Source organism: Homo sapiens, chromosome 3 (assembly GCF_000001405.40).
Source record: "Homo sapiens chromosome 3, GRCh38.p14 Primary Assembly".
Lineage (NCBI taxonomy): Eukaryota > Metazoa > Chordata > Mammalia > Primates > Hominidae > Homo > Homo sapiens.
The window spans coordinates 101,551,422-101,621,682 of NC_000003.12; the positions used below are offsets into that span (position 1 = coordinate 101,551,422).

At 42.0% G+C, this 70,261-nt stretch overlaps 2 protein-coding genes and 3 pseudogenes across 18 annotated transcripts, besides 9 other annotated features; 3 read left to right on the forward strand and 2 right to left on the reverse strand.

The window, feature by feature from the left end:
• Positions 4,588–5,200: an enhancer, noted in NCBI's record as "OCT4-NANOG hESC enhancer chr3:101274853-101275465 (GRCh37/hg19 assembly coordinates)". NCBI's record gives its function as "activates a minimal SCP1, AML or CMV promoter by ChIP-STARR-seq in primed H9 embryonic stem cells {active_cell/tissue: H9 hESC(primed)}" and the evidence as "EXISTENCE:reporter gene assay evidence [ECO:0000049][PMID:30033119]".
• Positions 10,433–10,502: an enhancer, noted in NCBI's record as "active region_20165". NCBI's record gives its function as "activates an Ori minimal core promoter by ATAC-STARR-seq in GM12878 lymphoblastoid cells {active_cell/tissue: GM12878}" and the evidence as "EXISTENCE:reporter gene assay evidence [ECO:0000049][PMID:35858748]".
• On the forward strand, positions 10,447–15,025 carry TRMT10C (tRNA methyltransferase 10C, mitochondrial RNase P subunit). Its single transcript, NM_017819.4, has 2 exons — positions 10,447–10,582; positions 13,349–15,025. Exon 2 carries the CDS (start codon positions 13,361–13,363, stop codon positions 14,570–14,572), a length of 1,212 nt encoding a protein of 403 aa, NP_060289.2. The 5' UTR covers positions 10,447–10,582; positions 13,349–13,360; the 3' UTR covers positions 14,573–15,025.
• Positions 10,513–10,582: an enhancer, noted in NCBI's record as "active region_20166". NCBI's record gives its function as "activates an Ori minimal core promoter by ATAC-STARR-seq in GM12878 lymphoblastoid cells {active_cell/tissue: GM12878}" and the evidence as "EXISTENCE:reporter gene assay evidence [ECO:0000049][PMID:35858748]".
• Positions 21,970–22,915: an enhancer, noted in NCBI's record as "NANOG-H3K27ac-H3K4me1 hESC enhancer chr3:101292235-101293180 (GRCh37/hg19 assembly coordinates)". NCBI's record gives its function as "activates a minimal SCP1, AML or CMV promoter by ChIP-STARR-seq in naive H9 embryonic stem cells {active_cell/tissue: H9 hESC(naive)}" and the evidence as "EXISTENCE:reporter gene assay evidence [ECO:0000049][PMID:30033119]".
• Positions 22,359–22,628: an enhancer, noted in NCBI's record as "active region_20167". NCBI's record gives its function as "activates an Ori minimal core promoter by ATAC-STARR-seq in GM12878 lymphoblastoid cells {active_cell/tissue: GM12878}" and the evidence as "EXISTENCE:reporter gene assay evidence [ECO:0000049][PMID:35858748]".
• Positions 22,673–43,044, forward strand: PCNP (PEST proteolytic signal containing nuclear protein). Of its 17 annotated transcripts, none has more exon segments than NR_135232.1 (6): positions 22,673–22,858; positions 25,279–25,373; positions 28,421–28,583; positions 34,016–34,090; positions 38,794–38,849; positions 41,206–43,044. NR_135232.1 is itself a non-coding variant. In NM_001320399.1 (6 exon segments), coding segments are annotated over 5 exon segments (477 nt in total). In that variant the 5' UTR covers positions 22,673–22,858; positions 28,168–28,289; the 3' UTR covers positions 41,333–43,044.
• Positions 22,729–22,858: an enhancer, noted in NCBI's record as "active region_20168". NCBI's record gives its function as "activates an Ori minimal core promoter by ATAC-STARR-seq in GM12878 lymphoblastoid cells {active_cell/tissue: GM12878}" and the evidence as "EXISTENCE:reporter gene assay evidence [ECO:0000049][PMID:35858748]".
• Positions 22,939–23,098: an enhancer, noted in NCBI's record as "active region_20169". NCBI's record gives its function as "activates an Ori minimal core promoter by ATAC-STARR-seq in GM12878 lymphoblastoid cells {active_cell/tissue: GM12878}" and the evidence as "EXISTENCE:reporter gene assay evidence [ECO:0000049][PMID:35858748]".
• Positions 23,119–23,278: an enhancer, noted in NCBI's record as "active region_20170". NCBI's record gives its function as "activates an Ori minimal core promoter by ATAC-STARR-seq in GM12878 lymphoblastoid cells {active_cell/tissue: GM12878}" and the evidence as "EXISTENCE:reporter gene assay evidence [ECO:0000049][PMID:35858748]".
• RPS18P5 (ribosomal protein S18 pseudogene 5) lies at positions 25,025–25,569 on the reverse strand (annotated as a pseudogene).
• Positions 25,953–26,002: an enhancer, noted in NCBI's record as "active region_20171". NCBI's record gives its function as "activates an Ori minimal core promoter by ATAC-STARR-seq in GM12878 lymphoblastoid cells {active_cell/tissue: GM12878}" and the evidence as "EXISTENCE:reporter gene assay evidence [ECO:0000049][PMID:35858748]".
• On the reverse strand, positions 47,772–48,273 carry RPL32P7 (ribosomal protein L32 pseudogene 7; annotated as a pseudogene).
• On the forward strand, positions 64,405–64,507 carry RNU6-1256P (RNA, U6 small nuclear 1256, pseudogene; annotated as a pseudogene).

Below are 70,261 nucleotides of genomic sequence, written 5' to 3' on the forward strand. Positions count from 1 at the left end.
CACCATGTCTAGGAAGTGAGGAGCATCTCTGCCTGGCCGCCCATCGTCTGGGATGTGAGGAGCGCCTCTGCCCGGCCGCCCCATCTGGGAAGTGAGGAGCGCCTCTGCCCGGCCGCCACCCCGTCTAGGAAGTGAGGAGCATCTCTGCCCGGCCGCCCCATCTGGGACGTGGGGAGTGCCTCTGCCCGGCCGCCCCGTCTGGGAGGTGGGGGGCGCCTTGACCCGGCCAACCCGTCTGGGAGGTGGGGGGGGCGCCTCGACCCGGCCGCCCTGTCTGGGAGGTGGGGGGCGCCTCTGCTCGGCCGCCCCGTCTGGGAGGTGGGGGGCGCCTCTGCCCGGCCACCACCCCGTCTGGGAACTGAGGGGCGCCTCTGCCCGGCCGCCCCATCTGGGAACTGAGGAGTGCCTCTGCCCGGCCGCCCCATCTGGGAACTGAGGAGTGCCTCTGCCCAGCCGCCCCGTCTAGGAAGTGAGCGCCTCTGCCCGGCTGCCCCGGCTGGGAAGTGAGGAACACCTGTGCCCGGCCGCCCCGGCTGGGAGGTGTAGCCAACAGCTCTGAAGAGACAGCGACCATCGAGAACGGGCCATGATGACGATGGCAGTTTTGTAGAAAAGAAAAGGGGGAAATGTGGGGAAAAGAAAGAGAGAACAGATTGTTACTGTGTCTGTGTAGAAAGAAGTAGACATAGGAGACTCCATTTTGTTCTGTACTAAGAAAAACTCTTCTGCCTTGGGATGCTGTTAATCTATAACCTTACCCCCAACCCCGTGCTCTCCGAAACATGTGCTGTGTCCACTCAGGGTTACATGGATTAAGGGCGGTGCAAGATATGCTTTGTTAAACAGATGCTTGAAGGCAGCATGCTCTTTAAGAGTCATCACCACTCCCTAATCTCAAGTACCCAGGGACACAAACACTGCAGAAGGCTGCAGGGACCTCTGCCTAGGAAAACTAGAGTCCTTTGTTCACGTGTTTATCTGCTGACCTTCTCTCCACTATTATCCTATGACCCTGCCACATCCCCCTCTCCGAGAAACACGCAAGAATGATCAATAAATACTAAAAAAAAAAAAAAAAAAAAAAAAAGAGTTCCAGACCAGCCTGGCCAACATGGTGAAACCCCCTCTCTACTAAAGATAGAAAAATTAGCTGGGCGTTTTGGTGCATGCCTGTAATCTCACTACTCAGGAGGCTGAAGCAGGAGAGTTGCTTGAACCCGGGAGGCAGAGGCTGCAGTGCGCTGAGATCATGCTACTGCACTCCATCTGGCCTAGGCAACAGAGTGAGATTCCATCTCAAAAAAAAAAGAAAAATAGTAGAATAAAGGTTAAAGGCAAAATGAAAAAAAAAAAAAAAAAAAAAAGAAGTGCCTTTCCCCTTCCGCCATGATTGTGAGGCCTCCCCAGCCACGTGGAACTGTAAACCCATTCAACCTCTTTCTTCTGTAAATTGCCCAGTCTTGGGTATGTCTTTATCAGCAGCATGAAGATGGACTAAAATGGTAAATTAGTACCAGTGGAGTGGGGTGTTGCTGAAAAGATACCCAAAAATGTGGAAGTGACTTTGGAACTGGGTAATAGGCAGAGGCTGGAACAGTTTGGAGGGCTCAAAAGAAGACAGGAAAATGTGGGAAAGTTTGCAACTTCATAGAGACTTGTTGAATGGCTTTGACAAAAATGCTGATAATGACATGAACAGTAAGGTCCAGGCTGAGGTGGTCTCAGATGGAGATGAGGAGCTTATTGGGAACTGGAGCAAAGGTGACTCTTGTTATGTTTTAGCAAACAGATTGGCAGCATTTTGCCCTTGCCCTAGAGATTTGTGGAACTTTGAACTTGAGAGAGATGATTTAGGGTATCTGGTGGAAGAAATTTCTAAGTAGCAAAGCATTCAAGAGGCTATTTGCATACTGTTAAAGGCGTTCAGTTTCAAAAGGGAAACAAAGCATAAAAGTTCAGAAAATTTGCAGCCTGATGATGCAATAGAAAAGAAAATCCTATTTTCTGAGGAGAAATTCAAGCTGGCTGCAGAAACTTGCATAAGTAACGAGGAGCTGAATGTTAACCACCAAGACAATGGGGAAAATGTCTCCAGGGCATGTCAGAGACCTTTGTGGCAGCCCCTCCCATCACAGGCCGGAGGCCTAGGAGGAAAAAAGTGATTCTGTGGGCTGGGCCCAGGGTCCACCTGCTGTGTGCAGCTTAGGGACTTAACGCTCTGCATCCCAGCCACTCCAGCCATGGCTGAAAGGGGCAAACAAAGAGCTTGGGCCATGGCTTCAAAGGGTGCAAGCCTCAAGCCTTAGCAGCTTCCATGTGGTGTTGAACCTACGAGTGCACGGAAGTCAAGAATTGAGGTTTGGGAGCTTCTGCCTAGATTTCAAAAGATGTATGGAAACGCCTGGATGTCTAGGCAGAAGTTTGCTGTGGGGCGGGGTCCTCATGGAACCTCTGCTAGGGCAGTGCAGAAGAGAAATGTGGGGTGGGAGCCCCCAAACAGAGTCCCTACTACTGGGGTACTGCCTAGTGGAGCTATGAGAAGAGGGCCACTGTCTTCCAGACCCCAGAATTGTAGATCCACTGCCAGCTTTGCACCATGCATCTCGAATGCTGCAGACACTCAATGCCACCCTGTGAAGACAGCCAGGAGGGAGGCTTTACCCTGCAAAGCCACAGGGGCGGAGCTGCCCAAGACCATGGGAACCCACCTCTTGCATCAGCATGACCTGGATGTGAGACATGGAGTCAAAGGAGATGATTTTGGAGCTTTCAGATTTGACCGCCCTGCTGGATTTTGGACTTGCAGGGGCCCTATAGCCCCTTCGTTTTGGCCAATTTCTCCCATTTGGAATGGCTGTATTTACCCAATGCCAGTACCGCCATTGTATCTAGGAAATAACTAACTTGCTTTTGATTTTACAGGCTCATAGGCAGAAGGAACTTGCCTTGTCTTGGATAAGACTTTGGACTGTGGACTTTTGAGTTAATGCTGAGATGAGTTAAGGCTTTGGGGGACTGTTGGGAAGGCATGATTGGTTTTGAAATGTGAAGATCAGAGATTTGGAAAGGGCCAGGAGCAGAATGATATGGTTTGGCTCTGTGACCCCACCCAAATCTCATCTTGTAGTTCCCATAATTCCCACTTGTGGGAGAGACATGGTGGGAGATGATCAAATCATGGGGGTGGGTCTTTCCTACGCTGTTCTCATGATAGTGAATGGGTCTCATGAGATCTGATGGTTTTAAAAATGGGAGTTTCTCTGCACAAGCTCTCTCTTGCTGCCACCATGTAAGAAGTGACTTTTGCCTTCTGCCATGATTGTGAGGCCTCCCCAGCCACATGGAACTGTAAGCCCATTAAACCTCTTTCTTCTGTAAATTGCCCAGTCTCAGGTATGTCTTTATCAGCAGCATGAAAACAGACTAACACACCTATAAAGTCCTAGGATCAAGATTAAACACCACACTTGACCTTCAGGTGCCCACTTGGATCTCGTCCAAGTGAATTTTCCTTCTTTCCTGTTCTAAAGCCTTTAAAATAAACTTCCACTCCTGCTCTGAAACTCACCTCTGTCTCTTCTTCTGCCTTCTGCTCCTCAGTTGAAATCTTTCTTCTGAGGAGACAAGAATTGAAGTTGCTGCAGACCCATACAAAGTCGCTGCTGCCGGTAACTCAGATACCTTCCAACAGTAACAGGACTACAAGCATGCACCACCATGCCCAGCTAATTTTTTTTAGTTCCTATAGAGACAGAATCTCATTATGTTGCCCAGGGTGGTCTCAAACTCCTGGACTCAAGTGATCCTCCTGCTTCAGCTTCCTAAAACGCTGGGATTATAGGGGTGAGCCATCATGCCTGGCCAAGCACTTTTTAAATAAAATTCTTATGATTCTAATATCAGAGCTCCTACCTATCTTAAAAACTTTATGATTTTAACATCAGAAATTCTATTTATAGGAACAATGGGGATGCAAATCTGGTGCTATGTAACTTTTGGTTATGAGGAAGTGAGTCAAAGTGCAGCTTGATTAATGCTTAATTATAATTGTATTTCTGTCCATTATTCTTGCTAACCCCGTGACAACAACTTCATTAAGTGTGTGAGTGGTGGGAGGAACACCTTCACAAGAGGAAATGTATGTTTTACTCTCAGGCAGATAGGAGAGGGCAGAGAGCTCATGTTATGTCTGCTTTTTATTAATTGTCTTCAGCTCAAAATAATCCTTACACCAGAGAGACATTTTTGGGGATGGTATATTTTGATCTCCTATAGACTCTACAGACCACTCCTGCAGCCACTCTGATGCTGATGATGGGGCTCAGGATACACCAACCCAAAATATGACCATAGGAGACTAGAACACATCACCCTAAAATATGCCTCTTTGACATATTGATTATTCTGATCTAGTTATTCTGGGAAGCTGCAGACACAGAAGCAGCTATGAAAAGTTGTCCTTTTATCTCAATAAAGGAAATCTCCATTGATAAGGATGTCTCCCTCTCTGCACCAAGAAGACACTGATTATTAAATCACTAGATACACTTTTTGTTTTTTTGACATGAAGTCTCACTCTGTTGCCCAGGCTGGAGTGCAGTGGCATGATGTCTGCCTCCTGGGTTCAAGCAATTCTCCTGCCTCAGTCCCCTAAGTAGCTGGGACTACAGGCATGCACCACCACGTCTAGCTAATCTTTTTTTTTTTTTTTTTGTATTTTTAGTGGAGATGGGGCTTTGCCATGTTGGCCAGGCTGGTCTCAAATTCCTGAGCTCAGGTGATCAGCCCACCGCATCCTCCCAAAGTGCTGGCATTACAGACATGAGCCACCAGTCTGGCCCTAAATCACTAGAGACTCTTAAACAATCAAGGCAGAATCACCTGAAATCTGCATAACAAACCTTATCTCCGTTTAAGGTAATTTTGCTGGTCATCTCAACTTAACTGAATCTGTCTCCACATCCTTCTTTGTTGTTGTTGTTGTTGTTGTTGTTTTCAGAAAATGATAATATTCAACCCTGAAGTTTAAAATCTTTTTTTGTTAATTTTTATTTTTTAAGATTTACTCATCTCTCTGGGTTATCTCCCATGCATACAAGAGGTATACAAGTTATTAAACTTGTTTTTCTCTTGTTCAATCTGTCTTTTGTTACAGAGAGTCTCAGCTAAGAACTCATGAAGGGAAGATAGATAGTCATATTTCTTCCCCTATACCAAAATATTTAACAACTTTACACCACTCCCCTTCTGTAAACTGAGTTTTACCCAGCCATCTTAGCCCTTAGCAGCATTAGCAAAATAGGGAGAAAGATCACGTAACACAGATTGGTATCACTATAAATTCATGATCCCCAAACTGAACTAGACTATTAGCACTGCCTGATATCATGGCTGTCTCACTAGTCAACTCATACTTCTTTCTTTACCATCTTAACCATTTTTTGAGTGTGCAGTTCAGTAGTGTTAACTATATTTACATTGCTATGCAACAGATCTCCAGGACTTTTTCATCTTGCATATCTGAAACTCATTAAACAACTCCACCATTCCTGGTAACTGTCACAGGGGGTGGCAGGGACAACTATCTGGGCCGGTGGCTCTGGAGTAAAAGAATTTACCAAAAACGCTTGTAAAGAAAGGCAAATTTATTAAAGAAAGTAGGAAAAGCCAGGCACGGCTCACGCCTGTAATCCCAGCACTTTGGGAGGCTGAGGCAGGCAGATCACAAGGTCAAGAAATTGAGACCATTCTGGCAAACATGGTGAAACCCCGTCTCTACTAAAAATACAAAAATTAGCTGGGCGTGGTGGCGCATGATTGTAGCCCCAGCTACTCGGGAGGCTGAGGCAGGAGAATCGCTTGAATCCAGGAGGCGGAGGTTGCAGTGAGCTGAGATCGCACCACTGCACTCCAGCCTGGTGTCAGAGCGAGACTCCCTCTCAAAAAAAAAAAAAAAGAGAGAGAGAGAAAGAAAGTAGGAAAATACATTGCAATAAAGCAACCGGAAGGCTGCAAAAGAGGAGCCGACTGCAAAGAGACAAAGATTAGCTGGAGATTTTATAACATAGAACTTGGGCTGATTGATAATGCCAATGCACTGGCAGCATAACTTGCTTTCTTTTGTCAGCTGAGATGTTTGATAAATTGAGGCGTTTGTTGGTAAGCAGTAAGTTTTTGAGTTACGTACATTATCTGAGTAGGAGGGCCATATGTATTGGGCAATATGTCCTTGGGCATAAAGAAAAACAGACCTATAATTCATCCTCTTCCTTTTTTGTTTATATGTCCTGAACCGTGAAGACAGGCATATTTATAGCTTATTTGCTTTATCTCTTTGCTTTCCTCTGGTCCCGCCAGCCTGACTCCTTTTCCCTAATTAGGACTCCACAGTAACAACCATTCTACTTTCTGTTTCTGTACATTTGTTATATGTTATTCTTTATGACAATAACAAACCTTCACCCAATCTTTAGTATCCGCAGAGGTAGTCTGTCTACCTCTTTCACAGAGAATGCGAACTGTATCAAATTATAGCCATCATGTCTATAAATTGTCCTCCATACCCACCTTAAGTTTCTTCCTTTCTTCTTGTTACAATGAAAGTGGTATTTCTTCCTCTTATACGAAACCAATCTCTCCATCTCTCCTCTAAATAGCATCTCTCCTCTATATACCATCTCTGTTAATCTTCTCAGGAAGTCTACCCATCCCATTATCCTTTCTTTCTCTTACCCCTTTGCTGATGATTCTAACAGCATTTAAAATGTCAGGCCTCTCCCAATCTAACATAATAATAATGAAGAAAATTTTCCTGGACTCCACATCCAGGGACTGAGCACGCTGTCTTTTCTTTAGACAAATTTCATAGAAATGTTTAAACTTGCTGATTCTATTTTCTCATAATCTCCTCATTCCTTATTCACTCTCATCTGGCTAAAGCCCCCAAACCTCACAATGAAGGTCCCAGTGGCCCTTGTATTGCTAAATCTAGTAGATACTTTTCAGTCTGCATTGCATGATCTCTAGGCAATATTTGACCCTGTTACCCATCCACTTGTCTTTGAAAACACCTTTTCCTTGATTTCTATGTCATATTCTGGTTGTTTTCCTCCCATCTCTTTAGCTGCTTATTTTCAGTTTCTTTTGTCCATTCCTGTTCTCTACCCAAGCCCTAGGTAATCTCTTCCACCCATATGGTTTCACAGACTCTATGTTAATAACTCTCAAATATGTATCTTTGGTGCATTCTTCTTTCACCTAAACTCTAGACCCATACAGCCAACTGCCAAATATCCTAAAGGAGATATCATTTGGCTATTTTGAAGAGAGATGAAAAGCCGCATGTCTAACACTATACTTACCATCTCTGCCCTCACACCATATACTCCTTTTCACTGTCTGCCCAGGTGCTCAAACCAGACTATTGACTTGTTCCTCTCCTTCTCTCCCAAATTGATCACCAAATTCTGTCATGTCCAGCTCTTAAATATCTTTCAAATATTCCCCCTTTTCTTTGCCTTTACTGCCACCACTGTTGTCCAAGCCACTAACATCACTTACCTGATCTATTTAGTATTCATTCATCAGCAAATTATTATTGAGTTTCCGATACTTGCCAAGCACTGTTGTAGACATTGAAGGTAGAGCAGAGAATCAAATACAAGAGTTCTCTACTTTGTAAGTAACACCTAAATCTTTGAATCCATGCTTTGTCTTCCAACTCTTGAAAGAGACGTTGGTATAGAGAAATCGTTCTCTATTATATAATAAACAGTGCAGGCAAAATACATGGCAAATGACATTTGCACCAGTGTAGAAAAGATAACATGTGGTGGAATAAGCTCTGGGGAACTGGAGAGTGGGTGCCTTGACTACAAAACAGCCTTTATTTAGGTCTAACCATTGTTTCCAAGAAGAAATATGAGCCAAGAGAGAGCATTCAGACCTTCTAGTTTTTCAATTCTAGTGTTTATGTGACATTGTCTTATGGGTTTTTATATATTTCCTTGCTTTTAAAATTTATTTCTTTTTCTTTTCTTTTTTTGTGTATTTTTTGTAGAGAGAGGGTTTCACCACGTTGGCCAGGCTGGTCTGGAACTCTTGAGCCCAAGCAATCTGCCTGCCTTGGCCTCCCAAAATGCTGATTATAGGCATGAGCCACTGCTCCTGGCCTACAATTTATTTTTTATTTTTTTGATACCTTACATCCCATATTACAAGCTATTTTTCTATGCCAAAACATGTATTTTGAGGCCGGGCGCGGTGGCTCACGCCTGTAATCCCAGCACTGTGGGAGTCCGAGGCGGGCGGATCACGAGGTCAGGAGATCGAGACCATCCTGGCTAACACGGTGAAACCCTGTCTCTACTAAAAATACAAAAAATTAGCCGGGCGCGGTGGCGGGCGCCTGTAGTCCCAGCCACTCGGGGGCTGAGGCAGGAGAATGGCGTAAACCCGGGAGGCGGAGCTTGCAATGAGCCGAGATCGCGCCACTGCACTCTGGCCTGGGTGAAAGAGCGAGACTCCGTCTCAAAAAAAAAAAACAAAAAAACGTATTTTGAAAATCACTGTGCTTTTTGTTGGAGGTAAGATGTCTGAAACCTGGAAATATTCTTAATCTAGAATAGGTCAGATCCCAGACATATTGAATAAATTATGTTCTGCTATATTTATAGAAACACTTCCAAAGATTTTTCACATAAAGAATCTTAGTAAACTTAACAGAATGAAATTTCCTTTACTTGACAAAGATCATATAGCAAAAACCTTCATAAAATATTAATGGAAAAACTTCAGATGTATCTCTTTAAAGAACAGGAACAAGAAAAAATAACCTCTACACTGCTATTTGTTATAACTACTAGACGATATTTATTCTTGATTTTTTTCCATGTTTGGGAGTAAACTCATGATTATTTTGCTATCACCACCTCACCTTTCTAACATGATAGTAATCAGTCTCTTAGACAAGATCTCGTTTTTTAAAATCATTTGGAAAAGACTATGCCTACCTTCTTTTATTTTAGTAAACTATATACAATATAAACATTTCCATTTTAGTCATTTTCAAGTGTACAGTTCAATGGCATTAAGTACATTCACGTTCTTGTACAACCATCACTACTATCCATCTCCAGAACTTTTTCATCATCCCATACTGAAAATTCATACCTATTAAACAGTAACTGCCCATTCTTCCCTTTCCCCAGCCCCTGGTAAACACTATTCTACTTTCTTTCTTTATGATTTGACTATTCTAGGCACTTCATATAGGTGGACTTATACAATATTTGTCCTTTTGTGCCTGGCTTATCTCAGTGTATAATGCCTCCAAAGTTTATCCATGTTGTACCATGTATCAGAACTTCATTCCTTTTTAAGACTGAATAATATTCCATTGTATGTACATGCAACATTTTTTAATCTATTCATCTGTTCATGGATATTTGGGTTGCTTCCACCTTTTGGTTATTATCAATAATGCTACAATGACATTAGAGTACAAGTGTCTGTTTGTGTCTCTGCTTTCAATTTCTTTGGGTATATTACTAGGAGTAGAATGGCTGCAGAATATGTTCATTCTGTGTTTGGTTACAAATATATGTGGAGGCTGAATTGGCCCCAAAGGCCACCAATTTACAAATGTGTTTTAATTTCATTTCACATTAAACTTTCCAAATGAGCTAGGAGGAGACAGAAACTTACCGTGGCTTATCACGTTCCAAGCATAGTGCCAGGTACTGGTGATAAACTGGTCAAAAAGATTAGGAGTTTAAAGTCCTAGCGTCAAGGAGTTTGAAGCTGAGTAAGAAGACGTGTGAAAAAAACATACTTTATTTTAGTACTCTGTCAGCAAATGTTTATAAATACAGGGCCCAAACAGAGAGTAGGTTGAAAAGAGGATTAGAAACAGTTTTTTTTTTTTTTTTTTTTTTTTTTTGAGACAGAGAGTCTTGCTCTGTCGCCCAGGCTGGAGTGCAGTGGCGCGATCTCAGCTCACCGCAACCTCCGCCTCCCAGGTTCAAGCGATTCTCCTGCCTCAGCCTCCCGAGCAACTGGGATTACAGGCGCGCGCCACCACACCTGGCTAATTTTTGTATTTTTAGTAGAGACGGGGTTTCACTATGTTGGCCAGGCTGGTCTCAAACTCCTGACCCCAAGTGATCCGCCCGCCTCGGCCGCCCAAAGCACTGGGATAACAGGCGTAAGCCAACTGGCCCGGCCCAGAAGAAGTTTTTAGGATATATGGAGGAAAACACAACACAACACAGCTACAACTCCGTGACAACTGAGAGCGTAGTCTTCGAGTACCCAGTTGCCTACTGACAGCCGTCTCCTCTAAGGCGCTTCTTTTAGCCAAGAAAGCGTTCTTTGCGTGCTGTGACGTAAAAAGCAGCGCCGGAAGGGAGAGGGCGGAACTTCCGGCTGAGCCCCAGCGACCGCTCTGGTCGGCTGTGTAGACTGTTGGGTAGGCTGCGTGCTAGCTTCGGCGCGGATCCCTGGGCGTCCGTACGTCGGAGTCCTTCGTCCTCCAGGGTCCCTGTTCTTTGCGCCAGCGGGAACCACTATCTCTGCACTCCTGGTAAGCGAGTTTCTTCTTTCGCCTAATGTGTGTGTTGGGGGTGGGAGGACGCCGGAGACGTTCCAAGATGCACTTAGTGGAGCATGTGCGTTCGGAAGGCCCACGGGTAAGAGGAAGCCCAGTGATTTTAATAAACTATAACTAGTACAGTACCTGAAACAAAATCAGTGGTTCCTGAAATGATGTACTTGATTGCTTTTTACAATTGGGGTTTTCATTTCTGTGGTATTCTAAGTCCTTGCCAGTTACAAGAATAAAACTTTTAAAACTCCTTCTGAAATCAATGTTTATTAGATTGGGGCCTGGGGACCCCAGTTAAATATTTCCGGGATTCTAAAGTAAATTGTTTTCTCTTTAAAGGGAGGCTGAGCCGGGCGCGGTGGCTCACGCCTGTAATCCCAGCACAATGAGAGGCCGAGGTGGGCGGATCACGAGGTCAGGAGATCCGAGACCATCCTGGCTAACACAGTGAAACCCCGTCTGTACTAAAAATACAAAATAGCCGGGCGTGGTGGCGGGTGCCTGTAGTCCCAGCTACTCGGGAGGCTGAGGCAGGAGAATGGCGTGAACCCTGGGAGGCGGAGCTTGCGCCGAGATCGCGCCACTATACTCCAGCCTGGAGTGACAGAGCGAGACTCCGTCTCAAAAAAAATAATAAAGGGAGGCTGAACTTTTTTTTTCTTTTTTTTTTTTTTAATGAAGGAAGCATCGATCTAGGGTATTAGAAAAATATTTGCGTGATTACTGTGAGCCAAATACTGTCAAGCATTGGATTCAATGTTAACATTATAGACAAAGTCCTTGTCCTCATGGACACTAGTTAGTCCTTACCATCTAGTGAGGCAAATAGATAACCAGGCAATTACAGTGCAGTGTTAGAAGTACTGTCATAGGCACCAGAGTGCTGTGAAAAGTAATGGTGGAATACTTGAAGTGTGAGGTGAAGAATAGCTAGAGATGCTGCTGACCTGGCCGCAATAAGCTTAGAAATATATGTTGGGAACAATACCAATGGATAGCAATATCCCTTGAAACAGAACATTGAAGGAGGATCAGATTGTGAAGCAAAGGTAGAGGGGTTATTTCGATTTGTTGCGTTTGAGGTGTTTTTTGTTTGTTTTTGTTGTTTTGAGACAGTCTTACTCTGTCGCTCACTGCAACAGATTTTGTTGCAAAATCTCGGCTCACTGCAACTTCCGCCCCCCTTATTCAAGCGATTCTTCTACATCAGCCTCACGAGTACCTGGGAAGTAGAAGAATCGCCCCACTTCAGCCTCACGAGTACCTGGGATTACAGGCATGCGCCACCACACCTGGCTAATTTTTGTATTTTTAGTAGAGACAGGGTTTCGCCATGTTGGTCAGGCTGGTCTCAAACTCCTGACCTCAAGCGATCCTCCCTCCTCGGCCTTCCAAAGTGCTGGGATTACAGGAGTGAGCCACTGCACCCGGCCTGCATTTGAGATGTCTTTCTAATGCATGGTCATTGAAGCCACAGAAGTAGGTCACATCTCAGAAGGGAAATGTATAGATTGAAAAAAAAGAATAGGATAGAATGCGGAGTTACATCCACCTTTAAGGGAGGGGCATCTGGACATCAGTGCACAGGTCAGAGAGCAGGAAACCTAGGAGCCTGTGCAGGGTCATTAAATGAAGCCAAGGGAAGAAGGAATTTTTCAAGTGTTTTATTTGCATTTTGTAAAAATTTGAATTCCCTTTATTTCTTTTCCTTCAAATTTGAGACAAGTTTTACATCTTTAAGCATCTTCAATATCTCATGGACATCCAGGCTTTTAGGATAAAACTGTGGAGCTTTATATACATTTATATACATTTGTCTCAATCTTGGACATTTTCTTTGTTAATAACATTATTTGCTGCAAAATAAAGCCTGAACTGGGGAAGAATTTGTTGCTATTTTTTGATCAGTAGATCTTGGTATATTTCTGTAACGAGGGCATTGGTACAGCAGTTTCTAAGTGCTTTTTACCTGTTGCCATTCTCAGTACCTTTCATGTCCTTTGTCTTTATTTGTTGCTTTTGTGAAGGATCTTATGTTTGGTTCTGTATCTGGGCTTAGTGTAGAATGGAGGAGTATGCAGCATCATGATGTCAGCTGCCTCGGTGGTACATAACTTTGTTGCCCAGTAACATTGATTCTCTGGGCCCCTAGATAAAAATCTAAAAAGGATCTTCAACTTATCCTTTTAGCTAAAGCAATAGTGAAATTCATGTCTAAAATAAGAACCCAACTTTTTTTTTTTTTTTTTTTGAGACAGAATCTCACTCTGTCACCCAGGCTGGAGTGCAGTGGCACAATCTCGCCTCACTGCAACCTCCAACTCCCGGGTTCAAGCAATTCTCCTGCCTCAGCCTCCCGAGAAGCTGGGATTACAGGTGCTTGCCACCATACCTGGCTAATTTTTGTATTTTTGGTAGAGATGGGGTTTCTCACCATGTTGGCCAGGCTAGTCTTGAACTCCTGACCTCAGGTGATCCACCCACCTCAGGCTCCCAAAGTGCTGGGATTACAGGCATGAGCCACTGCGCCCGGCCAAGAACCCAACTAAGTTTTAAACTTTTTACTCAATGAGTGATCACAGGCTGTAGACCACAGGAGTCTAGGAAAAAAATTGGTACAAAGATTTTACCTTGTGTTTCAAAAATTGATTTTATTTTGCTATTTCAAATTTATACTTGCACAATTAGTTGAGAAGTTATAAAAATCTTTGTCTAATTTTTAATTGCATTTTTCTTCTTTTACAGGGGTTTTGTTACATGGCTGCTTTCCTCAAAATGAGTGTTAGTGTCAATTTCTTCAGACCTTTCACCAGGTTTTTGGTGCCATTTACCCTTCATAGGAAGAGAAATAACTTAACAATTTTGCAGAGATACATGTCTTCCAAAATACCAGCTGTTACTTATCCTAAAAATGAGAGTACACCCCCTTCTGAAGAGCTAGAGTTGGATAAGTGGAAAACTACCATGAAATCTAGTGTGCAAGAAGAATGTGTTTCAACAATCTCAAGCAGTAAGGATGAAGATCCTCTAGCTGCCACCAGAGAGTTCATTGAGATGTGGAGATTGCTTGGCAGAGAAGTACCAGAACACATCACTGAAGAAGAGCTCAAAACCCTTATGGAATGTGTTTCTAACACAGCAAAAAAAAAATATTTAAAATATTTATATACGAAGGAAAAAGTGAAAAAAGCTAGGCAAATAAAAAAGGAAATGAAAGCAGCAGCAAGGGAAGAAGCAAAAAATATCAAGCTGCTAGAAACCACTGAGGAAGATAAACAGAAAAACTTTCTATTTTTACGACTTTGGGATAGGAATATGGACATAGCAATGGGCTGGAAGGGTGCCCAGGCCATGCAGTTTGGACAACCTTTGGTTTTTGACATGGCTTACGAAAATTATATGAAACGAAAAGAATTGCAGAATACTGTTTCCCAGCTTTTAGAAAGTGAAGGATGGAACAGAAGAAATGTTGATCCTTTCCATATTTATTTCTGCAATCTAAAAATAGATGGTGCTTTGCACAGAGAGTTAGTTAAACGGTATCAAGAAAAATGGGACAAATTGCTTTTAACATCAACAGAAAAGTCTCATGTAGATTTATTTCCAAAGGACAGTATTATCTATTTAACTGCAGATTCTCCCAATGTTATGACTACTTTCAGGCATGACAAAGTTTATGTAATTGGGTCTTTTGTTGATAAGAGTATGCAGCCAGGCACATCCCTAGCCAAGGCAAAACGGCTGAACCTGGCAACTGAATGCCTTCCATTAGATAAATATTTACAATGGGAAATTGGTAACAAAAATCTCACCTTAGATCAAATGATACGTATTTTGTTATGTCTGAAAAACAATGGTAATTGGCAAGAGGCTCTGCAATTCGTTCCCAAGAGAAAACATACTGGTTTTCTGGAGATTTCTCAGCATTCTCAAGAGTTTATCAACAGACTAAAGAAGGCAAAGACTTAATTCATTTTCAAAAGGTTCTCTGAATGTGCACAGAACACGTGGCTCAAATGAGAACATTTGATGGCTTAAAAAGTAAATGCGTTAGAAATACAGTTCTGTTAATGTATTTCTTCCCAAACAATTCATTTTTCTCTTCTAAAGGTAGTCTTTCCCAACTGACTGTAGGGTTGTGTCTTTTCCCAATTAAATATCTGCAGAACTTTGGGATTATACTTTGTTTACTGTAGAAAGATAATAAAAAGAGTTGTCCAAGATTGTTGAACAGAATAATCTTTATCCCAGTTAAATAGTTGTACCATTGGTAGACTTTTTTATGGAGGTTCCTAGAGGGTGGTGCCCTGGGGTGGGCTTGGAAGCTCTGCACCCCTTCCCCCATAGCTTTCCCCGTGCATCTCTTTGTCTGTATGTTTTGTAATATCTTTTACAGTAAACTGGTAAATGTGTTTCCTTCAATTCTATGAGCCATTCAAGCAAATTAATCAAGAGAAGGAGTTGGTACCCCAACTTGAAGCCAGTCAGAAGTTCTGTAGGCCCAGATTTGCAACTTGTTTCTGGTGGGAGAAGGGAGTAGTTTTGGGGACCAGGCCCTCAATCTGTGGGCTCTGACACTATCTCCAGGTAGATAGCGTCTGAATTGAATTACAGAACACCTAGCTGGTGTCCACTGCAGAACTGATAGCTTGTGTGTTGAGAAATTCCCCGACATTTGGTCACAGAGGTCTTCTGTGTTGCTTGTTGAGTGAGAAAATAGGAAAAAGGACTTTGTGGGGGGTTTTCTATACAACTATGAAAAACGGGTTCACAGGGATAAAACTGATTTCTTGTCCTCTTACAGAAAAAGGGATTTATGTCTGGTGCATTGGCTCACTCCTGTAATCCCAGCACTTTGGGATGCCAAGGCAGGCTGATCACTTGAGCCCAGGAGTTTGATACCAACATGGGCAGCATGGTGAAACCCCATCTCTAAAAAAAATACAAAAATTAGCCTAGGTGTGGTGGTGTGTGCATGTAGTCCCTGCTACTTGGGAGGCTAAGGTGGGAGGATCACTTGAGCCTGGGAGGTGGAGGTTGCAAGTGAGCCAACATTGTGCTGCTGTGCTATAGCCTGGGCAACAGAGAGAGACCCTGTCTGAGAAATTAAAAATAAAGTTTTTGAAAACATGGGAAATAGGAATGATATAGGCAACTATTCCCAATTTCTGAATTGGAAATTGGCATAAACGTCCAATGCATTTCTTTTCTTTCTGTTTCTTTTTTTGTGATGGAGTCTCACCTTGTAAACCAGGCTGGAGTGCAGTGGTGTGATCATGGCTCACTGCAGCCACAATCTCCTGGGCTCAAGTAAGCCTCCTGCCTCAGTTTCCCAAGTAGCTGGAATTTTAGAACCCCGAATGATGCCCTGTTGCAGGGTTGCATTTGCTAGAAGGAAGAGACGCCATTTCTTCATACAAAGACTGTCTGCCTTTAGGCCATGTGCTTAAAAGACTGCATCCACTAAGGAGGTATTCCTTTCTTAATTTGCCCAAAGACAGACAAGGTGACATCTCCACAGACTTGAAGTGAGAGTAAGCTATGAAGATATGAGGGAAGGGAATTCCAAGCAAAAGGAACAAGTGTCAGAAGCCCTTGAGAGAGGGTTCAAGGTCCAATAAGGCTGGTGCGCCTGAAGCAAAATGAGTAAAAAGAGCTGAAGATCAGGTCAGAGGAGTAGCTAGGTCTGTCAAGTAAGGCATCTTAAGCCACCGTAAGAACTTTGGTTTTTACCAGAGGATCAGAGGATCTGACTCATTCTCCACCCCCCACCCCCATGGTTTTGTATATTTATTCTTTGTGAAAACACGTAACAAACTTTTTCCTCCAGCCCAGATATAGATCTCAGATGGGTGATTTTTTTTTTCCCTCCCCTCCTTGGATGATTTCTTTTCTTCCTCTGTCTCTGATTCTTGTTGTCTTTTCTTGCCCACTTGCTACCACCGCCCCATTTGGGGATCTTCCTCTTGTCTTCTTCTCCTCCCACCTGCCCCACCCCACCCCAAATTGGATTCAGTTTAAAATGATGACTTTGGCTATGTCGAGAATAGATTATGAGAGAGACCAGTTAGGAGGCTATTGCAGTAACAAAAGTGAGAGATAATAGTAGGTTGTAGGAGGGTGGTAACAGAGTAGGTAGTGAGACACAGTCAGATCTGAATGTGTTTAGTAAGAGAGAAAATTTAGGGAAGACTTCAAGATTGTTGACTAGAGAAACTGGAAGGACTTGTTACTATTTACCGAAATGCAGAAGCTTTGAGGGGGCAGGTAATCCAAAGTTAACTTTGGGACATTTTACAGTTGCCTATTAGATGTCCAAGTGGAGATATCAAGTGGTCAGTTGGATATATGAGCCTGGAGTTCAGAGACAAGGTCTGGCTGGAGATGTTAATAATGTAATTAGTTAAATGCTCCAGACTAGTTGAGGCCATCTAGGGAGTCTGTGTGGATAAAGATATCAGATGTCTGAGCCCTAAGGTACTCCAACATTTAGAGGTGTGAGAGATGAGAAGAACCCAGCAAGTAAGACTGAGGTAGAGCAACCAGTAAGAAAAGAGAGAAAATGTCCTGGAGGCAAAATGAAAAAAAGTGTTTCATGCTGCAGATCAGGTAAGATGAAGTCTGAGAGCTGACCACTGAATGTAGGAATGAGGACATTGCTGATTATCTTGACAACAGCAATTTCAATAGAGGATTGAAAAGAAAGCCAACTGGAGTAGGTTTAAAAGAGAATGGACAAGGCCGGGTGTGGTGGCTCAGGCCTGTAATCCCAGCACTTTGGGAGGCCGAGGCAGGCAGATCACCTGAGGTCGGAAGTTCGAGACTACCCTGACGAACATGGAGAAACACCATCTCTACTAAAAATACAAAAAAAATTAGCCGGGCATGGTGGTGCATGTCTGTAATCCCAGCTACTTGGGAGGCTGAGGCAGGAGAATCGCTTGAACCCTGGAGGTGGAGGTTGCGGTGAGCCGAGATCACACCATTGCACTCCAGCCTAGGCAATAAGAGCAAAACTCCTCAAAAAAAAAAAAAAAAAAAAGGAAATGGACAGGCGGAGCACGGTGGCTCAAAGGTCAGGAGTTTGAGACCAGCCTGGCCAACATGGTGAAACCCCAGCTCTACTAAAAATACAAAAATTAAAATTAGCCAGGTGTTGTGGCACAGGCCTGTAATCCCAGCTACTCAGGAGACTGAGACAGAAGAACTGCTTGAAGCCAGGAGGCGGGGGTTGCAGTGAGCCGAGACTGTGCCACTATACTCCAGCCTGAGTGACAGAGCAAGACTCCGTCTCAAAAAAAACAAAAACGAAAAGAAGGGACGGGACTAGGTGTGGTGGCTCATACCTGTACTCCCAGTACTTTGGGAGGCCAAGGCAGGTGGATCCCTTGAGTCCAGGAGTTTGAGACCAGCCTGGGCAACATTGTGAAACCCTGTCTCTACAAAACTTAGCCAGGGATGGTGGTGTTCACCTTTAGTCCCAGCTACTTGGCGGGCTAAGCCAGGAGGATCGTTTGAGCGTGTGATGTGGAGGTTGCAGTGAGCCAAGATCATGTCATTGCATTCCAGGTTGGGTAACAGAGCAAGACCCTGTCTCAAAAGATAAAAAAAAGAATGGACAGAGATATAGGAGACAGAGTATGAACAATCTTTTCAAAGTTTCTATATGAAGGAAAATAGGAATGAGGAGCTACAGGAAGATATGAGATCAAGAGAAGAGTCTTTTACTAAGATAGGAGACATAAAAGCATGTATGTATGATGTTGGGAATGTTTCAATAGTAGAAAGAAAAATCGGATGGAACAATAGTGATGTGTGTAAACAAGGACAGGCTCCACTTCATAAGTAACAGAACACATAGTATATAGGTATAAATGCAGGTACCACACCTCAGATATGGTTGAGAATATATAGAAGTTCTGTTTGATTACTATTATTTTCTCACTGAAAATAAAAAGCAAAATCATCCCAAGTGGGAGGACGTAATGGACATTTTTGGAGAGCCAACAAAACATGAAATAGTATAGGAAAGTGAGTGAATTAGGGCAGTGGTTCTCAAAGTGTGGTTCCCCAACGAGCAGCATCAGCATTACTTGGGAACTAGTTAGAAATGCAAATTTTAGGGCTCCAGCCATTGAGTCAACTGAATCAGAAACTGGCAATGGGGCCCAGCAATCTGTTTTAACATGTCCTTCAGGTGATTCTGATGTACACTGAAATTGAGAATAGTCTGAGGACATGTAATAGAATTATAAGGCTACATTAAGAACCTACTTAATGGCTCATGCCTGTAATCCGAGAATTTTGGGAGGCTAAGGCAGGAGGATCACTTCAGCCCAGGAGTTCAAGGCTGCAGTGAGCTATGAGCCACTGTACTCTAACCTGGGCAACAGAACGAGATCCTGTCTCAAAACAAAAACAAAAACAAAACAAAAAAAAGAACCTACTTAAGGTTAGTGAAATCAAGATTAGCCACTTTTCTTCTCCACTCTAATTTTTTTTTTTTTTTTTTTGGTAGCTCTTGGCCTGAATTTCAAGTTCAGCTCCACTTCTTACTTATCTTTTCCGTGCCCAAATTCCCTCTTCCATAAAAATGGGAGTAACAGTAGCACTTAATTCACAGGGTTGTAATGATTTAATGTACTGAATTTCATGTAGAATACCTGCAACAATGCTTGGTGTATAGTAAGCTTGAATAAATGTTAGATATTATAGTTGTCGCCTCACAAATTACACATCTAAATTAAAATAATAATTGCTCATATTACCTTCCATTTCCAGCCTTTTAAACCACTTAAATAGCTCACTAGAGGTTATAATCCATAGCTACTATGAAGCAAGCTCTCACCATGGCCAGGCAGCATATTATAGATTTAACCTTTATTATCCCAATGCCCTCAGTAACCCTATATGTATTATTCCATTTGTATAGTTATAACATATTCCATAACATTGTTATCCAGTACAAACTCACAGAATTAGCAAAATGCAGAATTAGAATTTAAGTCGAGTTTTTGTGTGGTGCAAAACTAATGCTCTTTGCCTTGGACTACATTGCCTATTCATTGTCAGAAAACGGTACCCCAAAATTTGGTGCTTTGACATGCTGAACTAGAGAAGCAGCCGCAAGGTTTCTCTGATCTCCCCACCCCACCTCCTGCCTCTCAATCCTCTGCCTCCCCCAAAACACGGGATAAGACTGTTCTTTGAAGTTTCTTATCTACCTAGAAACCACACACATCAAAGAACACAATTGCTTTCTATCTGCTTCCTCCCTGAAATTTCATTAACCAGAAGAAATTAAAACATATCACAAAGCCAGATACAGTGGTGCACACATGTAGTCCCAGCTACCTGTGAGTCTCAGATGGGAGGATTCTTGAGGCCAGGAGTTTGAGGCTGTAGTGTGCTATCATCATGCCTGTGAATAGCCACCACACTCCAGCCTGGGCAACACAGTGCGACCTGGTCTCATAAAAAAACAAAACTCACATCATAGAGGAAGAGACTGAAAATTAACCACCACACTTAGAGCCCAAACTTTGCCTCAAACTACTGTTTTTTGTTTTTGAGACAGGGTCTCACTCTGTCACCCAGGTTGGAGTGCAGTGGCGAGATCTTGGCTCACTGCAACCTTGCCTCCGGGGCTCAAGTGATCCTTCTATCTCAGCCTCCCTAGTAGCTGGGATTATGGGAGTGAGTCACCACGACTGGCCTTCGAATTATTATTGGTTCTCTAGTTTCACTTGGTTTACAAAGAGAATAATTTACAAGTGAATTTCTGCATTAATCTCTCCTAAAATCATTTACTACTCCTCTAAAATTGCCTGTAGCCCCCCCACCTCTCTCTCCCCTATGAAAAGTATTAAACTTCAACCATCTGACCCTTTTTTTAGTTTTCTTATTTTGTTGTATCATTCCCATGCTTATGCACATTAATTTTCTCTTGTTAACCTGTCTTTTATTAACAAGCATGTTGTCATGACTCTTTTGATGGGGAGGAAAGTGATCACCCCCTTTCCACCCCTTCATACTACACTACCTTTCCATTTCCTAACCCGTTTGTAGGAGGTTACTGAAGCTTGCATTAATTTCTTCAATAGATATTTATCCAGACTAGTATAATCCAGGTGCTGGGGAAACAGTGGTGAACAAGACAGGCACACCTCATGAAACTCACAGAACTGAAAGGTGAATGGATTACTATCTTCATCCTTTTTTTGTTTCGTTTTTTTCCTTTCATACCTAGTCCTGCACATGCATCCTTAACTTCTGCAGTGTGGTATATGGGAACTGGATCCGCTCCTAAATAGGTATGTGACTTCTCTGAGCTTTATCTTCTTCACTTAAAAATTACAAGCATCGGCCGGGCACGGTGGCTCACGCCTGTAATCCCAGCACTTAGGGAGGCTAAGGTGGGCGGATCACAAAGTCAGGAGTTCGAGACCAGCCTGGCCAACATAGTGAAACCCCGTCTCTACTAAAAATACAAACATTAGCCGGGTGTGGTGGCACGCGCCTGTTGTCCCAGCTACTCGAGAGGCTGAGGCAGGAGAATCGCTTGAACCCAGGAGGCGGAGGTTGCAGTGAGCCAAGACCATGCCATTGCACTCCAGCCTGGGTGACAGAATGAGAGACTCCATTCCACCCCCCATAAAAAATTACAAGCATCTGTAAATACATAATCTCAAATAAAAATCTTCGTGTATATCTCCATTTTTAAAATGATAGAAACGAGAGTCTCAATGATTACCTTGAAAAGATCACAAGGAAAATGAAACAAACATGAATTAAGTACCTGTAAGATAGTTTGCTGGTTACTTTTACATATATGATAAATGATGGATCAGGGACTTCAACCTAGATCACAAAATCACCACCACACTGCCCTGCTTCTGTCATGGGAAACACACTTTGATAATTTCTTCATTCTTTCTCCACTCCCTGGACTTGAAGCCCGAGAAGTAATCCATCCGCAAATATTGAACACTTTTTATATTCATATATGAAACGCACAGTACACAGTTTTTAAAAACTGGTCTCTGTTGTCAAGGAACTTTTGAGCCATTCAGAGAGACAACACTTAAAACACACACACACACACACACACACACAAACTGAGGGAAGTATGAAGTGACCAAATAATGGTATACAAAGATGATCTCATTTGATCCCTATTACCACTCTTTGAGGAGGTACTATTATTATTGCTCTTTTATAGAGAAGAAAAGGTAGCTCTGTAGGCAGTAAGCAAGTCTCAAGGTTACTCAAGCAGGAAAGGGCAAAACAGATTCAAATCCAAGTTCTGACTCCTAAGACTTTCTCTAACTATATATGGTAAGACAAACCCAGAAACTCCAGTTCCCTAAGCAAGTAATAGACCCCATTTGGCTAGGAGGGCTGGATAAATACTGAGAAAGGGGGAAGATGAAGCCGAAAAGGTAGGCTAGGGCCTAATGTAACTCACGGACTTCAGAATGCAGACTGTAGGAATCCACTAAAGGTTTCTTATTAAGGCAGAAATTACTGCAGTCTTAACTTGACATAGTAGTTTCTCAACTTGGTAGAAGCAGACTATACAAAAAGTAACTTTACAGTTGGCTACGTGACTTAGACAAATTACTCTCTCTGACCTCAACTCTTACAGGTAATTGAGAGGAGAATTCTATATTTGGACAATCGCCGTGATTAAACGAGTGTATGAAAGGCGTCTGAAGCTAGGGGGCGCTAGATAAACACTGATTTCCCCTTTAGGGAAAAAGAATGCAGGCTTTTTGTTTACATAGAGTTGGCAGGCATGCGTTATCCAGCAAGGCCGGAACGGAAGACACTCTCAGCCTCAGCTGCAACCACATCTGGGTATGCAGAAACCTTCTAAGATCCCAGCGTTTCCAGGGAGATGCTCCATTTCCCCTCACTTCTCCGGACCTGTCGCTAGACCATGAAGACCTGACTGCCCTCTAATAAAGTGCCTAGCCAGCACTCTTAGACCGCCCAACCTTCCCAGCTCTTCCTTCCGAGGCGGCTACTCGATGACATCACATCCACTTCCGCTTCCGAAGGCGGCCTCTTTTCATTCCTCGGGACCGCTCTAGGCTGCCACCACGCCGGCTGGCCCCAAAAACTCGATGGTTGTTGGGCGGGGTCGTGACGTCCTTGGCGTGGCTGCAGGGGAGGCCGCGGCGGGGAAAATGGCGGACGGGAAGGCGGGAGACGAGAAGCCTGAAAAGTCGCAGCGAGCTGGAGCCGCCGGAGGTGAACACAACCCCAGCGTCGTGGGCAGCGTGGGATGCTCCGGGCCTTTCTTTGAGCTCCCAGGGTGGGGGGAGTGGGGTGGGGCGAGAATGGGCGGATCTGGACCTCACCCGGCCAGGTGTTGGGCCCAGACCTGCCTCGGGCACGCCCGATGCGGCCCTCTGGGCTCCGGGCCTACATCGCCTCCTTGCCTGGGGAGAGCCGGCCACTGTTCGTCACCTCCTGGCCCCAGCGGAGGCCCTGATTCCGAGGAGAAGGGAGATGGGCGCCAGAAAGGGAGACCGAACTCGGGGTGGGACCAGGAGCGGCGGTGCAGGAGCCGCTACCGCCACACCGGAGACGCACATCACACAAAACACACACACCGGAGACGCTCATGAGACATAACATACACACAGTGCGAGCCACCGAGTAGTTGCCGCGGGAACTGGCCGCAGGCTGAGTTTCTGACGGTGCCGGCCTCTCAGTTACACGCAGGAGTTAATTACGCTTGCTGCTCCCTTTTCACTGAGGAGGTGGACAACTCCGGCCTGCTCTCTTTCCTTTACTTCCAAGTTTAATATTGACCCTGTGACAGGATGGGCCGAGGTGATGGAGGGGAAGAGGAATGCCTTTGCCTGCCCTCTGGTTTAAGCTGCGGGGTCTAGGGCTAAGGTTTGGTTGCTTTTCTTTGAAGTATCTCCCTTAGGCTGTTGCCAGCTGACCGCTTGCCAGATACTTAGGCGACTAAATAGTCTAGCGTGACTCTTCCTGTATTTTGTTACGACGTTAAACTCAGGTTACAGCTATCCTTATTCTGTCCATTCCACTCCCTAAATTCGGGTCTTGTGCGTGAAGGAAAAGAAACGTAATCTCTCCAGCTCCCTCTTTGCACATAACAAGACAAGTGACTTAACACGTGCGAGCTGTTTAAAATGTTTTTAGAACATTTTAAACATTATTCTCTATTCTGACCACCTTAGTTATCATTCCCGAAATTATTTAATATGAGAAAATAGAAACGATTAATAGCATATGAAGGCCACTAGTAGACCTACTAACATAATGTTTCATGTTAATTGCCTTGGGAACAAAAATTATTGAAAAGATTAAGTGTAATGTTAATTACTTTGGACCCAGGATTTCCTTTTTAAAAAACACGTACAATTCTGTTAGTTAAGCTGGAACTCCATCTCTCTCTTCCCTCCCCACCCCCTGTCTTTTTTTTTTTTTATAACTAGTAAAATACCTTATGAAAGAACAATTTAAATTTAAACCATCTACTACTTTCTCACTAGGGAATTTTTTTTCCCAAAAAAATTGTATTGGAAATTGTGGGATAAAATTACATAAAAGTTTAAAAGTAGTTTGAGGAAAAGCAAAAAATTTTAGACGTAGTTTGAGGAAAAGCCTAAAGAATCATGTGTTGATTTTAAGGCCATCTCGTTAACTGTCTTGACCGAGGGTAGCAGACGTGTTTAATGTGCTGTCAAAATGTACCTTGAGTGTCATTATAAATCCACTGTATAATTTACCTGCCATTCTTTCAGTTGAGGGTTATTAGTTCTATAGTATGAATATTGATGTTTCCATTTTAGCATGTGGGGAGAAGTAGTAGAGAATTACTTTGCTAATTGGTATCAGAAAAATTATTATGGTCTTTTTCTTGGTAACTTAGAGTAAGTAAATATCCCTTAACTTCTACATAATTTGTCTCCTTGCCGTTACAAGAAAGTAGTGCTGTTAAGTTTAAGCCATTTTTGAATGTCAGATATTTTTAATGAAATTGTGCATAGGAATCATAGTTAAAATATGTCATACCATGGATATTGCAAAATTGGTAATTTTGTGGCAGATAGTCACTTTTTTGAAAACACTGTCAAGTTTGTCTTAGGGGCTTAACTAGAGAATATTCTGAATTTTAATTCCTGTCGAGCAGTCTACTAAGTTGGAAGTATAAGTTTTTTTTTTTTATGAATGGTTTCCTTTTTTTTTTTTTTGAGATGGAGCTCTGTCGCCAGGCTGGAATGCAGTGGCGTGACCTGGGCGCACTGCAAACTCCGTCTCCCCGATTCAAGTGATTTTCCTGCCTCAGCCTCCCAAGTAGCTGGGACTACAGGCGCGGGCCACCACGCCCAGCTAATTTTTGTATTTTTATTTTTTATTTTTTTTATTTTTTATTTTTTTCATAGGTATATAAACTATTTATTAACAGACAAGGCCTACAGACTTATTTCTTCTTGGACACACCCACGGTGCGGCCACGGCGGCCAGTGGTCTTGGTGTGCTGGCCTCGGACACGAAGGCCCCAGAAGTGACGCAGCCCTCTATGGGCCCGAATCTTCTTCAGTCGCTCCAGGTCTTCACGGAGCTTGTTGTCCAGACCATTGGCTAGGACCTGGCTATATTTTCCATCCTTTACATCCTTCTGTCTGTTCAAGAACCAGTCTGGGATCTTGTACTGGCGTGGATTCTGCATAACGGTGATCACACGTTCCACCTCATCATCAGTGAGTTCTCCCGCCCTCTTGGTGAGGTCAGTGTCTGCTTTCCTCAACACCACATGAGCATATCTTCGGCCCACACCCTTAATGGCAGTGATGGCAAAGGCTATTTTCCGCTGCCCATCGATGTTGGTGTTGAGTACTCGCAAAATATGCTGGAACTTTTCAGGGATCACTAGCGACATGGCGGCAGCACAAGCGGCGGCGTGTAGGCCTCCTGTGGAGGAGCAATTTTTGTATTTTTAGTAGAGACGAGATTTCACCATGTTGGCTAGAATGGTCTCAATCTCTTGACCTCGTGATCCGCCCGCCTCGGCCTCCCGAAGTGCTGGGATTACAGGCGTCAGCCACCGCGCCCGGCCAACATTAATTTCTGTCTATGAGAGAAGCTACTTATTTGAACTACCTGCTTTAAATAATAGGGTAAAATTGGTAGTTTTTTTTTCTCCTCCCTTTGGTTAAATCTTTGTAGCTGTTTGAAATAATGTTAGGAGAAATAATGTTAAGAAAAATGTTAAAGAAGAGCTAGTCATACATAATCATGGCCATCTCAAGCTTTTTTGGTTATACCAAGAACTGCGTCAATGAAGTTGACATTTATTATGTCAGACACTAGTAGGGTCTTGAATACCTTCTCATTTAGGCTGCACACCTCTGCATACTAGAGAGGTAGCTCTGCCCTTCTTTCAAAAAAGGAAGCAACCAGAATGCAAATGGGTTATGAAGGGTACCCTTACAGACTTAAACTTTCTTATTAGGTAGTTTTTTCTTCCTTTTTTTGAGATGAAGTCACGCTCTGTCGCCCAAGCTGGAATGTAGTGGCATGATCTCAGCTCACTGCAACCTCTGCGTCCTGGGTTCAAGCGATTCTCCTGCCTCAGCCTCCTGAGTAGCTGGGATTACAGGCCCTTGTCACCACGCCCATCTTAATTTGTACTTTTAGTAGAGACGGGGTTTTGCCATGTTGCCCAGGCTGGTCTCAAACTCCTGACCTCAGGTGATCCACCCGCCTTGGCCTCCCAAAGTGCTGGGATTACACGTGTGAGCCACTGTGCCCAGCTTACTAGGTAATTTTTTCAAAGTAAGGTACCTTTGTGCTCTAAGGCTCACCCCTCTCCAACTACTCAATGAAAAAACAAAAAAATGCTAGTACCATGTGTATTTTGATTTCATGTTAATTACATATTTTATTTGCTCAGAGTACAAATTAGATAAAATTCCTTTTATTAAAATATTCCTTAGTAAAGAATCTAGTAATTTGCTATTTTATCCATGTTTTATGTTCTAAATTGATAAGTTATTTTCTCATTTTTAAAAAAACTGATCATGTATTTAGTCATTCTTTAGTGTATAGATTGTTTCTACATATAAAGCCAGCAGGTTTTCTGTTTGTTTCTCTGTTCCATTGTGTAGAGCCAAAGAGGTTTTTATTTTAACTGTGTGTCAGTCACAGGAAAGTAGTTATTGTTTGGGCTCCACTATGAAATGTCATACTTGATTAGAGCTACAAATAGAATACAGAATAAAATTAGCGTAAGTGCTTTTAGTTATAAACAGACTCTGAAAAAACTGTTTGCATCATACTCTTTCAGAGATATTCTGTGCTTCATAAATTGAGTTCCGTTTTTCAGTGATTGAATAGCAATCTTGATTCTTTAATTCTTCAGGTGCTTTTGTGATTTTATATATAAGTAAGAGAATGGCACCTCAAGCAGCCATTTCAGTGCTATCTTTGTCTCTTAGGGAAATCCCAAAACATAATCCTGCTTAATTTCCCTGCCCTATACTGTCATTACAACTTTTACTCCTTGTCCAAAGGGAATAAAGAGTTTCTTTTATTTTTCATCTAAACAGAATCAAATGTTTTGTTCAAAGTGCTTATTAATCTAGAGACCCCATTATTCCAAAACTGTATAGATCTATATCTATAGCCTCTGATCTTTTAATCCTTTACTTGTCAGTCTGTGTTCGACTTTTTTTCTCCCCATTCTAGCTCTGTGTCCTGCTTTCTTAACTGTTAATCAAGGCCATCTCTTGGAGCATCTTCTTTTTCTCCATAAATAAACTCTTGATCCAGTGTAGCATAATACATTCCATATGGTGAACGGGCAAACTGGGGAAAGAAAATAAAAGTTTTAATCATCAGCCAGCCTTCTTCTGTCTTACCGCCTGATATGTTCTTAGTCTCATATAACAGACCCAAGAAAGTCAGAATGTGAACTAATTTCATCATTGACTTCATACAAACAGAAGCAAAATTAGCAAGACATTTTGCCTTCCAAACCTACATATGTATGCCTTCTACTGTTTGAAATTATGATTAGCTCATCTTTCATGAAAAAAACTAACATATAAACCAAAGTATGATTTTTTTTTTTAAATAGCTCTTATGGGTAGCTTAAAACAGGTAATAACCAAATTGTCAGAGTAGAATTAAATTTCTCAAGAGGGAATGACCTTGAAGTTCCTTTTCAACTCCTAAGATTGTGTGAGATGTACGTGAGGAACACATCACTCAAGGAAATAACTGGGCTGTATTAACACTGTCATTTGGGTAATAATGGGCCTGTTTATAACTAGGTACTTTGTATGATTATTACATTACTGAAGAATATTAAAATTTATTAGCCAAGTGTATTATTTTACCGTGTGACCAATTGCTCACAAACTACTAAGTGTAAAAGATGTTAGATAGATCTGATTTCTAAAAAGCAAAATCCCACAAATAACCAGATTATTGTACAAATTGTAGTGTTTAGTTGAAGGGTCTTGACTTTTTGTGAACTCTGTGTTTATAATTTTAAATTGCTCTGTATTTTATGCTAGTTAATTCATGGGAGCCTCTTCTACTGCCACACAATCTCAGTTCCTGCTGTATACTCTAACAAACAGTGGAAGAGACTGTTGGGTCAGTAGGTGACAACTGCAGAGGTATCTTCCTTATAACGATGCTTTTTGAGGTTGCTGCTCCCATCAATCTGCTCAGTAAAAATAGCTCATCTTGGTAAGTTGTTTCGACTTCACCAGGACCTGAAGAAGAAGCAGAAAAACCTGTGAAAACTAAGACTGTTTCTTCCAGTAATGGAGGGGAAAGTTCCAGTCGCAGCGCTGAGAAGCGATCAGCTGAAGAAGAAGCTGCCGACCTCCCAACAAAGCCTACAAAGATCTCCAAGTTTGGATTTGCCATAGGTAGTCAGACGACAAAGAAAGCATCAGCCATATCCATCAAACTTGGATCAAGTGTGAGTTGTTATTTCATATATGATGTTTGTAATGGGTCTTAAGGATTTGCTTTGGAAACGTGGCGTTTACTAGGTTATGGTAAATTAAGGGTGAAAAGGTACATTGTTTGAGAAGTAATCTTTGACGTATGAACTTAGATGATTAGCACCCTGTTTAAGAAGGGTCTGAATGAATTTTATCTCAATAAAGCTGTTAAGAAACAAAGATTTGGAATATTAGGAACAACTATTATAGGGAATATGATTTATAAAATAATAAACTTAGAATTTTTCTGCGTTGGCTGGGCACAGTGGCTCACACCTGTAATCTGAAGACTTGGGGAGGCCAAAGTGGGAGGACCAGTTGAGCCCAGGAATTTCAGACCAGTCTGGGCAACATAGCAAGATCTATCTCTACAAAAAATAAAAATATAATTAAAAAAAAAATCTTTTTTCTAAGTTGAGCAAGTCCTCTGAAAAATATTGTCAGAAAGATTTTCCAAAGTTTTTTTTTTATCTTTCAGTGCCTGTAGTATTAAAAATAATATTGAGCAATCAGTTATTTGTATCTTAAAAGATGAATATTAGTAAGGTATTGCTTGATAAGATCTACCTAATTATCTTACTTTGGAACGACAAATGGGAATTGAATACTGTATATCTTATGTTGGTAGTCTTTTACAGGTCAATATTTGATCCTTTGTTTTAAGATGTCAGCCTTAGATTAATACTTATTAACCATGGAACCTCTGGAAGTGTTTGAAATATTAATTTGAAGCATATGAAGTTGTAGATACTTGTTTCTGACCTATAATATGAAAATTTCATAACCTTCAACCAAATAGATTTCTTATTTAAGGAAAAAGGAAGTTACTTAAATAGTGTATTGCTATTGGCTTTGGAAAATGGTTACATTCTTGTGTGAGGAGAAAAATCCTAAAATTGCCTTTGAGTTGGTTATTTTTATTTGTGCTATGAAAGTTAATGCTCAATTGCCAGATGTGCATAGCTTTATTCTACATTAGATGTTTATTCAAAGATCTTAAAAATATGGTCTGGAGCAGTCAGTATATTTGGGCTATTCTCATTTTAAAAAGCTGTTATTACTTAGAATCCCCACCCTCACTCTGCTCTGTTTGCCCTTTTTCTATTTCTATTTTTTAAAAAATTCAGTCTGAACAAAAAACATTGAGCTTATAACATCAGTACTTCATTACTCTATTTCTGTATTTCAGCTGGTAGTTTTTGTTTAATATGTAGTTATAAAACTTGTATAGACCTAACTGCATAAATATTTAATGTTTTTTGATAGGCAGTATGTTAAATATATATTCTCAGGTGTACTTCTACTATAGATGGTCCCCTTGAGAATAGATTTTACTGTGCATGAACATAGTTCCTAAATCTAAATCCCTACTCTTTTTTTTAATTTATTTATTTATATTTATTTATTTATTTATTTTTTGGAGATGGAGTCTCTCACTCTGTCATCCAAGCTGGAGTGCAATGGCACAATCTCGGCTCACTGCAACCTCTGCCTCCTGGGTTCAGGCGATTCTCCTGCCTCAGCCTTCTGAGTAGCTGGGACCACAGGTGCACGCCACCACGTCTGGCTAATTTTTGTAGTTTTAGTAGAGCCAGGATTTCACCATGTTGGCCAGGCTGGTCTCAAACTCCTGACCTCAGGTGATCTGTCCACCTCAGCCTCCCAGAGTGCTGGAATTATGGGCATGAGCCACCGAGCTCGGCCCCTCTTTCTTTTTTTTATTTTTTTGAGACGGAGTTTAACTCCTGTTGCCCAGGCTGCAGTGCAATGGTGCGATCTTGGCTCACTGCAACCTCTGACTCTGGGGTTCAAGTGATTCTCCTGCCTCAGCCTCCCGAGTAGCTGGGGTTACAGGCATGCACCACCACGCCTGGCTAATTTTGTATTTTTAGTAGAGACAGGGCTTCTCCATGTTGGTCAGGCTGGTCTCGAACTCCCGACCTCAGGTGATCTGCCTGCCTCAGCCTGCCAAAGTGCTGGGATTACAGGTGTGAGCCACCACGCCCGGCCTACTCTTTCTAAATAATTGACATGATTCGTAATTTCTGATAATTTGGGGTGGGAGGGTTATATTTTGAAAAAACTACTCAGTAAAACTTTTTAGTTTTGGAAAACAAATCTGTTTTTATAAAATAAACTGCAAGACTGGGCGTGGTGGCTCACACCTGTAATCCCAGCACTTTGGGAGGCCAAGGTGGGTGGATCACAAGGTCAAGAGATCGAGACCATCCTGGCCAACATGGTGAAACTCCATCTCTACTAAAAATACAAAAATTAGCTGGGTGTGGTGGCGGGCGCCTGTAGTCCCAGCTACTGGGGAGGCTGAGGCAGGAGAATTGCTTGAACCGGGAGGCAGAGGTGCAGTGAGCCAAGATTGTGCCACTGCACTCCAGCCTCGCAACAGAGTGAGACTCCGTCTCAAAAATAGATAAACTACAGTGTAAACACAGTCTTATTGGGAGGGTGAGGTGTAGGATATTAAAAAAAAATTGAAATTGCTGGATTGATTATGTGAAGATAGTTAATCAGCCAACAAATGCTTATTTGTGTCCACAACATTAAATACATGACATCTTTAAAAAATTAAGGGTGTTTCTAGAGTTACTATGCATAATCTCTAACTGAACATGTTTTATTCCTTCAAAAGAAAACACTGTAAAAAATGTGTGTGGTATAAAAGAAGGAATGGTTAATTTTGTTTCAGTAGATCAGAGAAGAGTTTACTGATGAAGTGATCTTTGAGTTGGACTTAAATGTAGGCAGGAGCAAAAGGGCATTTCATGCAAAGGCAGTTAAGATGTGAAGCCATATAGTACATTGAGAAAATCATTAATATTTGGACAGGGTTTGGTGGGGAAATGTAGGGATAAACAGCCCCCAAAATTAAGACCATGAGACCGAATTTAAGGGCTTGTATTCCATAATGAGTCTCAAGACTTAAACAGATTTGCATCTTAGAAGCATCACTATGGTACCATATAGATGGTTGGTGGGAAGAGGATGCAGAAAGTGGTGAGGCCAGGTGCAGTGGCTCATGCCTATAATTCCAGCACTTTGGGAGGCTGAGGCAGGATTGCTTGAGCTCAGTAGTTTGAGACCAGCCTGGGCAACATAGTGAGGCCTCTTCTCTACAAAAAGTAAACAAGGCTGGGCGCGGTGGCTCAGGCCTCTAAGCCCAGCACTTTGGGAGGCCAAGTCAGTGGATCTCTTGAAGCCAGGAGTTCGAGACCAGCCTGGCCAACATAGCAAAACTCCATCTCTACTGAAAAATACAAAAAATTAGCCATGGTGGCACACACCTGCAATCCCAGTTACTTGGGAGGCTGAGGCAGGAGAATCACTTGAACCCAGGAGGTGGAGGTTGTAGTGAGCTGAGATCGTGACATTGCACTCCAGCCTTGGTGACAGAGCAAGACTCTTGTCTCAAAAATAACAAATGAGCCGGGCATGGCAGGGTGTGCCTATAGTCCCACCTACTTGAGAGGCTGAGGTGGGAGGATCACTTGAGCCAGGGAGGTCGAGGCTGCAGTGAGACAAGATTGCACCACTGCACTCCATCCTGGGTGACAGAGTAAGACCTTGTCTCAAAAAAGAAAGAAAGGTCAGGAGATTTTTTTGTTTTGTTTTTTGGATTTTGAGACAGAGACTCACTCTGTCACCCAGGCTGGAGTACAAAGGTGTGATCTTGGCTCACTGCAACCTCTGCCTTCTGGGTTCAACCAATTCTCCTGCCTCAGCCTCCTGAGTAGCTGAGATTACAGGTGTGCATCACCACCATATCCAGCTAATTTTTTTTTTTTTTTTTTTTTTTTTAGTAGAGAGAGGGTTTCACCATGTTGGCCAGGCTGGTCTCGGAACTCCTGACCTCAAGTGATCCACTTGCCTTAGCCTCCCAAAGTGCTGGGATTACAAGCATGAGCCCCTGTGCCCGGCTAGGTGATGTATTTCTGACAGTAGTCCAGGCAGGTAATGCTAAGGACCTTAAGTTGGTAATGTGATAGCATGATTGAAAAGGCAGAGGGAGAATTAAGTTTACTTAATAGGTGTCTAATCAACAGGACCTTACAAGTTGAAGAAAAGATTTTCTGGTTTGAGTACTTATGAACACTGTGAAACTAAAGTACCTAGGGGAGCTCCTAAGTGGAGCTGCCCAGTAGGCAGATGATAGCCCATTTAGGGGTAGACATAGGATTAGGTAGTTAAAACTAGGAATGAATGAAATCGACCAGAGAAGGAAAAGTCATTGACAACAAAATTCTGGTTGTCTGCTAATTTAAAAAAAAATTTTTTTAGAGATGGGGGACTTGCTGTGTTGACCAGGCTGGCCTGGAACTCCTGGTCTCAAGCAGCCCTCCTGACTCAGCTTCCCAAAGTGTTGAGATTGCACATGTGAGGCACTGTGCCTGCCTGGGTATCTATATCTTCTAAATGGGGAGTAGCAGGAAAGGGACAGAACAAAAGGTGGGAGAATTGGGAGAATAACCAGTAAAAAGCATTGTTACAGAAGCCAAGGAAAGGGTGTTTTTATTTTTTATTTTTTTTATTTTTATTTTTTGAGACAGTCTCACTCTGTTACCCAGGCTGGAATGCAGTGGCGTGATCTCACCTCACTGCAACCTCTGCCTCCTGGGTTCAAGCGATTCTCCTGCCTCAGCCTCCCAAGTAACTAGGATTACAGGCACTCACCACCACACCTGGCTGATTTTTTGTGTTTTTAGTAGAGAGCACCTTGGGAGGCTGAGGCGGGTAGATCACGAGGTCAGGAGTTCAAGACCAGCCTGGCCAACATGGCGAAACCTCGTCTCTACTAAATATACAAAATAAATTCTCTGGGCATGGTGGCACACACCTGTAATCCCAGCTATTCAGGACGCCAAGTCATGAGAATCATTTGAACCCAGGAGGCATAGGCTGCAATGAGCCAAGATTATGCCGCTGCACTCCAGCCTGGGCGACAGAGCAAGACTCTGTTCTCAAAAAGAAAAACAAAAAACATAGTGAGAAGAGATGGTTTGGATTAATTATGTTTATAGGCCTAGAGGCAGAAAGCCCCTTTTATGCTTTCAAGGCACATTGTATTTAATGTTACTGTGGGAAGGTATTACTAATCATTTTCTCTTGCCTGTACCAAGTACCCCTTAGGTAAGTGATATTGTAGATCCTAACTAGAAAATCTTTTATAGGAGGGCAACAAATGGATGCCACAAGTTAGTAAAGTAAAACATACCCACTGATAATCCACATTTTTGAAAAGAGAGAATGGATTTGTCCAAAGTATTGGGTTCGTTACTATACAAATTTCTGTGGAAATATAGTTAAATCATTCAAGATAAATTATTCATATCATTAAACAAGCTTGTATAAATGTTATCTACATGATATTCTTTTTAATATGTTTCTTCTTCAGAAGCCTAAAGAAACTGTTCCAACTCTTGCTCCAAAAACTCTTTCAGTAGCAGCAGCTTTTAATGAAGATGAAGATGTAAGTTGATATCGAGTTTTGTTTTTTTACTTTAACCAGTTATTTAAGGAAGGTATTAGTGGCAAATTATAGGTTATAATAGTATTAGTGAATTTTCTTTATAATAGTTTTTGTGTCTGTGTGTGACATCCATAAAAACTGGATACTCTATTTTTGCATTTTATTTGGTTGTAAGATTATTTTAGAGTATTGTTGACTTTGGGGACAAGAAGCTTAAGGATGAAATCAGCAAATGTTTATTATGAGTAGTTTGTGCTAGGAAGTATGTAGGATCCAAAAAAAGAAAAATCTAATACTGTTGCCTTAATAATTTTTATAGTTGGGGTCTTCAGTAATGATACATTATGCATGCATTCAATTTTAAAAAGCCAACTATTGGCTAGGCGCGGTGTCTCATGCCTGTAAGCCTAGCTCTTTGGGAGGCTGAGGCAGGTGGATCACTTGAGGTCAGCGGTTCAAGACCAGCCTGGCCAATATGGTGAAACCCCATCTCTACTAAAAATACAAAAATTAGACAGGCGTGGTGGCACAGGCCTATAATCCCAGCTACTTGGGAGGGTGAGGCAGGAGAATTGCTTGAACCCAGGAGATGGAGGTTGCAGTGAGCCAAGATCATGCCACTGCACTTCAGCCTGGGCAACAGAGCTAGTCTCTGTCTCAAAAAAAAAAAAAAAAAAAAAAAAAAATGTCAACTATTGTGCTCACTTCCCATATCCCTAGGAGGGATAACAATTCAATAGTGCTGGTGATTCTGCCAGAAGTTCTACTCAAAAAGCATGTGGTCCAGAATGAGCATGAGATGCTTATCTGATAGTGTCTTTGTCCCAATTTCCTCATGCCCCTCACAATGTCGTTATCTTCCCATGTTATGAATGACCTATGGAAGTTTCAAGCATGATTCTGACTGATGTTTTTGTACTAGACTCTGACATTAAAACCTAACCCCCACTCATGATGTGACGTCATTGTGTAGCAAATAAGTGTTTCAGGATACATCAGTAGTTGTTCCCAAAAGCATATGTGGGCGTATATTCGTGTGTGTGTGTGTGTGTGTGTGTGTGAGAGAGAGAGAGAGAGAGTTTCTTGTTTCAGAGAGAGAGAGAGAGAGAGTGTGTCTTGCTTTGTTGCCTAGGCCGGAGTGCAGTAGCATAATCACAGCTCACTGTAGCCTTGACTTCCCAGGCTCAAGTGATCCTCCCACCTCAGCCCTCCAAGTAGCTGGACCACAGGCATGCCCCACCATGTTGCCCAGGCTGGTCTCAAACTCCTGGGCTCAAGTGATCCTCTGCCTTGGCCTCCCATAATGCTGGGATTACAGGTGTGAGCCACCACACAGCCATATGTTCTTAAGTGGATAAGACTTAATATGTTCAGAGGACTGGAGTGATTTGGGAAGAATATATATGAAGTAGATACTAAAACATTAGGCAGGGTTTTAGTGAATCAAGAAATAATTCTGTGGCCGCGCGCAGTGGCTCATGGCTGTAATCCCAACACTTTGGGAGGCCGAGGCGGGCGGATCACCTGAAGTCAGGAGTTCGAGACCAGCCTCAACATGGAGAAACCCCGTCTCTACTAAAAATACAATATTAGCCGGGCGTAGTGGTGCATGCGTGTAATCCCAGCTACTCAGGAGGCTGAGGGAGGAGAATTGCTTGAACCTGGGAGGCAGAGGTTACAGTGAGCCAAGATCGTGCCATTGCACTCCAGCCTGGGCAACAAGAGCAAAACTCTGTCTCAAAAAAAAAAAAAAATACTTTTGTAAGCCTAGCTATCAATTTTCAGGTCACAAGCAGTAAATACTGAGTAGCTGCATTTGACTGAACTGGAGAGTTTTGTAGAGGAATTTTGAGCAAGGGTAAATATTTAATGATTGGAGCCCAAATCAGTAAGCAGAAAATTACTGTAGTCATCAGTGTATTCTCTCTTGGACTTTCACTCATTCTATCCATTTGAGTGCTTTCTATATGTTAGCCACTGCGATGTTATAAAGATAAATCAGAAACGTTCACCTAGGAACTCAGCCTAGCAGGGCAGACTTAAATGTAAAACAGTACAAGATAAAAATCGAAAGTATCTGAATAAATGATACTGTGGAAATTGAGAGAAGGAGTAAAGGCCAGATACTAGATGCAGCAGCATGTAAAAGACCACTGGACTGGCAGTTGGAAGACCTGAATTAAGTTTGAGAAGCACTAACTTAAATAATATTTGAAGTTTCTTGGCATCTCTAACATTCTTAAGAAATCAGGTACCATTTGATTCAGCCTATTCAGATATGTACAGACTGTAGGAGGGAAGAACGATACAGGATGCAGGGAATACGTGCAAAAGTGCAGAGGTTGGAAATTGTAAGCACCTACATTACAACAATGGCTTACTTTGAATGCCTAACGATTTGGATATCTTTTCACATTATTTTACCCTTAATTTGTGAGTTGTGTGATATGTTTATTCATATTTTGAAAATGGAGAAATTGACTGGGCATGGTGGCTCATGCCTGTAATCCCAGTACTTTGGGAGGCCGAGGCGGGTGGATCACGAGGTCAGGAGGTCAAGACCATCTGGCTAACATGGTGAAACCCTGTCTCTACTAAAAATACAAAAAATTAGCTGGGCGTGGTGGCATAAGCCTGTAATCCCGGCTACTCGGGAGGCTGAGGCAGGAGAATTGGTTGAACCCGGGGGGTGGAGGTTGCAGTGAGCCGAGATCGCGCCACTGCACTCCAGCCTGGGCAACAGAGCAAGACTCCATCTCCAAAAAAAATGAAAATGGAGAAATCAAGTATGCATGAGCACATGCCAGTGCACACACATGTTGTCTTTTAGGTCTTCCTGTTTCTTGTTCTTTGTGTCATACCCTGCTGTTTTCCCTGCTTTTAAGTAAATTTCGGATGCATTTAGACAACATTCTTTCTCCTATAATATAACAGTAATAAAGGATAAACTGTCTCATAGATTTAAAAAACACATGTATCCGAAATCATCTTTTTTTTTCTTTTTTAAATCATAATTAAGTAACCTTGGATATATATTTGAGTTTGAAATATACTGAACAGAGAAGATAGCCACTTAATTAGTTAATTTTGAAATTTTAAAATATTTTTCCAGCTGTTACATATGTGTAGTCTCCTTTAATTTGGACAAATTCCTTAGTCTTTGTGTATATTTCATGGTATTAACATTTTTGAAGAGTACAGGCCAGTTATTTTGTATAAGCTCCCTCAATTTGGATTTGTCTGATGTTTCCTCATGATTAGTTTCACGTTTCTTACTTTTGGCACAAATACCACAAAAGTGATGCCAAGTTATCAGTGTGTCATATCAGGGAGCACATGCTATCAATATGCCCCATCACTAAAAGAGTGTTAACTTTGATCATTTGGTTAAAGTGGTGCCTGCCAGATTTCTTCACTGTCAAATTACTATTCTACCTTTTGTAATTAAAATTTATTTTGTGGGGATAGGCTTTGAGAATATGTGAAAATAATATGATTGAGGACGTTTTCTCACTAGCATTAACATCTGTTGATAATTCTTGCCAGAATTATTATTATAAGGTTTGCCAAATGATGATTTTTCTGATTCCATCATCCTTTCTGCATCTATTAACTGTCTCTTACTGTAAGGAAGAGCTTGGAAGAGCTTCTTATTATCACATTTAAATTTTATTTATTCAAGTGTATACTCATGGAATCTTACTTTATTCAATAGGTTATAATGCTCAAATTGTCACAGATTTAACCAGTAGAAGTCCCTTTAAGCTGGATCAACACCCTTTTAAAAAGTAGTATTTAGCTAAGCAGCAGCATTTATACATAAAAACTTATATTTGAAAGGAACTTTCCCCACAATTTTCAACACCTATAAGTATAGAAAAAGTAAGGAATGAGCTCTCTTTTTTTTTTTTTCTTTGAGACAGAGTTTCACTCATGTCACCCAGGCTGGAGTGCAGTGGCACGATCTCGGCTCACTGCAACCTTTGCCTCCCGAATTCAAGCAATTCTCCTGCCTCAGCCTCCTGAGTAGCTGGGATTACAGGCACGCGCCACCACACCTGGCCAATTTTTTATACTTTTGGTAGAGACGGGGTTTCACCATGTTGGCCAGGCTGGTCTTGAACTCCTGACCTCAGGTGATCCACTCACCTCAGCCTTCCAAAGTGCTGGGATTACAGGTGTGAGCCACTGCACCCAGCCAGGAATGAGCTTTCAAGATGTCTTTATTGTAGTAGATATTTTTGAGGAGCAGTACCTTAAAGTGGTTAAGAACCTTTGCTTTGGTGTCAAACTCTTTTGCTATTCATTTGCTTTGTTTCCTTGAGCAAGTTAACTTTGTTACCTCACCTGCAAAATATGAATGATGATAATCATACCTCCCTCATGCGATTATGTTAGGATTTTTAAGAGATAGGACATACACAAACAACACAATGGGCAGCATTTAGTAGCTAAATGGTTTTAGTTCTAGAATGTTTGTTTTTTCAGCAGTTTTTTTTCTTTATGCAAAATCAGCACCGTAGAAGACAGGCATTTATTTTTTAAATGTAGTTAAGGTAAATAACTCACTAATTTTCTCCTTTTACCAAAATTTACAGTAGTGAAAATGCTAAAAGACTTAGATATAAAATTTAGCGTATTAGTAATCAGGAATTGAATAAGTTTGTATGCAGTTATCTTGGTTTACTTACTTTTTTCTTTAGAGTGAACCAGAGGAAATGCCTCCAGAAGCAAAGATGAGGATGAAGAATATTGGAAGGTATTATAATTTTTCATAAATATTATAGAAAGATACAAAGGTGAATTAACAAAAATAACTTGCACATGATTTCTTACAGTTCAGGCTTTTCTTGTGCATTTGGGCAGAACAGTTTTTAAAAGCATGTTCTGTGTACTAGATGATTAATTAGGATTTTGAAGATGAATAAGACATGGTTCAATCCTCATGAAGAAAGATAACTAATTATTCTGTGAACTATCAGTGATCTTATTTAGTCTCCAGTTAAAGAAAATGAGTATCTTAAGACATAACAATAATTTAAGACTACTTCTTGACAGGGTCTTATTCTGTTGCCCAGGCTGGAATGCTGTGGCACAATCACAGCTCACTGCAGCCTCGATCTCCCACACTCAAGCTGCCCTCCCACCTCAGCCTCTCAAGAAGCTGGGACCACAGGCATATGCCATGACACCCGGCTGATTTTTTTTTTTATTTTTAGTAGAGGCAAGGTCTCGCTATGTTGCCCAGGCTGGTCTGTAACTCCTGAGTGCAAGTGATCTCCCCACCTCAGCCTCCCAAAGTGCTGGGATTACAGGTGTAAGCCACCATGCCCAGCTGTTTTTTCAAATAAGAAATAGCTATGAGAAATGTTTCTGATTTCAAAATTTTTGCTGGTATGAAACAAATGGCTTTCAGTCACTTCATTTTTTAAAAAAATTTGTAAGTAGAGACAGACAGGATCTTGCTGTGTTGCCCAGGCTGGTCTCAAACTCCTGGCCTCCAGCAGTCCTGCCTCAGCCTCCCAAAGTGCTGGGAGTATAGGTGTGAGCCACCATGCCCAGCCACTTCACTTACGATATAATTTCTACCACTTTATCTTATATTTCTTTTTTTCTTTAATGACTTAGATGCCAAATACCAAAATAAGATAAATGAAAGTATTTTAATTTTCTCCATTGTTGCTGTTGTCATGGAGATAACATTTATTTTTAAGTTAACACGATGTGCAGTTTCCTGTCTTTGTGTGCATTAATGGATAGCTTAGAGATCAGTAAGAAAGCTTAATACCACCTCAACCCCATACTATGTCCCCATTTCTTCCAAATGTATGAACCCACAAAGAACTGAGTGGTAAATCTTTTTCCTTTTCTTATTTAACTACCAGTATGATAATGCTAAGTGCTAAATCTATACACAAGCGTAAGTCTCCAAACTTCCATTATGTGATTCAAGTAGAGTCAGTCCCAGTGGCTGCCTGCATGCCTTCCTTTCATACTGAGCGTAAAGTAGGAAGTACATATGACGTTGTTGTCCCGCCTAAACACCCAGCACATATATTAATATAGTTAAACATAAATAATTGAAGCAGAAGTTCATAAAATGACACTGAACCTTTCTATGTGTAATGTATCTTCATGTTTTTCTTCTATTTCATTTTTTACAAATGCTGGTGGCCAGCTATCACATTGACTTCATGATGCTGTTAATGGATTACAGGCAACAGGTTTTTTTGTTTTTTTGTTTTGATTTTGGTGTTTTTTTTTTTTTTTTTTTTTTTAAGACAGGATCTAGCTCTGTCACTCAGGCTGGAGTGCAGTGGTGTGATCATAGCTCACTGCAGCCTTGACCTCCTGGGCTCAGGCAATCCTCCCACCTCAGCCTCCTAAGCAGCTGGAGCCACAGGCGCACACCAGCACACCTGACTGATTTTTAAATTTTTTGTCGAGACAGGGTCTCACCGTGTTGCTCTGGCTGGGAGGCAACAGTTTTTAAAACTGCAGTGGTTGCCACACTTAGCTGTATATCAGAATTACCTTAAATGTTTGTTAAAACTACAGATTTATCCTCACCCCCAATTTAGGCCTGCTGGATCTGAAATTCTAGAACTGTGTCTGTAAAGTGTTTTTTGTTTTTTGTTTTTTTGTGTGTTTTTTGTTTTTTGTTTTTTTGTTTGTTTTTTGTGACAGAGTCTTGCTCTGTTGCCCAGGCTGGAGTGCAGTGGCGTGATCTCGGCTCACTGCAACCTCTGCCTCCCAGGTTCAAGCAGTTGTCCTGCCTCAGCCTCCCAAGTAGCTGGGACTACAGGCATGGACCACCATGCCTGGCTAATTTTCGTATTTTTAGTAGAGACGGGGCTTCACTGTGTTGGCCAGGCTGGTCTCAAATTGCTGACCTCAGGTGATCCACCTGCCTCGACCTCCCAAAGTGCTGGGATTACAGGTATCAGCACCATGCCTGGCCTGTGAAATGTATTTTTAAAAAGCTCTGTAGGGCCTTCCAGTGTTCAGTCTGTGTTTATAATAGGTGCTAAACAAACATGTATTGAATGAATCAAAATCATAACCTGAAAGGCTTTATATAACATTTTAAATAAATTTTCTTTCTTTTAACACAGGGATACACCAACATCAGCTGGACCAAACTCCTTCAATAAAGGAAAGCATGGGTTTTCTGATAACCAGAAGCTGTGGGAGCGAAATATAAAATCTCATCTTGGAAATGTCCATGACCAAGACAATTAAATGATGTTTTGAAATTGGGGTGTGGGGTGGGTGTAAAGTTAAAAGGAACAGTTTCCTTTTTTAAAGAATGGTATAAGACTATCTTTGGAGCCGCTTTTTTTTTCTTTTTCATTTTTTTAAAAGATTGAGTGGTACACTAATAAATGAGAGTTTGAAATTAGAGGTAATTTATGTTTTATATACAGATTTCAAGACATTTGCTAATTTTGTAGTTTCATGTGATTAGTTTCCAAAGGTTACAGATAATAAAGAAATCAGAAATGGTACCTTTTTAAGAATTGCATATTTTTTTAGACACAACTATTAGTACATTAAGAGGGAAGCAAAGTTACTGTCTATTTAAAACTGCAAGCAGTTAACTCTCTTAACTCCCTTATTACCTAAACTTGTCTGGCTCCCAGGAACAGCCTTATAGAGAGAGGGAGTATTGTATTGGGAAGAAAATGTTACTGAACTATTGACTGAAAGTAAATTTAGATAAAATACAGCTTTTTTCCTTATGGGCATTTGTTTTGTTTCAAGTCATCATAAACTAGGTATTGCATTGCTATCCGTGGATACAGACGCTTAGCTCTTAAAAGATTTTTTTTTTATGTAAACTGTTGAATATTTGAAATAGTCCACTTCACCTTAATGGGTCTTGTCTATCTTCATTAGTCTTCAAAGAAAAACCATTTGCTACCAAAGTAAATCAGTATTTTGAATGTGCTTCTCTTGTTTTTTGTTTATTAGCTAGTTCCTGTAAGCATTTCCACCAGAACTTGAGGCAAATCGTAAGGAAGCTGTTTCTTTTAAAACACAAACCACCACCAAAAATTTAAATGTACATATTGCTTAAGTATTTGGCTGTTTTTATTTTTTAAAAGGTATAAACACCAAAAAAAAAATTAACATTGTATGAAGATGGAAAATAAGAAGATGCACTTTCTGTAACTTTGTCTAAGGATTTAAATTACTAACTTATGAACTCCAATTTGAATTGAACTTAACTATCGGCTTTCTTACTGGTAAAATTATATGGTTTATTTTAAATGCGTACATATTGACCAATGGCCTCTGAAAAAGCACATTTTAGATACTGAAATTGAAGGAAAGAAAATGCATCTTCAAACATTTTTTGGAATCTCACCACATATACTTTGTTAGATTTGTGTATTGTAGGGTGTTTGTTTTGTATTTTTGTATTGTATATGAACTTTTTTTAAATGTGACAGTTAAACACATCTTTAAAAGCATAGTCACAGACAAAAGCATACAGTATAAAAATTTCCTTGAAAACTCCTACAATATTATATTTGGAGGCAGCTTCAGACTGTTTTATTGGTGGTAGCTGCTTGCTGAGGTCTTTTAGTTGGTAATAACTCCAGAGAAGCAGCCTGTGTATATTCCTAACACTTTGTTCACTAGCATTTAAGTTTAGAATAAGCCCAAGTAAGACAATGGAAATGTATATAGAACTCTTAGTTCTTACATGATTTAATTATATCGATACATGAATTTAACTTACTTTAATGTAGGCAAACTATCAATTTTTTGTCCATTTTCCTGTTTGTTAAAATAACATACCTCTCCTACGTATTATTTTCTTGACCCAAATGAAATATTAACCTAAGGTCAAGCTGGGAGAGAGAAATGACTGAGATGAATGTCTTTACTAAAGTACCAATAAATTTGTCAAACTCAATAGTGTTTTTATTTTCTATTCCATTTAATTGTTGCTTACTGGTTTTTGTTTTTAAAGTTGAGACAAATGTCAAGTGTTGCTCTTGTTCATTTTGTTGACCAAAGTAATGGGGGATTTAAAATTCTGAATTACTAGTGTCTACCTAGCTCAGCACCTAGTTCTATAGCATTACAGAATCTCAGACTCAAAAAGACTTAATCCTCCTCCAGTGCCAAAGGATTGTCTGTCCAGTTCTTTAGAAAATCTTGCCAAAGCTTTTCTTTGACAATCACTAAATATTAGAAAGTATTCTTTTTTTTTTTTGAGACAGAGTCTCACTCTGTTGCCCAGGCTGGAGTGCAGTGGCACGATCTCGGCTCACTGCAACCTCTGCCTCCCGGGTTCAGGCAGTTCTCATGTCTCAGCCTCCCAAGTAGCTGGGACTACAGGTGCATGCCACCATGCCCAGCTAATTTTTGTATTTTTAGTAGAGACAGTGTTTCACCATATGGTCAGGCTAGTCTCGAACTCCTGACCTGAGGTGATCCACCTGCCTTAGCCTCCCAAAGTCCTGGGATTACAGGCATGAGCCACTGCGCCCAGCCTAGAAGGTATTCTTTCACTAGTGTCTTCTGTCCATTAACTGTACGTATGGATTTAGACCATAAAGAAAAACGTAATTTCACTTCTACCTAATGGCTTTCTTCAAATATTTAAAGTTTCTTTCTTTCTTTTTTTTTTTTGAGATGGAGTCTCGCTCTGTTGCCCAGGCTGGAGTGCAGTGGCGCGATCTTGGCTTACTGTAAGCTTTGCCTCTCGGGTTCACGCCATTCTCCTGCCTCAGCCTCCTGAGTAGCTGGGAATACAGGCGCCCGCCACCACGCCCGACTAATTTTTTTGTATTTTTAGTAGAGACAGAGTTTCATCATGTTAGCCAAGATCGTCTTGATCTCCTGACCTTGTGATCCGCCCGCCTTGGCCTCGCCTCCCAAAGTGCTGGGATTATAGGCGTGAGCCACCTTGACCGGCCTGAATTTTGTTTCTACCCTGCACTTCTGCCTCCCCCCTCACAGCTTAAATATCTCCACTTGATAATTTATTGATATTTTTAACTCAGTTTGCATTCTTTGTTTGCATACTATGTGTTGTCAACACATTGTAGTTGCCAAAACTTCATTTCTTTGGTTATCATGAATTTTAAGACCACATAGTTGTTTTCTTTCGTTTTTTATCACTTTGACTTTTGCTGACCATTTTGCTCCCATGTGGTTAGTGCAGCTTTTCCCTTTAGTTTCCTCTACTTGACAAGAACTTGTCAGGTATTTCCCTTTTAGAAATACGTTTTTTTTTCTTTTCTTTTTTCTTTCTTTCTTTTTTTTTTTTTTTTTTTTTTTGAGACAGAGTGAGTAGCTCTGTCACCCAGGCTGGAGAGCAGTGGTGCAATCTTGGCTCAGTGCAACCTCCATCTCCCAGCTCAAGCCATCCTCTAGCCTCAGCCTCCTGAGCAGCTGGGATTAGAGGCACATGCAGCCACACCTGGCTGATTTTGTGTTTTCTGTAGAGATAGGCTGTCGCCATGTTTCCCAGGCTTGTTTCAAACTCCTGGGCCCAAGTTGTCCACCCGCCTCAGTCTCCCAAAGTGCTGGGATTACAGGCGTGAGCCACCCATGCTTGGCTATAATGTATTTTCTTAACTTATACAGTGCTGCTGCTTAACAGGTCAGGTCCTAGTTAATGGAAAACTTGAACTACATTGTGGAATTAAGATTCGTTTCTAGTTTGACTAATAAATAAAGGCTATGCGTTTCAAGGTTTTTTCTCTTTTTTAAGTTTTTTGGTTTTTTTTAGAGATGGTGTCTTGTCAAGTTTTTTTCTTATATCAAGGTTGCTTGACACGAAGGGATGGCTCAAATTATGTTAGTGGCTAAGTAAAAATACTTTTTAATTTTTTTTAATTTTCATTTTGAAAAAACTTCAGACTTACAAAACATACTACAAAAATATTACAAAGTATGTTCATATACCCTTTACTCATGTTCCCCATATGTTCTTTTCCAAAACCTCAGGACAATTGTAGAAATCAATAAATTAACATAATTGCAATATTATCTGTTATACTACTTTATACTATTCTACAGACCTTCAGATTTGCCCCACTAATAGAACCCTAGTCCAAGATCTTCATTATCACTTTGTGGATTTTCATCTTTTTTTAGTCTCTTTTAATCTAGGACACTTCGATGTTTATTGTTCATGACCCTAGACGAAAGTACAGGCCAATTATTATTATTATTATTATTATTATTATTATTATTATTATTATTTTATTATTATTTTTGAGACAGAGTCTCGCTCTCACTCTGTTTCCCAGGCTGGAGTGCAATGGCGTGATCTCAGCTCACTGCAACCTCCGTCTCCCGGCTCCAAGCAATTCTCCTCCCTCAGCCCCCTGAGTAGCTGGGATTACAGGTGCGCACCACCACACCCGGCTAATTTTTGTATTTTTAGTACAGATGGGGGTTTCATCATATTGGTCAGGCTGGTCTCGAACTCCTGACCTCATGATCCACCTGCCTCAGCCTCCCAAATTGCTGGGATTACAGGCGTGAGCCACTGCGCCCGGCAGGCCAATTGTTTTTAAAAGATACCTCAAACGTTAGGTTTGCCTATGTTTCCATATAATTAAATTCAGTTTATGCATTTATGCAATACCTCAGTATTTCATTCCCGCTATAGGAATTCCATAACTAAATTATGGTTGATATGAAACTTTGAATAGGTCAGTAGAAACTACAAAATAACCCATGTAACCATGACTGAAAATAAAGTATTTTACCCAATGAGGAAAAAGATTATAACAAGAAGCTGAACAACTAAGTAATGCAAAGAAAGCGACATTCAGGGAATGCAAGTAATAGATATTGGAATATTTGCAAATGATTAAAGCAAATATAACAAGATTGAATTGGGAGTAAAAAGATGTGCATGTGTGGGGATAAAGGTTATGTGGGAATGCTGTACTTTCTGCTAAGTTTGGCTATGAACCTAAAATTACTCTTAAAAAGTTTACTAACAACAACAAAAGAGGTATGCCGGATGCTATGGCACACCTCTATAATCACAACACTTTGGGAGGTCAAGGTGGGAGGATCACTTGAGTTCAGAAGTTCAAGACCACTCAGGATAACGTAGTGAGACCTGATCTCTACAAAAAAAAAATAGCCCATTATAGTGGTGCACACCTGTAGTCTCAGCTACTTGGGAGGCTGAGGCAGGAGGATGGCTTGAGCCTGGGAAATTGAGGCTTCAGTGAGCCGTGATCACACCACTGCACTCCATCCTGGGTGACAGAGCAAGATCCTGTTTCAAAAAAAAAAAAAAAAAAGTGAATGTGCGAGCATGGTTTGACTTGGAAGATTCACAAGGTTCCTCTCTTCACCATGAATATAAGTAAGTAATAGTTGGATATAAAATCTCAAGATATTGGTAACATTAACATTACCATAATGCTCTGTGTGGATGTTAATGTAACCCTCATTTTATATGTAAGTATAATTTCCCCAACAGGATTTAAGTGTAGTCAATTATATTCTTGTGGGTCCACTTTGAGAAGAAAATGTCATTTTCCCAGGTAATTTTAAACACAGGTGTTTCTTCCATTTTATTCTTATTTGAATTTTATAGTAGCCATTAGCTATGTCATGCTCCAAGGAAGAGAATTGGGAATATTAAGTATTGATTTTTACCAGATGCCTTGCTTTCTCTGGTAGGGGTAATTTAAGAAGCAACTGCTATTCTGTATTAACTCTTAAGACAGGGCTGGTGGTACCACCATGATGAAATGGAGAATAATGGTAACAGCCATATCTTGGCCATATAAAAAGCTAGTTACTTTAATTCTTTTGCATGGCTTCTTTATTACAGACAGAGCCATTAGAAAATTGGGAAGCTTAAAGATGAAGGGCAGTTTTAAATACTAATCTGGAAGTAATATGTGTAAGACAGAAAGGAAAGTAGGGAAAGTATTTCTGATATGTTGTCGGATTCAGTTTGCTAGTGTTTTCTTGAGGATTTTTGCATCCTTATTCATAAAAGATACTGGTCTGTGCTTTTCTTATGATGACTTTGGTTTGGGTATCAGGGTAATACTGGCCTTATAAGGTGAGATGAGAAGTGTTCCCTCTTCTGTTTTTTGGAAGGGTTAATGAAGAATTGGAGTTATTTCTTTTTATACAAAAATTTTTAATTGAGGCAAACTATACATATATAATTTACCATCTTTACCATTATTAAGTGTACAGTTCAGTGGTAATACATTTATATTCTTGTTTTTCACCTTCATCCCCCACCTCCCCTTCTTCGCCTCTGATAATCAATCTACTCTCTATTCATGAGATCTATTTTTTTAGCTGCCACCTGTGAGTGAGAACATGTGATATTTGTCTCTGTGCGTGGCTTATTTCACTTAACGGCCTCCAGTTCCATCCATGTTGCTGAAATTGACAAGATTTCATTCTTTTTCATGGCCAAATGGTGTTCAATTGTGTAAATACATCACATTTTCTTTATCCATTCATCTGTTGATGGGCACTTAGGTTAATTTCATATTTTGGCTATTGTGAATAATGCTGAAATATACATGAGAGTGCAGATATCTCTTTGATATATTGATTTACTTTCATTTTGGTATATACCCAGTAGTGGAATGGCTGGACCACATGGTAATCCTGTTTTTAGGGGGTTTTTTTGTTTGTTTTTTGTTGTTTTTTTTTTTTACAGTTTTTATGGTTTTATTTAAACACAAAACGTGCACATAAGCTGTCTATTCACTTTCTGCGTTGTACAGCCTCGCATTGGGATTGGTGACTGATGGCCCGCTGGGCTCCTCTTTCCAGGATGGCTTTGCGGTTCTTGGAGGAAACATTGTGAGTGATAGCAGCACAGTAAGATTTGTTGCACATCAGCAGCACTTCCAGCTCCCTGACGTTGTAGATCAGGAACTTCCAGAAGCCACTGGGCAGCATGTGCTTTGTTTTTTTGCTGCTCTCATAACCAGTGTTGGGCATCAAGGTCTGGCCCTTGAACCTTCTATGAACCCTGTTGTTAGTACCTCCGGGTTTCCGCCAGTTATGATTAATTTTGACATATCAGTCTGAGTGCTGCTGGATGAACTTCTTGGTCCTCTTTCTGACGATCTTGGGCTTCATGAGGGGTCTGAGGGCAGCCATGATGCCAAGGAGATGGCTGCCACCTCTGTAGGCAACACGGAGGAAGAGAGTGCTATTTTTAGTTTTTTGTTGTTGTTGTTTGTTTGTTTTAGACGGAGTCTCGCTCTGTCACCCAAGCTGGAGTGCAGTGGCACAATCTCGGCTCACTACAAGCTCCGCCTCCTGGGTTCACGCCATTCTCCTGCCTCAGCCTCCCGAGTAGCTGGGACTACAGGCGCCCGCCACCACGCCTGGCCAATTTTTTGTATTTTTAGTAGAGATGGGGTTTCACTGTGTTAGCCAGGATGGTCTCGATCTCCTAACCTCGTGATCCGCCCGCCTCGGACTCCCAAAGTGCTGGTATTACAGGTGTGAGCCACCGCGACCAGCTATTTTTAGTTTTTAATTTTTTGGGGTTTTTTTTGTTTTGGTTTTGGTTTTAGGCAGTCTCTGTCGCCCATGCTGGAATGCATGTGTGTATATATATGTGTGTATATATATATGTGTGTATATATATGTGTGTATATATATATGTGTGTGTATATGTATATGTGTGTATATATATGTGTGTATATATGTGTGTATATATATGTGTGTGTATATATATGTGTGTATATATGTGTGTATATATGTGTATATATGTGTATGTATATGTGTGTGTGTATATGTGTGTATATATGTGTGTGTATATATGTGTGTGTATATATATGTGTGTGTATATATATATTTTTTTTTTGCGATGGAGTTTTGCTCTTGTTGCCCAGACTGAAGTACAATGGCACGATCTCAGCTCACTGCAACCTCTGCCTCCTGGGTTCAAGTGATTCTCCTGCCTCAGCCTCCCTAGTAGCTGGGATTACAAGTGCCTGCCACCACACCCAGCTAATTTTTTGTATTTTTAGTAGAGATGGGGTTTCATTATGTTGGCCAGGCTGGTCTCGAACTCCTGGCCTCAGGCAATCCACCCGCCTCAGCCTCCCAAAGTGCTAGGATTACAGGTGTGAGCCACCACTCCCAGCTTTCTTTTTAATTTTTTTTTAGTCTCAATTTCATTTATTTCTGCTCTGATCTTTATTATTTATTTCCACCTGCTAATTTGGGGCTTGGTTTGTTCTTGTTTTTCTACTTCCTTGAGGTACATTGTTAGGTTGTTTAGTCAGTCTTTCTACTATTTTTTTTTTGAAACAGAGTTTCACTCTTGTCACCCAAGCTGGAGTGCAATGGCGTGATTGTGGCTCAGGGCAACCTCCACCTCCCAGGTTCAAGTGATTCTCCTGCCTCAGCCTCCCAAATAGCTGAGATTGCAGGTGTACACCACCATGCCTGGCTAATTTTTGTATTTTTAGTAGAGATGGGGTTTCACCATGTTGGCCAGGTTGGTCTCGAACTCGTGACTTCAGGTGATCTGCCCCCACCCTTGGCCTCCCACAGTAAGGGATTACAGGCATGAGTCACTGTGCCTGGTCAGAAATGGAGTTTCACCATGTGGACCAGGCTGGTCTTGAACTCAAGTGATCCTTCCACCTCAGCTTGCCAAAGTGCTGGGATTACAGACATGAGCCATCTCACCTGGTTAGTGCAAGGAAGTCTTAACAGCATATGGGGCAACTCTTTCCTTTTTTGATATAGGTGTTTATTGCTATGAACTTCTCTCTTAGAACTGCTTTTGCAGGCCGGGCGCGGTGACTCACACCTGTAATCCCAGCATTTTGGGAAGCCGAGGCGGGTGGATTGCCTGAGGTCAGGAGTTTGAGACCAGCCTGGCCAACACGGCGAAACCCCATCTCTACTAAAAATACAAAAATTAGCCGGGCGTGGTGGCAGGCGCTTGTAATCCCAGCTACTCAGGAGGCTGAGGCAGGAGAACCACTTGAACCTGGGAGACAGAGGTTGCAGTGAGCCGAGATCACGCCACTGCACTCCAACCTGGGTGACAAGAGCGAAACTCCATCTCAAAAAAAAGAGAACTGCTTTTGCCATATTACATTGCCTTTGGTGTGTTGTATTTTCATTTTCATTTGTTTTGATAAAATTTTTAATTCCCTCTCAATTCCTTCAGTGACCCGTGGGTCGTTCGGGAGCATGTTGTTTAATTTCCATGTGTTTGTGTATATTCTGGGGTTCTTCTTGTTATTGATTTCTAGTTTTATTCCATTGTTACCAGAAAAGATAGTTAGTATGTTTTTTGTTTAATTTGTTCAGACTTTTTTTTTTTTTTTTTGAGACAAAGTTTTGCTCTTGTCGCCCAGGCTGGAGTGCAATGGCATGATCTCGGCTCACTGCAACCTCCACCTCCTGGGTTCAAGCGATTCTCCTGCCTCAGCCTCCCAAGTAACTGGGATTACAGGCACACACCACGATGCCCAGCTAATTTTTGAATTTTTAGTAGAGATGGGGTTTTGCCATGTTGGCCAGCCTGGTCTCAAACTCCTAACCTCAGATGATCTGCCCACCTTGGCTTCCCAAAGTGTTGGGATTACAGGCGTGAGTCACCACACCTGGCCATTTGTTCAGACTTGTTTGGTTGCCTAAGATATGGTCTGTTCTGGAGAATGTGTCATATGCTGATGAAAATAATGTATTCTGTTGCAGTTGTGTGAAATGTTCTATAAATATCAGGCCTATTAGATCTAGTGTGTAGTTAACCTCTGCTGTTTCTTTGTTGATTTTCTCTGTGAATGAACTCTCCATCACCAAGAGTGGGGTGTTAAAGTCTGATACTATTATTGTATTGCAGTCTAACTCCTTATTTAGATCTATTAATGTTTGTTTTATGTACTTGGGAGCTCCTATTTTGGATACATAGATATTTATAATTGTTATATTCTCTTGCTGAGTTGACCCCCTTTATCATTATATAGTGATATTCTTTGTCTATCTTTATGGTCTTCAATTCGGAGTCTATTTTATCTTATATAAGTATAGCTACATGCTCTTTTTTGGTTTCCAGTTGCATGGAATATCTTTTTCCACCCCTTCACTCTCAGGCTAGGTGTGTCTTTACAGGTGAAGTGGATTTCTTGAAGGCAGCATACTGTTTGGTGTTGTTTATCCATTCATCCACTGTATTAGTCCATTCTTGTACTGCTATAAAGAAATACCTGATACTGGGGAATTTACAAAGAAAAGAAGTTTAATTGGCTCACGGTTCCACAGGCTGTAGAGGAAACATGGCTGGGGAGGCCTCAGGAAACTTACAATTATGGCAGAGGACAAACGGGAAGCAGGCATGTCTTACATGGGCAGAGTGGGAGGAAGAGAGAGAAGAGAATGTTGCTACAACAACCAGATTTCATGAGAACTCACTCACTATCATGAGAAAAGCAATGGGGAAATCTGCCGCATGATCTAAGCACCTCCCACCTGGCCCCTCCTCCAACATTGGGGATTACAATGTGACATGAGATTTGGGCAGGGACCCAAGTCCAAATCATAGCAACCACTCTATGCCTTTTTTTTTGAGACAGTCTCACTCTGTCACCCAGGCTGGAGTGCACTGGCACAATCTTGGCTCACTGCAACATCCTCCTCCTGGGTTCAAGCAATTCTCATGCCCCTGAGTAGTGGGGATCACAGGCATTTGCCACCACACCCAGCTAATTTTTGTATTTTTAGTAGAGGCAGGGTTTCATCATGTTGGGCAGGCTGGTCTCAAACTCCTAACCTCAAGTGATCCACCAGCTTCAGCCTCCTAAAGTGCTGGGATTACAGGCATGAGCCACCACACCCAGCCTCTATGCCTTTTAATTGAAGAACATAGAACATTTACACTTATTGTTATTACTGATAGGTAAGAACTTACCAGCCATTTTGTTTTTGCTTTTCTGGTTGTTTTGAAACTCCTCTTTTCTGTTCTTATTGCCTTCCTTTGTGGTTGAGTTATTATCTCTGACAGAATGTTTTAATTTACTGCATTTTTTATTTTTGAGACAATGTCTCGTTTTGTTGCCCAGGCTGGAGCGCAGTGGCGCGATCTTGGTTCACTGCAACCTCTGCCTCCCGGGTTCAAGCCATTCTCCTGCCTCAGCCTCCCAAGTAACTGGGGTCACAGGTGGGTGCCACCACACCAGCTAATTTTGTCTTTGTTTTTTTTATTTGAGACAGAGTCTTGCTCTGTCGCCAGGTGGAGTGCAGTGGCATGATATTGGCTCACTGCAACCTCCGCCTCCTGAGTTCAAGCGATTCTCCTGCTTCAGCCTCACAAGTAGCTGGGACTACAGGCATGCGCCACCATGCCCAGCTAATTTTTGTATTTTTAGTAGAGACAGGATTTCACTGTGTTGGCCAGGATGATCTCAATCTCTTAATCTCATGATCTGCCTGCCTTGGCCTCCCAAAGTGCTGGGATTACAGGCGTAAGCCACCACACCTGGCCCAATTTTTGTATTTTTAGTAGAGATGGGGATTCATCATGTTGGCCAGGCTGGTCTTGAACTCCTGACCTCAGGTGATCCACCTGCCTCAGCCTCCCAAAGTGCTTGGATGACAAGCGTAAGCCACCATGCCTGACCTACTACATTTATTTAGGGAATTTATTATTTTTTTGCACTATGGTTACCATGAGGCTTATAAAAACGTCTTACGGTGGGGCACAGGGGCTCACGACTGCAATCCCAGCACTTTGGGAGGCTGAGACAGGTGGATCATCTAAGGTCAGGAGTTCAAGACCAACCTGGCCAACATGGCAAAACCCTATCTCTACTAAAAATACAAAAACTAGCTGGGCATGGTGGCGGGTGCAGTAATCCCAGCTACTTGGAAGGCTGAGGCAGGAATTGCTTGAACCTGGGAGGTGGAGAGGTTGCAGTGAGTTGAGATCGCGCCTCTGTACTCCAGCCTGGGTGACAGAGTGAGACTCCGTCTCCAAAAAAAAAAAAAAAAAAAGAGTGGATTATTGGAGTTTATAGCTATTTTTGTTGAATTCTCTATTTTTTCTCTTCATTTTTGTCAGGTTTTGCTCCATGTACTTTGGCACTTTTTTTTCAATAATACCTTTTTATTATTATACTTAAAGTTCTCGGGTACATGTGCACAATGTGCAGGTTTGTTACATAGGTATACATGTGCCATGTTGGTTTGCTGCACCCATCAACTCGTCATTTACGTTAGGTATGTCTCCTAATGCTGTCCCTCCCCCAGCCCCCAACCCCCGACAGGCCCTGGTGTGTGACGTTCCCCGTCCTGAGTCCATGTGTTCTCATTGTTCAGTTCCCACCTATGAGTGACAACATGCAGTGTTTGGTTTTCTGTCCTTGTGATAGTTTGCTGAGAATGATGGTTTCCAGCTTCATCCATGCCCTTGCTAAGGACATGAACTCATCCTTTTGTATGGCTGCATAGTATTCCATGGTGTATATGTGCCACATTTTCTTTATCCAGTCTATCATTGATGGGCATTTGGGTTGGTTCCAAGTCTTTGCTATTGTGAATAGTGCCGCAATAAACATATGTGGTCTTTATAGTAGCGTGATTTATAATCCTTTGGGTATATACCCAGTAATGGGATCGCTGGGTCAAATGATATTTCTAGTTCTAGATCCCTGAGGAATCGCCACTGTCTTCCACAATCATTGAAACTAATTTACGCTCCCACCAGCAGTGTAAAAGTGTTTGTATTTCTCCACATCCTCTCCAGCATCTGTTGTTTCCTGACTTTTTAATGATCGCCATTCTAACTGGTGTGAGATGGTATTTCATTGTGGTTTTGATTTGCATTTCTCTGATGGCCAGTGATGATGAGCATTTTTTCATGTGTTTTTGGCTGCATAAATGTCTTCTTTTGAGAAGTGTCGTTCATATCCTCTGCCCACTTTTTGATGGGGTTCTTTGTTTTTTCCGCCCAGTTTGAGCTTCCCAGCCCCTTTGTTTACCTACTCAAGCCTCAGCAACGGCAGACGCCCCTCCCCCAGCCAGGCTGCAGCCTCGCAGGTCGATCTCAGACTGCTGAGTTAGCGGTGAGCAAGGCTCTGTGGACGTGGGATCCACCAAGCAAGGCATGGGAGGGAATCTCCTGGTCTGCTGGTTGCTAAGACCGTGGGAAAAGTGCAGTATTTCGGTGAGAGTGTACTGTTTTTCCAGGTACAGTCTGTCATGGCTTCCCTTGGCTAGGAAAGGGAAATCCCCCAACCCCTTGCACTTCCCAAGTGAGGCAATGCCCCACCCTGCTTCAGCTCACCCTCCGTGGGCTGCACCCACAGTCCAGCCAGTCCCAATGAGATGAACCAGGTACCTCAGCTGGAAATGCAGAAATCACCCATCTTCTATGTCAATCTCACTGGGAGCTGCAGACCAGAGCAGTTCCTATTCGGCCATCTTGGTCTCTTGTTGGCACTCTATTCTTAGTGCATATATGTTTTTAATTGTCATGTCTTCCTGAGGAATTTAGCATTTTATCATTATAAAATGTTTTTATCTCTAGTAACATTTTTTGTTTTAAAGACTATACTGTTTGACAGTTAGTATAGCCACTCCAGATTTCTTCTGGTTACTTTTTGCATGATACATCTTTTTCCATCCTTCTAATCTATTTTTATCTTTGAATCTAAATTGTGTCTCCTGTAGACATCATATACTTGGGTCACTTGTTTTGTTTCTATCCAGCCTGACAATCTCTGCCTTTTGATTGGATTGTTTAATCTATTCACTTTATTTATTTATTTATTTGAGATGGAATTTCACTCTTGTTGCCCAGGCTGGAATGTAATGGTGCAATCTCGGCTCACTGCAACCTCCATCTCCTGGGTTCAAGTGATTCTCCTGCCTCAGCCTCTGAGTAGCTGGGATTACAGACACCTGCCACCATGCCCAGCTAATTTTTTGTAGTTTTAGTAGAGACAGGGTTTCACCATGTTGGCCAGGCTGGTCTTGATCACCTCAGGTGATCCACCTGCCTTGGCCTCCCAAAGTGCTGGGATTACAGGCATGAGCCACCATGCCCAGCCAATCTATTCACATTTAATGTTTTATTTATATAGTTGTATTTTTGTCTATTTTATTTTTTGTTATCTGTATGTCTCATGTCTTTTTTTGTTTCTCTGTTACTGCTTTTTCTTGAGTGGATATTTTCTAATGTAGCACTTAAATTTAATCATTTTTGACTTCTTTTTTGAGTATTTTTTTTGTGTGATTGCGCTAGGGTCTACCATAAATTTTTTTTAACCCCAACATAACATGAACATGCAACCTTCTGATCAAAATCAGTGTCAGATTTATACTTGCTTAATTTTTTATCTATAGAAAGGTTATTTTTCTTACAGCTCTATTCCCTTTTCCTCACTTTTGTATTATTATTACTATTATTATTATTATTATTATTATTATTAGTATTTGAGACAGAGTTTCGCTCTGTCACCCAGACTGGAGTGCAGTGGTGCGATCTTCATTCTCCACAACCTCTGCCTGCTGGGTTCAAGCAATTCTCCTGCCTTAGCCTCTCGAGTAGCTGAGATTACAGGCACCCACCACCACACCCAGCTAATTTTTGTATTTTTAGTATAGATGGGGTTTCACCATATTGGCCAGGCTGGTCTCAAACTCCTGACCTCAGGTGATCCACCCACCTCAGCCTCTGAAAGTGCTGGGATTATAGGCATGAGTCACTGTGCCCAGCCTGTAGTATTATTATTAAACGTATTATATCTACTAATGATACAACCCCAACAATATATTATTATAATTATTACTTTACCATTACCATTTCCTTAGCCCAATATAGGTTTGCTGTCACTCACCTCTTTGTGCAGTTATTATATTACACATATTACATTATATGTATTATTGGCTCACCTGTACATTATATACATATTATTTTATACAATGCATGTTAAATTAGTTAAGAAAGGAGAATGATTATACATTTAACCTGTCTGTTATAATTTCATTACTACTTTTACCTGTGCTTTTTTTAATGTGGATTTGAATAATCATCTGTGTTGATTGCTTTCAGCCTGAAGAATTTCCTTTAGTATTTCGTTAACACAGATCTGCTAACAACTTTTCACAGCATTTGTCTATCTGGTAGTCTTTATGTTCTTATTTTTGAAAAATACCTTACTGGATATAGGACTTCTCATAGACACTGTTTTGTTTTTTCCTTTGAGCATTTTGAATATGTAATCCTACTACTTTCTGCCCTTCATTGTTTCTGCTGAGAAGCCATCTGTTAATCTTATTGGGATTTCCCTGTAAGTGATGATTTGTCTTTCTCTTGCTTCTTTTAGAATTTGATTCTTTTTTTTTTTTTTGAGACGGAGTCTCGCTCTGTCGCTCAGGCTGGAGTGCAGTGGCGCGATCTCAGCTCACTGCAAGCTCCACCTCCCAGGTTCGTACCATTCTCCCGCCTCAGCCTCCGGAGTAGCTGGGACTACAGGCGCGTGCCGCCACACCCAGCTAATTTTTTGTATTTTTAATAGAGACGGGGTTTCACCATGTTAGCCAGGATGGTCTCAATCTCCTGACCTCATGATCCACCCGCCTTGGCCTCCCAAAGTGCTGGGATTACAGGCGTGAGCCACAGTGCCTGGACTAGAATTTCATTCTTATCTTTGCATTTCAGCATTTTTACTATGATGTCTTCTGGCATTTCTTTGTGTTTATCCTTTTTGGAGTTTGTTGAGCTTTTTGGATATATAAGTTATTATTTTAAAATAAATTTTGGAAGTTTTCCATTATTATTTTTACAAATATATTTTTCTGCCTTTTTCTCTCCCCTCCCTCTGGTATTCCTGTTATACACATACAGTCATGTGCTGCAAAATGACATGTTGGCCAACAACGGACCACATAAATGATGGTGGTCTCATAAGATTATAATGGAGTTGAAAAATGTCTAGCACCCAGTGATATCACAGTCATTGTAATGTCATAGCACAATGAATTATTCACGTTTGTGCTGATGCTAGTGTATGCTGCACTGCCACACCTATAAAAGTATAGCAATACAGGCCAGCTGCGGTGGCTCACACCTGTAATCCCAGCACTTTGGGAGGCCGAGGCAGGTGGCTCACGAAGTCAGACTGGCCAAGATGGTGGAACCCCGTCTCTACTAAAAAAAAAAAAAAAAAAAAAAAAAAAAAAAAAAAAGTAGCCGGGCGCTGTGGCAGGCACCTATAATCCCAGCTACTTGAGAGGCTAAGGCAGGAGAATTGCTTGAACCTGGGAGGCGGAGGTTGCAGTGAGCTGAGATCGTGCTGCTGCACTCTAGCCTGGGCAACAGAGCAAGACTCTGTCTCAAAAATAATAATAATAAAAAAAAAATTAGCTGGGCATGGTGGTGGGCGCCTGTAATCCCAGCTACTCGGGAGGCAGAGGCCGGAGAATCACTTGAACCCGGGAAGCGGGAGTTGCAGTGAGCTGAGATCACACCACTGCACCCCAGCCTGGGCGACAGAGCAAGACTCTGTCTCAAAAAAAAAACCACAAATGGCTGGGTGCAGTGGCTTACACCTGTAATCCCAACACTTTGGGAGGCCGAGGCGGGTGGATCACGAGGTCAGGAGATCAAGACCATCCTGGCTAACACGGTGAAACCCTGTCTCTACTAAAAATACAAAATATTAGCCGGGTGTGGTGGCGGGCGCCTGTAGTCTCAGCTACTCGGGAGGCTGAGGCAGGAGAATGGCCAGAACCCAGGAGGCGGAGCTTGCAGCGAGCAGAGATCACGCCACTGCACTCCAGCCTGGGTGAGGGAGCGAGACTCTGTCTCAAAAAAAAAAAAAAAAAAAAATTACAGCAATACAATTATGTATAATTCATAATACTTGACAATAAATGACTATATTACTAACTTATTTATTCACTATACTATTCTTTTTATTGTTGTTTTAGAGTGTACTCCCACTTATTAAAAAAATTAATTGTAATACCAGCCTCAGGTAGGTCCTTCAGGAAGTATTTCAGAAGGCATTTTTTTTTAATCATATGAGATGACAGCTCCATGCCTGTCATTGTCCCTGAAAACCTTCCAATGAGAAAATATGTGGAGATGGAAGAGAGTGATGTTGATGATCTTGATCCTGCATTGGCCTAGGCTAATCTGTGTGTTTGTGTCTTAGTTTTTGTTTTGTTTTGTTTTTGAGACAGAGTCTCAAACGGTTGCCCAGGCTGGAGTGCAGTGGCACGATCTCAGTTCACTGCAAAGTCTGCCTCCTGGGTTCAAGTGATTCTCCTGCCTCAGCCTCCTGAATACCTGGGATTACAAGTGCCCGTCACCACACTTTGCTAATTTTTTGTGTTTTTTTAGTAGAGACAGGGTTTCACTATGTTGGTCAGGCTGGTCTCGAACTCCTCACCTTGTGATCCACCCACCTCAGCCTCCTAAAGTGCTGGGATTATAGGCATGAGCCACCGTGCCTTGCCATGTCTTAGTTTTTGTTTGTTTGTTTAAGATGGAGTCTCGCTTAGCTGCCCAGGCTGGAGTACAGTGGCACTCTCTCGGCTCACTGCAACCTCTGCCCCCCAGGTTCAAGCAGTTCTCCTGCCTCAGCCTCCTAAGTATCTGGGACTACAGGTGCATGCCACCACACCCAGCTAATTTTTCTATTTTTAATAGAGACGGGGTTTCACTATGTTGGCCAGGATGGTCTCGATCTCTTGACCTCGTGATCCGCCCACCTCGGCCTCCCTAAGTGCTGGGATTACAGGCTTGAGCCACTGCGCCTGGCCTGTGTCTTAATTTTTAACCAAAAAAAGTTTAAAAAGTAAAACAAAGAAAATATAAAATTTTAAAAATAGGAAAACGCTTATAGAATAAGGATATAAAGAAGGAAAATATTTTTATACAGTTGTATAAGGTGTTTGTTTGTTTGTTTATTTTAGACAGAGTCTCGCTCTGTCACCCAGGCTGGAGTGCAGTGGCCCTATCTTGGCTCACTGCAACCTCCGCCTCCCGGGTTCAAGCGATTCTCCTGCCTCAGCTTCCCAAGTAGCTGGGACCACAGGCGTGTGCCACCATGCCTGGCTGATTTTTTTTTTTATTTGTGGTAGAGACAGGGTTTCACCGTTGTTAGCCAGGATGGTTTCCATCTCCTGACCTTGTGATCCGCCCGCCTCGGACTCCCAAAGTGCTGGGATTACAGGTGTGAGCCACTGCGCCTGGCTATGTGTTTAAGCTAAGCGTTATTACAAAGAATTTAAAAGTTTAAAAAATTAGTTTATAAAGTGAAAAAAACTGTAGTAAGCTAAGTTTATTATTGAAGAAAAGCAATTTTTAATAAATTAGTGAAGGCCTGGTGTGGTGGCTCACACCTGTAATATTAGCACTTTGGGAAGCTGAGGCAGGAGGATTGCTTGAGGCCAGTAGTTCAAGATCAGCCTGGGTGATATAGTGAGACACCATCTCTATTTATTAAAAAATAAATAAATAAATAAATAAATAAATTTAGTGTAGCCTAAATTTTATATATTTATATAAGACTTGCTTCTTTGCATGTCTTTAATTTTTTACTGGAAACTGGACATTTTAGATAATATAATATTTATTGTAGCAACTCTGAGTACTGGTCCCCTATCTTTCTCCCTCCAAGGTCTGGTTATCTTTATTTGCTTGTTCATGTGTCTAGTGACTGGCTGTGTTATTTTAGTGAGGTCTGTTTCCCCTTCCACAGTCTAAGGTGTAGCACTGAGTATGCTCACAGTCAACTTGAGATGATAGTGATTTCCGGAAACCTCCTTCCCTTTTCGCTGATCACCCCCAGCTGTTAAACTCTTCTCATTGATGGTTGATTGCTCAGTTGTTTTGAATAATACTAAGGGCATAAACAAATTGCTCTACAAACTAATTCATGGAGAGTTTCTAAGGTCAGTGTTTGACATTTGTTCTGACTCTGGGAGGGCTTCTCCCAGGTTTTTGTTTTGTTTTGTTTTGTTTTTGTTTTTTTGAGACCGAGTTTCGCTTTGGTCGCCCAGGCTTGAGTGCAATGGCGCGATCTCAGCTCACTGCAACCTCTGCCTCACGGGTTCAACCGATTTTCCTGCCTCAGCCTCCCAAGTAGCTGGGACTACAGGCATGCTCCACCACGCCCGGCTAATTTTGTATTTTTAGTAGAGATGGGGTTTCTCCATGTTGGTCAGGCTGGTCTCAAACTATTGACCTCAGGTGATCCGCCCACCTCGGCCTCCCAAAGTGTTGGGATTACAGGCGTGAGCCACCGCGCCTGGCCTGTTTTGTTTTGTTTTTCAGATGGAGTCTCATTCTGTGGCTCAGGCTGGAATGCAGTGGTATGATCTCGGTCACTGCAACCTCTGCCTCCTGGGTTCAAGTGATTCTACTGCCTCAGCCTCCCGAGTATCTAGGATTACAGGCGTGGGCCACCATGCCCAGCTAATTTTTGTATTTTTAGTAGACTTGGGGTTTCACCATGTTGGCCATGCTGGCCTCAAACTCCTGACCTCAGGTGATCCACCTGCCTTGGCCACCTGCAGAGATTACAGGTATGAGCCACCGTGCCTGGCCGCTTCTCCCAGTATTATTCCCTAGTTCTGTCCTAAAAACAATCAGGTCTACAGTTTATCCTGTAACTTGAATTTCCTCCCAAGTGCCTTTCACCTGAATCTCCATCATGCTTGGGTGTGTCCTTAGATTTATATACATTTTTTCTTTTTCTTGTTTGCATTTTTTTAGTCTTTACATCTAAATATGTCCAAACTGTTAAAAAAAATTAAAGTTAGTCCTTTGGGAGGAGATTAGACTCTCTCTGTTTTACAACCTGCTCCTCTCTTCAGACAAAATATCTGAGCCAGGATTCTGGAGGTGGAGGTGGGGACAATAGCGAGTTTCTGAGTGACATCCTTGCTTTGCAAGCTAAGCACGAGATGCAGCAGCCTGAGGTCCTCTTTCCTTTCCTCTCCTGGTGTGGAACCACCACTTCACAAGCTTAAAGAGGTCTCAGTCCTCTCATCACATTTTGTCCAAGGTGGAACTTCCATTCTACAAGTGAGGATTGGGTGGGGGAAAAAGAAAATCCTTAACCATACATACCCAGGACTTAGCCTCAGCAACAGGTAGCTGGGGGCAGGATAAGAAATACTGGCATCCTTGCCTGGTGCGGTGGCTCACACCTGTAATACCAACACTTTTTTTTTTTTTGAGACAGTCTCACTCTGTTGCCCAGGCTGGAGTGCAATGGTGCAGTCTCAGCTCACTACAACCTCCACCTCCTCAGTTCAAGCAATTCTCCTGCCTCAGCCTCCCAAGTAGCTGGGATTACAGGTGCCCACCATCATGCCTGGCTAATTTTTGTATTTTTAGTAGAGACAGGGTTTCATTATGTTGGCCAGCCTGGTCTCGAATTCCTGGCCTCAAGTTGTAGCAGGACGAGTCGCGGACAAAACCTCTCAGACACCGAGTTGTAGAAGGAAGGGCTTTATTCAGCTGGGAGCATCGGCAAGCTACCGTCTTAAAATCCGAGCTCCCGGAGTGAGCAACTCCTGTCCTTTTTAAGGGCTCACAACTTTAAGGATTTCACATGAAAGGGTCGTGATTGATTTGAGCAAGCAGGGGGTACGTGACAGGAGCTGCATGCACCAATGGTCAGAGAGAAACAGAACAGAGCAGGGAGTTTCACAATGTTCTTTTACACAATGTCTGGAATCTATGGATAACATCGGTTTCTAAGTCATGAGTTGATTTTTAACTACTAGGTTTAGGCCAGGCAGGCCCAGGCCTGGTTTTGGGCCTGGCGCCGGGCTGCTTGTCTTTGATTTCACTTCCTTGTTTTTTTCTTTTTTTCTTAAAACAGGTACTGAGTATAAAACAATATAAAACAATGTGAGACGGTCTCTCTCTTCCCTCAAAGTGATCCACCCGATCCACCCGCCTTGGCCTCCCAAAGTGCTGGGATTACAGGCGTGAGCCACTGCACCCAGCTCCAACACTTTGTTTTGTTGTTGGTGGTGGTGGGTTTTTTTGTTTGTTTGTTTTGTTTTGTTTTGTTTTTGGAGACAGACTGCAGTGCAGTGGTGCAATCTCTTCCTCACTGCAACCTGTGCCTCCTGGTTTCAAGAGCTTCTTGTGCCTCAGCCTCCTGAGTAACTGGGATCATAGGTGTGCACCACCACGCCTGGCTAATTTTTGTATTTTTAGTAGAGATGGGATTTTGCCGTTTTGGCCAGGCTGGTCTCAAACTTCTGACCTCAAGTGATCCATCTGCCTCAGCCTTCCAAAGTGCTGGGATCTCAGGCGTGAGCCACTGCGCACAGCCCCAGATACTTATTGAACGTCATCGTAGATGTTATCAGTGTCTTTTGAGATTTTTTTTTCTACTTCAATGTAAGATACAACAGTAGATTCTAATGTATTCCTCAAAGAGAGTTCTTTTTTGGTTTGTTGTTTGTTTTAAGAGATGGAGTCTTGCTGTGTCGCCCAGGCTGAAATGCAGTGGTGCAATCATGGCTCACTGCAACCTGAAACTCCCAGGCTCAAGTGATCCTGCCTCCTTAGCCTCCCAAGTCTCTGGGATTACAGGCACCACGCCACCACGCCCAGCTAATTTTTGTATTTTTAGTGGAGACGGGGTTTTGCCATGTTGGCCAGACTGGCCTCAGGCCATCCGCCCTCCTCAGCCTCCTAAAGTGCTGGGATTACAGGTGTAAGTGACCTTGCCCAGCCTGTAACTCTATGTAACACTATGTTGCCCAGGAGTTCAGGACCAGCCTGGGCAACATAGTGAGACCCTGTCATAATAAAATAGTAAATAAAATAAAATAAAATAAATAAAATAAAATACTGACATCCCTATTCTCCTGGGAAGACAGCCCTCCACCTGGGAGCTGGTGGGAGAGGGAGCCCTGTGTTTTAGGATATAGCAGGCTGGAGTGGAGGCTTCACCTCACTGAGTTGAGATAGGAGAGGGAGGGAGTGATCTTGATAAAATACCACAGACCCTTGCCTTTCTTAATGAGTTTTCATAGGTTGTCTTGAATAGGTGTTTCTTCTTTTGCTGTTTGCCCTTAGGCTCATGATCACAGGCTTTAAATAGTTGGGGTTTGTTTTTGTTTGTTATAATTTTTGCCAGGTACCTTGAGGAACAAGTCAGTGGAGCTCCTCATCCTTCATACTAGAAGTCTATGTTATTCCAACATATTTAAAAAATAGTTTTAGGCTGGGCATGGTGGCTCACGTCTGTAATCCCAGCACTTTGGAAGGCTGAGGCGGGCAGATCACTTGAGGTCGGGAGTTCGAGACCAGCCTGACCAACATGGAGAAACCCCTTCTCTGCTAAAAATACAAAATTAGCCAGGCGTGGTGGGGCATGCCTGTAATCCCAGCTACTCAGGAGGCTGAGGCAGGAGAATCGCTTGTACCCGGGAGGCGGAGGTTATGGTGAGCTGAGATTGTGCCACTGTACTCCAGCCTGGGCGACAAGAGTGAAACTCTGTCTCAAAAAAATAAATAAAAATAAAAAATAGTTTTATATTTAAAAATAGAACTACTATATGATCCAGCAATCCCACTTATGGATATACATCCAAAGGAAATAAAACCAGTATCTCAAAGAGATATCTGCATTTTCATGTTTATTGCAGCATTTTCAAGATATGGACTATCTTGAATACAGCAAAGATATATATGCTACATAGAGCATATAGCGAAGATATGTTTGACAGATGAATGGAGAAAGAAATGTGGTATATACAATGGAATATCATGCATGAATCTGAAGGATATTACACTAAGTGAAATAAGCCTGACATAGAAAGACAAATACTATATGCGTATATGTGGAATCTACAAAAGTCAATCTCTGAAGCAGACAGTAGGCTGGGCGCGGTAGCTCACGCTTGTAATCCCAGCACTTTGGGAGGCCGAGGTGGGCGAATCATGAGGTCAGGAGTTCGAGACCAGCCTGGCCAACACAGTGAAACCCCCGTCTCTACTAAAAACACAAAAATTAGCTGGGCATGGTGGTGGGCACCTGTAATCCCAGCTACTCAGGAGGCTGAGGCAGGAGAAGCACTTGCACCCGGGAGGCGGATGTTGCAGTGAGCCGAGATTGGCCACTGCACTCCAACCTGGGCGACAGAGCTAGACTCTGTCTCAAAAAAGAAGAAGCAGAGAGTAGAATGGCAGTTGGTGGTCAGGGGCTGAAGCATGGGGAAAATGGGGAGATGTTGGTCAAAGAGTACAAACTTTCAGTTGTAAGATGAATATGTTCAGGGAGCTAGTGTACAGCACAGTGACTATAGTTAATAATACTGTATTTTTTATGCTCGCTTTGGCAACACATATACTAAAATTGGAAGTATACAGAGATTGACATGCCGCAGAGCAAGGATGACATGCAAATTCCTGAAACAGTCCATGCTTTCCTTTCTGAGAAAAAAAACACTGTATTTTTAATTAGAAATTTGCTAAAATAATAGATCTTAATTGGGACGACTAACCCTCTACCACACTACTACATAACTGTGTGAGGCGATAGATGTGTAATTTTTTTTTTTTTTTTTGAGACAGAGTCTCACTCTGTCACCCAGGCTGGAGTGCAATGGTGCGACGCCGGCTCCCTGCAACCTCCGCCTCCCGGATTCAAGCGACTCTCCTGCCTCACCCGCCCAAGTAGCTGGGACTACAGGCGTGTGCCACCACGCCTGGCTAATTTTTGTATTTTTAGTAGAGACGGGGTTTCACTATGTTGGTCAGACTGGTCTCAAACTCCTGACCTCATGATCCGCTCACCTCGGCCTCCCAAAGTGTTGGGATTACAGGCGTGAGCCACTGCACCCAGCCTTTTTTTTTTTTTTTTTTTTTTTTGACAAGGTCTTGCTCTGTCACCCAGGCTGGAGTGCAGTGGCAAAATCATAGTTCACCATAACCACAAACTCCCAGGCTCAAACAATCCTTCCACCTCAGCCTCCCAAGTAGCTAGGACTATAGGTGCACCACCACACCCAGCTAAAGATGGGGTCTTGCTATGTTGCCCACACTCGTCTTGAACTCCTGGCCTCAAGTGATCCTCCCACCTCAGCCAAAGAGCTGAGATTTCAGGAATGAGCTGCCATGCTCAGCCATGTTTCTTATAAATAAGTACATCTTTTACAGAACCTCGATACAGTCAGAAAATTTACATTACTACTTGATTATATACAATTTTTAGTTCAAGCTTCATCAATTGCTTTGCAGCAAAAGGATCTAGTTCAGGGTCATGCTTAGTTGTCACATGTTGTCAGGCACCTTTAGTCTGGTATAGTTCTTCAGTTTTTCTTTAGTGACCTTGACACTTTTGAATATTACAGGCCAGTTGCTTTGAAGAAGATCCCTCAACTTGGGATTGTTTAATGCTTCCTTATGATTAAATTTAAGTTATGTATCTTTCACAGAAATATCACAAGTAATGTGTTCTTCTAATCATATTCTGTGCCAAATGGTATACAATTTTGATTTATCCTGTTACCGATGCTTATTATGATTAATTGATTAAGGTGATATCTGTCAGCCTTCTCCACCATAAGGTTCTTTTTTCCTATTTGTAATTAAGAAGTATTTTATAGGAAAATTATGTAAATAGCCCACTGTTTATCAAATTTTCAATGTATTTAGATAAGTGGATGTGCAGAAAAAAGACAACATAGGTCTGAGATTTCTATCCTTACGAAGACTTCCGTGCAAAGTTGGCCCTTGGTTGACGTCTGGGAACATGACTAGTAAACAGTTCCCTACACTGATATAAAACCTTTCCTAAACAATAAGTGAGGCTCACTGTGCCTAAATTTATTGTATAAATAATGTGGTTTATGGCTGGGTGCAGTGGCTTATGCCTGTAATCCCAGCACTTTGGGAGGCCAAAGCAGGCAGATCACTTTAGGTCAGGAGTTCAAGACCAGCCTGGCCAAAATGGTGAAACCCCGTCTCTACTAAAAAAAAAAAAATACAAAAATTAGCCCGGCATGGTGGCGTATTCCTGTAGCCCTAGCTATTCGGGAGGCTGAGGCAGGAGAGTCACTTGAACCCGGGAGGTGGTGGTTGCAGTGACCCAAGACAATGCCACTACACTCCAGGCTGGGCAACAGCGTGAGACTCCATCTCAGAACAAACAAACAAACAAACAAACAATGTGGTTTATGCTGAACGCCTGCTTTCCTTCTGGGAGTCTGGATTTTTGGAATGTGCTAGGCAGAGGATGCCTACATGACCTGCGCCAGTAAAAGCCTTGGGTGTTGGTTCTCTAATGGGCCTCCCTGGTAAGTAACACTTTGCATGTCTCATCACAATTCAGTGCTGGAGGAACTAAGAATAATTCCACTGTGGGACAGTTCTTGGAAACCTGTGCTTGTTTCCTTCAGACTTTGTTCCATGCACCTTCTCCCTTCACTGATTTTGTTGTGTATCCTTTCTGTAATAAATCACAGACATAGGCCGGGCACGGTGGCTCACGCCTGTAATCCCAGCGCTTTGGGAGGCCGAGGCAGGTGGATAACCTGAGGTCAGGATTTCGAGACCAGCCTGGCCAACATGGTGAAACCCCGTCTCTACTTAAAAAAATACAAAAATTATCCGGGTGTGGTGGCAGGCGCCTGTAATCCCAGCTACTCAGGAGGCTGAGGCAGGAGAATCGCTTGAACCTGGGAGGCAGGGGTTGCAGTGAGCCGAGATGGTGCCATTGCACTCCAGCCTGGGCAACAAGAAGGAAACTCCATCTCAAAATAAAATAAAATAAAATAAATTAAAATAAAAATCACGGACATGAGTATGATCTTTTTTTTGCCAAGTTACTTATCATATGAGAAGAGTATGACTATTTACTGAGTCCTGTGAGTATTTCTAGTGAATCCCCAGAGACCCCTGTCTTAGTCTGTTTGGGTGGCTACTGTTACCTGGTTTCATGCCTACTTGAAATAGCTAAATTTCTACCCCACCCTAACTCAGCTTACCTTTAAGAAACAGGACGTCTGTGTTAAAAAGTTCACTTTGTTACCAGACCAGCTGAGACTGGTTAGAACCAAGATAGCTGAACAAACGACTTCAAAAAGACCTCAGGCTGGTCAGGAGTTCAAGACCAGGCTGGCCATCATGGTGAAACCCTGTCTCTACTAAAAATACAAAAAATTAGCCAGGTGTGGTGGCAGGCGCCTGTAATCCCAGCTACTCAGAGAATCTCTTGAACCGGGAGGTGGAGGTTGCAGGAAGCAGAGATTGTGCCATTGCACCCCAGCCAGGGCAACAAGAGCGAAATTCCATCTCAAAAAAACAAAACAAAACACCTCAGGCTTTATTAAATCTCATTTCCATGCTAAATGACACTGACCATGACAATGACACTGGCATGAGAATTACCAGAAGCCATAAAAGGACAAAAAGGAAGGTAGGGCTTCAGTTCTGAGAAGTTCACTGCTCATTTCCAGAAAATCTATGAATATTCCTATGCTGGAGTGTGGTAGTTCAATCACAGCTCACTGCAGCCTTGAACTCCTGTGCTCAAGTGATCCTCCTGCCTCAACCTCCCATGTAGCTGGGATTACAGGCATGTGCCACCATGCCCAGCTAATTTTTAAATTTTTGTAGACAGAGGGCCTCACTATGTTTCCCAGGCTGTTCTTGAACTTCTGGCCTCAACAGAACCTCCTACCTCCGCCTCCCAAAGTGCCAGGATTACATACATGAACCATTGCATGCCAAGGCGAGAAACCTTGTATTTTAACCCCCTCATCCCTCACTAGTCAAGAAGTTGATTTGTGAGCCAAACTCCCTCAATTGTATGGCCATTGAATAAAGCCTGTACTGCTTGACACTCACTTTTGGTTTTGCATATTGGCCTTGTAGCACTGAACAGGGAAAGACCCCATTTTATGGGGGGAAACGGCTTTGTGGGTAACTATAACAAAATATCATAAACCAAGTGGCTTATAAACAACACATTTATTTCTGACAAATTCCGGAGGTTAAGAAGTCTGGCCGGGCACAGTGGCTCACGCCTGTAATCCCAGCACTTTGGGAGGCTGAGGCAGGTGGATCATGAAGTCAAGAGATTGAGACCATCCTGGCCAACATGGTGAAACACTGTCTCTACTAAAAATACAAAAATTAGCTGGGCATGGTGGCTCACGACTGTAGTCCCAGCTACTCGGGAGGCTGAAACAGAAGAATCGCGTGAACCCAGGAGGCGGAGGTTGCAGTGAGCCAAGATCGCACCACTGCACTCCAGCCTGGCGACAGAGGGAGACTCTGTCTCTAAAACAAAAACAAACAAACAAAAAAGAAGTCCAAAATTAAGATGCCAACAGGTTCATCATCCAGTGAAGGCCTACCTCCTGGTTCCTAGATGGGGTCTTCTTGCTGTGTCCTCAAGTAGTAGAAGGGGCAAATGAAGTATAAGGGCACTAATCCCATTCGTGAGGGCTCCACCCTCATGACATAATCACTTCCCAAAGGCCCAACTTCCTAATTAAATCACCTTGGGGGTTAGGATTTCAACATACACATTTCAGAGGGACACAAATATTCAGCCATAGCTATGGATGCTAAGTTGCAATCATTGCTGAAGGAGGTCATTGCTCCCAGGCCATCTGAGTAAACTGGGACTGTATGTACATATATGTATATACACATCTAAATACGTCTATATATCTATATATTGACAACTACTAGTTTATATCAATGCCTCCAATTCCAGTTCATCATTCTCCTTTCTATAACTCCCTACTCTGACAGCAAGAAAGCTGGCTTTTGATATCCTATTTTTTGTAACCTAACCACAACCTTATCAGATTTTATTATAAGGATAAAACATAAATCAAATGTGAGGACTTAGTTAATAGTACTATAATACATATAAGAAACTTGCTGTACACTAGCTCAAACTTCTTTTCTCCTATTTTATTTATTTATTTATTTGAGATGGAGTCTTGCTCTGTCACCCAGGCTGGAGTGCAGTGGCATGATATCGGCCCACTGCAACCTCCGCATCCTGGGTTCAAGCAATTCTTCTGCTTCAGCCTCCCAAGTAGCTGGGATTACAGGCACCCACCACCACACCCAGCAAATTTTTGCATTTTTTAATAGAGATGGGGTTTCACCAACTTAGCCAGGCTTCTTGTGAACTCCTTACCTCATGATCCACCCGCCTCGGCCTCCCAAAGTGCTGGGATTACAGGTGTGAGCCACCGCGCCCTGCCTCTTTTCTCCTTTTTTAAAAAGCTGGTATAAGTCAGGTGCGGTGGCTCATGCCTGTAATCCTAGCACTTTGGGAGGCCGAGGCAGGTGGTCACGAGGTCAGGAGATCGAGACCATCCTGGCCAACATGGTGAAACCCCATCTCTACTAAAAATACAAAAAATTAGCTGGGTGTGGTGACTCGTGCCTGTAATCCCAGCTACTCGGGAGGCTGAGGCAGGAGAATCACTTGAACTAGGGAGTTGGAGGTTGCAGTGAGCCAAGGTTGTGCCACTGCACTCCAGCCTGGCAACAGAGCAAGACTCTGTCAAATGAAAAAAAAAAAAAAAAAAAAAAGCTAATACATAGGTCAGAAAGAAATTTTTTTTCTTTAGATGAATCAAGTATCCTGGCAAAGCCATCAAGGAATTTTTCATCCCTGAAATTATGACTTTTATTTCTAGCATTTCCATTGAATACTTTCTTATAGTTTCCATTGTTCTGCAGAAAATGTCCATGTGCTCAAGTAGGCTGGAAACCTTTTACACTGGATCCTTTAACATATTAACCATAATTATTCTAAAGTCCTGGTCAGAGTTTTTCAGTAACTGGTTCATCTCTCTGTCTGGTTCTATTAACTTCTTTGTCTCAGAATCAAAATTATTACTTTCTTTTTATTTTTTTGTTTAAATTAGAGATGGAGTCTTGCTATGTTGACCAGGCTGATCTTGAACTCCCGGCCTTGAGTTATCCACCCATCTCAGCCTCCCAAAGTGCAGGGATTACAGGCATTAGCCTTCATGCCCAGCCATTATTATTTCTTTCTTTCCAACTTTTATTTTAGGCTCAGGGGGTACATGTCCCGGTTTGTTACACAGATAAATTGCAGTCATGGAGGTTCAGTGTACAGATTATTTCATCACTCAGGTAATGAGTATAGTACTCGATAGGTAGTTTTTCTGTGAGTTTTTTGTTTG

What these genes read in the sequence shown, in the direction of transcription:
- PCNP (NM_020357.3), top strand. Translation starts at nt 22,795, where the DNA reads ATGGCGGACGGGAAGGCGGGAGACGAGAAGCCTGAAAAGTCGCAGCGA. An exon ending in CCATCAAACTTGGATCAAGT is followed by an intron (nt 28,584 to 34,015) that starts GTGAGTTGTTAT and finishes TTTCTTCTTCAG; the next exon opens with AAGCCTAAAGAAACTGTTCC. An exon ending in AGGATGAAGAATATTGGAAG is followed by an intron (nt 38,850 to 41,205) that starts GTATTATAATTT and finishes CTTTTAACACAG; the next exon opens with GGATACACCAACATCAGCTG.
- TRMT10C (NM_017819.4), top strand. Translation starts at nt 13,361, where the DNA reads ATGGCTGCTTTCCTCAAAATGAGTGTTAGTGTCAATTTCTTCAGACCT.